This window comes from Indicator indicator, chromosome 7, assembly GCF_027791375.1.
Source record: "Indicator indicator isolate 239-I01 chromosome 7, UM_Iind_1.1, whole genome shotgun sequence".
Classification (NCBI taxonomy): domain Eukaryota; kingdom Metazoa; phylum Chordata; class Aves; order Piciformes; family Indicatoridae; genus Indicator; species Indicator indicator.
Genome location: NC_072016.1, coordinates 19433784 through 19505501, shown reverse-complemented (window position 1 = coordinate 19505501; position 71718 = coordinate 19433784). Strand labels below are relative to the sequence as shown.

The 71718-nt window shown below is 42.1% G+C and overlaps 1 protein-coding gene across 1 annotated transcript; it reads left to right on the top strand.

Annotated features, from left to right (window-relative positions):
* The first annotated feature begins 47082 nt into the window (after positions 1–47082).
* Positions 47083–70463, top strand: NDST2 (N-deacetylase and N-sulfotransferase 2). Its single transcript, XM_054382067.1, has 13 exons — positions 47083–48075; positions 55359–55446; positions 55643–55797; positions 57233–57418; positions 57807–57935; positions 62884–63066; positions 63818–63914; positions 65173–65296; positions 66778–66952; positions 67193–67363; positions 68566–68675; positions 69980–70082; positions 70240–70463. Exons 1-13 carry the CDS (start codon positions 47083–47085, stop codon positions 70363–70365), a joined length of 2640 nt encoding a protein of 879 aa, XP_054238042.1. The 3' UTR covers positions 70366–70463.
* The last annotated feature ends 1255 nt before the right edge of the window (positions 70464–71718 follow it).

Genomic DNA, 71718 nt, shown 5'->3' with positions numbered 1-71718 from the left:
TATAGTTAAAGTAGTAAACACACATCCTTCATTTGAAGTCTCTGAAATACGTTGGTCAGAGCTATCCTTCAAGATTTTGTCAGTATAACTGTGTTGAAATTCTGCAGAACTTGACTTTAGTTGACATACAATATTCCGTGCTGGATTCAGTTATGTACCTCCAAAAACGTACTGCTACCAGTATAGCTTGTTTTTTCAGGATGCTAGTATTAGCTGTTCTGGCAAAACAACATTTTTTGCCTGTGTAAACCACATCTTGAATAAGCAGATTTGCTAGTATAGCTATTTTAGCAAAGCCTTTCTACTGTAGAAAAGACCTTATTGATAATACTGTGAGGTTCCCACAGCAGATGAGAGGCACAATACAAAGGGCTTTACAAACATGAATTAAGTTTCACAACACCCTTGTAAAATACATCATTCTTCTAGCTTGCCAAAGTATAGTTTTTTTTTAATATGAGATATTTTGCAGGGGTGAGAAGGAGAGGTAGAAGACTCAGAGCTGGGGAAATTAATGTCTGGTAGCATTGTGGTGTTGACAAACTGAACAAATTCCTAACCTGCTGGAATCCTCTGCTTTTTCTGTCTGGTGTTTAAAACATCCCAGCAAACACAGAGGTTTAGAGTATCAAATAATTACTGGTTTCACCTGGTCTCTAAAAGTGTGAAGAATTGTAATGCTGATACTTGATAACACCTTTCTTCCTGAAAACCTGGAGCTGGCTTTTGTGTATATGGTGTTCTCAGTAATACTGGTAACTACAGTGTTCTCTGACTGATTTTTTTTATTAGACTTGTGTAGTCTCATACTGTTATGTGGCTCAGGGTATGAACAGCTTACACAGTTAAATGATATTGGAGAGAATGGAGGGAGGAGCAAACCTCTGTATTTATACATAAGAAAAATTCTAAAGTCAAGTCATTTGAAAATAAAAGTAGTCTGATAATGAATTTGCCTGTGCAGTTGTACCTCAGACATTTTTGTGTGTCACGTTATCCCATTATATTTATTCCTTTTCATCTCTTAGGAAACAAGGAGCAGAATAACCATTAGTGTATAAGTTAATTTTCTTTCACCAACACTACTTTTGAGTTCAGCCTGTTAACTTTTGAGCAGACACAGTCGTTTCTTCAGCCCTCTGTTAAGCCCCATGTCCTGGATTCTGCAGTAACACATCTGTGAAGAATTTGAGCAACGTGTGCAGTTTATCCACTTCCCACAGCAGGACCTTCATGCAATGACAGTTGATTCCACAAACAAAATACTTTTCCTCACCATGCGTAGTGAGGGTCTTGCTTTTGAAACACTGTCCCGGCTCTCCTGACATCTGGGCTGACTGTGTTAACTGTCCTAACCCTTCCTAAATGTTAGGGGAGATTTCAGTAACTGTTAGATGGTGTGCTTGATTCTCCAAGAGGTACTTCATCTGATAGTATTTTTGTGCTCTGTTTCCATGGCAACAGCGCACTCCCCCCCCCCCCAAGGTGACTGTTGCTCTGAAAATTGGACCTGTGTAAAAGCTTGGCCTTCTTGTACCCTGTTGAGATTTCAGCTTGCACAGGTCAAGAGTGGAAGGAGCAGGATAGGAGAGTGTGACTCTCAGCAGAGTGCTGTAATTACGAAGTGACAGTGGATGAACGAGTTCTATGTAGTTGTGGGTTTTAGCGTTAATAGAACAATTGTGTTGAAAGCCATGGCTCTTTCTAAGTTCTGCATATGAAAGGCCTGGGGCTCAGATGTAGGCAACAATCATTTTAGCCTTTCACATGTACTCTTGTAATCATTTAGGACCCATGTCTGCTTTATGCATCTCTTTATGTGCCGCGATGCGAGAGACGGGACAAAGGTCTGGGGTGCTGGTCCCTAAATCAATTCCTTCATTTATGCACAGTACAAAATCAGGTGTATGTTTTTCTACCCCTTTGCTCATAGATACCTCTTGTGTTCGTGTCTCATTAAGAAGCCTATTCTTCTATTACAGGACCTGTTCTAGAATTGTGGGGAAGAGACATTATATTTAATTGCTCCACACAAATAGGAAATAAATATTAAGCTACCTTGTGGACATCATACCTCCTGTAGGTAGCAAGACACTTCACTTCAAACCAAAGTACCCAGGATAGTCTCAACATCTGCTGCTCTGTGGAGGGCTAAGAAGCTTTCATTTTTTAAATAATTTCCATAAATCAGTCCCTTCTTGTTATCATCTAACAGTGTGTGAGGACAGAAGCATATGGTTTGATGCTGATAGCTTGCTGGGGTTGGCTTTTTTTATCTGTAGTTAAGAAAACACTCTCTTATATGGGTGCCTAATGCAAGCCAAAGTACAGTCACTTTAATTTTTCAGATGTTTCATTTTGCCTTTTCCCTAGTATCCTTGTCTTAAGAACTGTTGTCTTTTCCTGCAGTGCTTATAATTTTTGGTACTGAGCTGTTCCTGTGATATTTTTGGTCTCCTTTACTCCTCTTCCTTTTCCTAGGAGTTGCACATTCCAGAGAACATTGTAGTAAGTGTTCTGCTCTTAACACATTCACTGAGTATGTTGTGGAATAATTTAAATTTCCATTTGATTTTAAATTCAGACAAGTCAGTTATTAATACAATTGGATTCAAGAGTCTCTTTACCTTTAGGAGTAAATTTCTAAAGCTTTTGCAGTAAGGGCTTCTGCCTGATGTCAGTGTTGTGTCTCTTCACCACCAGTATTTTAGTTCATAGTAGTTTTGAGACAGAGTGCCAGAAGTTTAGTATTTTGCTCTGACAAGTAGTAAGTTGATGTGTTGACTGGCAAAATCTGATGAATGATACCACATCATCTGGGGTTATCATGGAAATGCACATGGTTTATAGCCATCTTCACCATGAGAGTGGTGAGAGCCTGGAATGGGTTGTCCAGGGAGGTGGTTGGGGCCCCATCCCTGGAAGTGTTTTAAGGCCAGGCTGGATGAGGCTCTGGCCAGCCTGATCTAGTGTGAGGTGTCCCTGCCCATGGCAGGGGGTTGGAATTAGATGATCCTTGTGGTCCCTTCCACATTTTGAAGAGTTACAGGACAGTTTATAACTTCAAGAGATGTCTTGTGTTACAATTTTTAGTGTTTAGTACAAAATAGTTGATAAGTGGTTTCTAACGCAGAACTCATTTTACACAGCTTGGAAAAGGTCCGAGTTAACCCTCAGAAGATTGCGACAGGTGCCTTTATAGGCTACTTTTAAGTAATCCTTTCCTGACAGTGTTAGAGTATTTGGTACCCTTCAAGCCTCTCCTCTTTATTTTTCTTCTAATATTGTTTTATTAATACAGAAAATATTTATGATTTTGCATCTTTCCATTCAAATTTACTTTGGTGCCTACTTGCAGCATCACTTAAAACCCTTATTGTGTGAGCTTTGCCAAACTAGCTGAAAACTCAAATGCAGAGGACATTTTGTTCTTTATGCGGTGTTAGGTTCATAGCTGTAGGTTAAGTCATTTCTCCTTAAATCCTCACAATTTTTTTAAATGTATTTTGTGTAATTCTGTTGATGCATGCAGGGAAATCTAATATAAATAATAATTGTATGTATGCAGATATAAGGATTTTCTACATTCAAATTTTGTCTGTAATGTGCTTTTCCAAGTCTAATTGTCCAGCTTCTCCAGCATTTGGAAATTGTATTTTAGTTGCAGAGTAGTGCAAAGCAGGTATCTGACACATGACACCAAACAAGTCCCTGCCTAATTTTTTTTCTGTTTTAAATTTGGACTAATGGTATTTTGCATTTACTTACTGGTTAGGCTTATCAATTGTACTTTACAGATAGCATGATTGAGAGCAGACACTGAAGGCAATTTGCCCAAGGTCCTAGTATTTCCTGTAATTCTGGTTGTGTTTTCCTGATTTGATTTGGAAGGATTCAATTAAGAGCTATATGTAATTTCATAGATTTGTGATGTATCAAGTTTGTGGCTCATCGGATAACGTTCAGACTCTCCATTTTCCTCTGTATGTGCACCTGTCTGGGTTTTCTTGTAACCACAACTTACTATATTGCCAAATTTTCCCAAGCTTAATGACATTAGCTAGTAAGTATGATGTCCATGTATGTTACAAAGTGAATAGTTCAGTTGGATTTCAGCCATTCTCAAAAGCAAAAATTACTTTTCCCAGATATTATAACTATTTCTTGTATTTCTTAGGCCTTTATATTACTCAAAGGCAGTTAAAACAATTTTACTTAAAGCAAGAATGCAATATTTCAGTGATGAAGGCAAAAGTTAAAGAAGCTGAGGAGAAGGTGGAGGAGCTAGTTGGCATAGCCAGGATGTGGAGGGCCACTCCTCTCTTGCCTGACTCCCACCTGCCTTGACTGCTAAGTCCGTGTAGCGTGTTGGCTGCACGGCTGGTGGGAGCCATAAGGTGTGCCAACTTTGAGTTTGGTTTACCGCTGGTACTGTAACATTTCATGGAAATGAAAGGTAGGCAAGTGAGAACTGATAAGCGATCAGGTGCAGGCTTTCTGAGGCCTTAGTGGTCCAGTAGTGAAGTCCTCTTACATTATTCATGTCTTTTGAGCTTTTAGCCAAGTTGAGCACTCAGTACTCAAGTGTGATAGTAAAAGGTAAAGGGAAATTAACCCTGTAGGGATATGTTAAAAATTTCTGGACAAAGTAATAATTTTGACAGTGTGTTTAGGGTACATGGGCATGTCTGGGAGAGGGGAAAACTGATTTCAACTTTGATCTAAGAAAGTGTTCAAGAGTACACTGCAGCGAAGCAATAGAAAGACCACTTGAACCTATGTGTAAGTCCTTGGGTCCTTTCTTGCCTTATCCTTCCTCAGCAAGGTGTATTCCAAGTTTCAAAAGAAGGTATGTCCTAAAGCTGCAAGGTGAGCTAGTACTCAAAACTTTTCAGTGATGCTATGGAAAGCTTTGCTGTAGAAGGCTTTAGTGTGTTAAGAGTGACTGTAGTAGCCAAGACTTCTCCATGATTTGTAGATCAGGTACCAGAAATCTATATTTGAAATCCATCTTGAGCCTGTAGATGCTACTGTGTTCCTGATTGTTTCTTTGAACACATTTACATGTCCTTAGGTAAACTCCTTATGTTTAGGATTCTTCTTTTCTTCCTTTTTCTCCTATCATTGTTGATTTATCCCATCATAACATACAGTATGACAGTGTGCTCGAGCGGGAGCATTTAGGACAGGTTCAGAAATAGGAGGCTTTTAGTGCAGTGGATCTATTTTGGTAACTGATCTGGGATATTTGTGCTGGAATGGTCTGTCATATGCCATCTTTTATCCCAGTTCCTCTGAGGTTTCACAGCAAGTATACAGAATGCAAACTAGTGCAGGATGACCACACTTAAAAGTCTGAGAGTGACTTTGGGAAAGAAGTGAAGAAAGTGAAGTGTAAATAGAAGTCCTTTTCTGGTGTATAAGCCTAAGGATGTCTAAACTTCAACTACCATATAGGTATTTTGTAGACAGGACTGAAATATTTTGGTTTGTAGGCAGGGAAGATAACTTGTGTTGGAAAAACGCATCACCTGTGCCATGTACCAGTAAATACAGATTTCCCCATGTGCTCACAGACTCTTTATATCTTTATTCTTTCCAACTGTAGGAAATAATGCTCAAGGGTAATATTTTTAAAAACAAATTATTGCTTAAAAGTGCAAGGTCTGTGACTTTTTGGTAAAAGAAAATTCTGAAAATCTTGCTTGGAAAGTATACATCTTCTAGGTTAGAGACAGTTGGGGGTTTTGTTTTGTTTGTTTGGGGTTTTTTTGGAACCAAGAATTTGATGCATTTGCCACATGACATAAGCCTTAAGCATAATTTGGTTTAAAAAAATGTGGCTTGGAGTCCACCAGTCTGGCATAAAGTGTTTCAGTGAACAGCATATATCTCCATGGTCTGTTTTTTGGTAGAGACTAAAATTGATAGGGCCACAGCAATTAGGACCAGGAGGAAAACTGTACATAAAACTTAGTGATTAGTACTCATCATAACTGCATCCAGGACCCCCTTAGGAGACAGAAAGAAGAGTATCAAAAATAATTACAATAAAACCCCTCATTGTTGTGAAAACTGCTCCACTGGGATTGAGCTCTTGATTGTGCAGCCTCATAGCTGCATCTTAAATGATGTTGCAGTTTTGCTCCCTGGACATTTTTCACACTACTAAACCTTTCTTTTGCTGACAGATGTCAGAAATACATCCTGCTGAATGCCCTCGAAATCCAGATGTTACTAATGGCAGCCTTTGAGTGATGATTGAGAAATTGTGTTGAAAGTTTTGCTTTACTTTTAAAGTACGGTAAGCATTTCTAACTAAACTGTTAAACTCTTTTTGACACCAGTTCAACTCCTATGGCGTTTCCTCATAGCCATTGCTGATGGCAGATCGTTTTCTTGATATGGTGTTCAGTGCCAGTCAAGGAGTGTGACTGGTAACAAGCGCAGAGATAAAAAATGCTGGAAGTTCCAGGAAGTCTTGGAGTGCTTTAGCACTTCCTCCACTTGCCTGTCATCTTATGAAGCAGTCTTCTACAGTAGATGTGTTCTTTGTCAGTTTTGTGAGCAATTGCAAAAATCCTGTGTTATTTTGTCCTTCCGTAGGTAAGACCTTCAAGTCCTTGTATGTTGCCCATTTAAAAGAAATCACTGTAGTGCTGCAGCCTCTGAAAGGGAATTAATACCCCCTGCCCTCCCCGGCTCAGTCAGTGGTATGAAACAAAGCAGCTATGTGCTTAGTCTCCATTGCTGTTAGTAAAAAGGGGAAGAGATGGGGAAATAAAAAGCAATAGTCCAAGGATGAGAGAGCACACCACTCCTCTCTGTCAGAAGAAGTGTGACAGGTAAGTCCTGCTCCAGAGAACAGCTAAACTTAGCATGGGAAATCAGGGGGAGGAATTGCAGAGACTGGGTTTCACTTAAAGCGTGTCAGCTCCATTTGAGTATTCAGCATGACTGCTATGCTTAATAATATTGTTATTTAAATAATTTTAAGCAGACTTTGAAGTCAGACACATGTTAAGGTAGAGGTCAATGCTTTGTTAAGTGTTGGCTGAACATTGATAACAGCTTTGTGTACTTTTACACGGTTTTTACATGTTTATTATTTGACAAAAAAAAGTTTTTAATAGAAAATTAATATATGGGAGATTTATGTGGAAAGACCCAACAAATTGTGGAAGGCTGTTATTTTCCTGCATACATAGTACTTTTCTTTATGCCCTAATTGAATGTGTGAAATTAAATTCTTGGGCCAACATGCAGAGAAATGTGCATTTGTGGTTTTCAGTTTTGAAGTTTTCAAGCGAGGAAGTCTGAGGCAAGAAAGAACTAGGTATCTCCTCTTTGAATTACCTTAGAGGCATAATGGCTGTGCCTGGGAAACTGGTACACAGCAGCACTTCACACTGCAAACCCTGCGGGCACTGGAAGCAGTAAAACAGAGGAAACTTTAAAAGAACATTGTCAGTGTAGACAAGCCCAGTTCTGCTTATGTGGAAGAAATCGGTCCAGAAGATTTTATCTTCTATTTAGGTTTGCTGTTGCCTGCTCAGGTCCTCACTACTCTGCTTCCTTTTAACTTCCAGGACTGCCTTTTCTTCCAGGTGAGACTCCCCACCCCCTGTTTTTCATTGAAGAGGGTGTGAGAGTCAATGGGGGAACAGTGAGGAAGGGCCTTTCAATTGTATTGCCTCTGTTGTCAGGAGCATTTCGAACATTTGGGATGGTGATTGCTGGAGGCACAGCGTTGATTCAGACCTTTAAGATACAGTTGAATGGAGATTGCACCGGTATAAAGAGGCCAGTATGGATTGAAAGAGCAATTAGAGGAGAGGCTCTGGTGCAGCTGAAGTGGGCAAAAAACCTAATCTCTCCTGATCTCATCCCAACCATGATTCTGTTCACATTAGTAGGAAAACTGCTCTCAAATATCTGTAATTCTATGTATATTCCCACAGGGAAAAATTATTTCAGAGATCTGTGATTTGGGATATATTCCTGTGGCAGCCGAGGAGCGTGCGAATGCAAACCACCCATGATACCACATCTTTGTCACCTTGTCTATCCCTTCAGATCCCTTCAGCCCTTTCTTGCACTCAGGTTGAGGAAAATGTAGCTACAGTGATATAATTTACAAGGTGTTTTTCCTGTAGAAGAAACCAGTACTAGCATGTCATGTTCATTACCCATAGTGGATTTGAGCATCTGTCCATCAATATTCAAAGTCCTTCCCTTATCAACAGTAGCTCTCGTTAGGAAAAAAAAAAATCTGTATAAGATTATTACATTGCACTTTTCCTAGATGTTTGTTGTTATGTTTTGCCTTGAAAAAGGAGTGTTTCTTTGCTTTGCGATTGATGTTTATTATTACTCATTTAAGTATGCTTGTTATTATAAATAGTAATGCTTCAGAATGTTCTTAACATCAGTGTTAATGCCACAATAAGCACTACTGGCTAATTGTGTATGCTGTAAAACTATATAATCTCAAATTACCCAGACTTCTGCTCCTGAGTTTAATTATTCATTCCCTTGTTCTTTTATTAGGAAACCAAATTAATAGTTCTTAATCTGACCAGTGTCTCAACCATTTCGATTTTTTTTTCATGTGCCTGTTAAATCTCCTGTTGGCTTTAAATAAAAAAGAAGAGGAGGCGACAAGGGAGACAGCTGGACTGGATGGGCAAGGAGCTTCTAAAGGAATTAAGGGGAAAAAAGAAGGTGCATAACCTTTGAAAAAAGGGGAGGTATCCCAGGAAGAGTTCAAGGACATTGCTACGTCTTGTAGGAAAAAATTTAGAGACGCAGAAGCCCATTTAGAACTTAGACTGGCCACTGCTTTAAAGGAGAATAAAAGACATTTCTATAAATACATTAATGACAAAAGAAGGGGCAAGGACAACCTCCACTCTTTATTGGATGCAGGGGGAATATAGTAACAGAAGATGAGGGAAAGGCAGAGGTAGTTAACACCTTCTTTGCCTCAGTGTTCAATAGTGGGACAGGTTGTCTTCAGGACAACTGGCCTCCTGAACTGGTAGATGGAGCCAGGGACCAGTATAGTGCCCCTGTAATCCAGGAGGAAGCAGTAAGGCACCTGCTGAGCCACTTGGATCCTCATGAGTCCATGGGACTGGATGGGATCCATCCTAGGGTGCTGAGAGAACTGGCAGATGAGCTGGCCAAGCTGCTCTCCATCATTTATCAGCAGTCCTGGCTCACTGGAGAGGTCCCTGATGACTGGAAACTGGCCAATGTGATGCCCATCCACAAAAAGGGCTGGAAGGAAAAACTGGGAAATTCAAGACCTGTCAGCCTGACCTCAGTGCCAGGCAAGATTATGGAATAGGTTATCTTGAGTGAAATCACTCAGCACCTACAGGATGGCTAAGGGATCAGGCCCAGCCAGCACGGATTCAGGAGGGGCAGGTCCTGCCTGACCAACCTGATCTCCTTCTGTGACCAGGTGACCCGCCTGGTGGATGTGGGGAAGGCTGTGGATGGAGTCTACCTGGACTTCAGCAAAGCCTTTGACACCGTCTGCCACAAGAAGCTCCTGGCAAAGCTGGCAGCCCATGGCTTGGACAGATTCACTCTGAAATGGGTCAAGAACTGGCTGGAGGGCTGGGCCCAGAGAGTGGTGGTGAATGGTGCCACATCCAGTTGGCAGCCAGTCACTAGTGGTGTCCCCCAGGGATCAGTGCTGGGCCCCATCCTGTTCAATGTCTTTACTGATGATCTGGACGAGGGGATTGAGTCCATCATCAGTAAATTTGCAGATGACACCAAATTAGGAGCAGGTGTCGATCTGTTGGAGGGTAGCAGGGCGCTGCAGAGGGACCTGGACAGGCTGGATGGGTGGGGAGAGTCCAATGGGATGAGGTTTAATGAGGCTAACTGCCGGGTTCTACACTTTGGCCACAACAACCGCAAGCAGCGCTACTGTCCCAAGCTGTCCCAAGCAGGCTGGGGACAGAGCGGCTGGAGAGCAGCCAGGCAGAAAGTGACGTGGGGGTGCTGGTTGATAGTAGGCTGAACATGAGCCAGCAGTGTGCCCAGGTGGCCAGGAGAGCCAGTGGCATCCTGGCCTGTATCAGGAATAGTGTGGCCAGCAGGACAAGGGAGGTTATTCTTCCCCTGTACTCAGCACTGGTCAGGCCACACCTTGACTACTGGACTTGACTGGAGTTCTGGGCCCCTCAGTTCAAGAGAGATGTTGAGGTAATGGAATGTGTCCAGAGAAGGGCAACAAAGCTGGTGAGGGGTCTGGAACACAAGCCCTATGAGGAGAGGCTGAGGGAGCTGGGGTTGTTTAGCCTGGAGAAGAGGAGGCTCAGGGGTGACCTCATTGCTGTCTACAACTACCTGAAGGGAGGTTGTAGCCAGGAGGGGGTTGGTCTCTTCTTCCAGGCAACCAGCACCAGAACAAGGGGACACAGTCTCAAGCTGTGCCAGGGGAGGTATAGGCTGGATATTAGAAGGAAGTTCTTCATAGAGAGAGTGATTTGCCATTGGAATGGGCTGCCCAGGGAGGTGGTGGAGTCACTGTCCCTGGAGATGTTCAATAGAAAACTGGATGAGGCACTTAGTGCCATGGTCTAATTGATTGGATAGGGCTGGGTCATAGGTTGGACTGGATGATCTTGGAGGTCTCTTCCAACCTGATTGATTCTCTGATTCTATGATCCTGGCAGGGATGTTGGACTAGATGATCTGTTGAGGTCCCTTCCAGCTCCTAATGTTCTGTGATTCTGTTCTGTTCTGTTCTGTTCTGTTCTGTTCTGTTCTGTTCTGTTCTGTGAAAAAGAAGAAAAAGAGAAAAAGAAATCATCAGACTTTAGATGTTTTGCTTTATGTTACTTTTCCAATTAGCAGTTTCAGTCATTACTTCAATGTTTTTCTGTTGTTTTAGGATAAAGTGGTGAGACCTGGTGTTTCACAGCGGAACACGCATGTTAGCTCTTGTACTACTCACCTTTTAGTTCCTTATACACCTTAATATAACTCAATTTACATTTTTACTGCATTTTTACTGTTGAAACGTACTGGGCATACAGTGTGTCTTTGTGAAGATGCCTAATGTTTCAGTTTTTTGAGTTTGTAATTAGTTTATGACCCTTTTAAAAAGTATGAGTGGTTTTAAGTTTCACTGTTTAGTGCTTTGCTTAATTATAACATATCATCATACTTCTTTTTTCAATTCTTTAGTGATGAATAATATGTATGAAAGTATTGTTTGGTTTACTGTTTGCCTGTATTGACACAGTGCATAGAGTTCTCATCACTGGTCAGGTGCCAGCTCTTTTGGATGCTCCTTGAATGCAGCACAAACCCCAAATCCTTCATTTCAATGCATGTGCAGACTACAGAAGTCAGGTTTATAAATCAAAAACTGCATCGCTATTTTTGCTGCTTTAGAGTACAGCATTTGTGACTTCAGACCTTAAAAATCTTTTCCTCCTGTTATGCTTGATAAGTTCAAATAGTTATATTTTCTGTTCACCAGTGTTAAAATTCATCAGATTTTATTGACAGCTTGCTTCATGTCAGGTTTACATGCCATTTTTCTTGCATTTGTTCTGCCTTTTGTGCCATGAACCATGAAAGTTGGTTCCATATGAGTTGGATTATGTTTTTCTCTTAATACCTCATTAATGTAATGTACTCTTGCTTATAGCCCCTTGTGATCTCTGCCTAGTGAAAACTGTCATTCTACTGCATTTCATTTTTGCTTGTTATGTCATTTTCTTCTTACATAGCAAAGTAATTTCCTCTCTCTTTTATACTATTCTTCATTCTACATCAGCATCTCAAGCCCCAGATGTTACTGGTGTAAAAATGGGCAGATACTAACCCTGAACTTAGAAGACCCCAAATCTCTTTTAACCACTTCTGCAGGCTACCATGTATGAGTGCCTCTCAGAGGGAGGGGCAGTGAAAGGAGCCAGGGTTATATCACAGCACTATCATTTCCACATCCCTTTGCTGTGAAGGACAGCTGGAGTAATGATGGTTTGTGTAGATAAACCAGTTATCCAGATTCTCCAGCTATGTTTCTCCCCACCCTTTACATCATGGGCACTATTCAGTGCTGGTCTGTATATAGCCAGCTTACAGCAGTAGCTATCTGTTATGTACTTTCGGCTTATCATCCACTTTTTAGCAATTGTACATTATTTCAATACCACAGATTCAAAATATCTGTCTTCAGAGCTCCAGACAGGCCTTGCTTTCTTGTGTTGACTGAGTTACAGAGCTGCCTTGAGCTATGAAGAGTACTGGTGAATGGGGGAAAGGAGGATCGGCTGGTGGTGGATGAGAGAACTCCTGGGCAGAACCCTTTCCTAGGCTGTTTCTGTTTCTACCAGCATCTTCAGTTGTCAAGATGAATGAGCTGTGTGATGGGGTGTTTCCTGATGCGCACTGCAGCAGGAAGATGCAGGACGATTCCTGTGTTTACAGCAGCTAGGTGTATGATGCAACATGTGGAGGCTGTTTTGCTGGCATAGGGCATCCCTAGCCTTGTTTGTCAGTGTAGCAGTGAGAGTGGATCCTCTGCTGGCATTGAGGGCTCCTTCTGCATCTGCTTCCTGCCAGAGCGAGCCCTCCTGCCTCCCAAGTGCTCCAGTAGGTCACTCATGAACCTCAGTGGGAAAAGACAAAATGCTGTTCATAAATAGCTTTACAGTCCCCTTTCTCCCACCCACCCTGCTTTTTGTCCTGGGAATGTGGTGCCTACACAGTGACCAGAGAGGAATCTGGAGGTATTTGCAAGATAATGCCATATCAAATGTTCCATTCTTACACTTTCTTCTTGCATTTTGAAAACTGTTTATATATTCCTTTCAGTTTGCATGAAAAAGCACAGTACTCTGAGACTGAAAATAGGTAAATGCATTTCCAAATGTGCAAAGCCACATAAATGCAATAAATTGCTTTAATTACGTCTGGAAGCATAATTGTGCATTTCTGCCTCCAACAAGTAGCCTTTCCTTTTTGCTTGCTGCTGTTTACCAGGCTGACCATCCTCCCAAAGTAGTCTTCATCCAAGTTCTCCACTTGAAGGATGCTCACCAAGAGCCTTTTTTGATCCTCAGATGTTCAGTATCATCCTGGATGTTGCTCTGGCAGATAGCAAAAGGTAGAGACTAGATTTTCTCTCTAAGAATTTCTTGTCTTACCATAGTTTAAGGTAATATGTTTTTCATCTGGTTGATGATGTTTTTACAAAGGTATAAAGTTACAGGATATAAAGGCAGAGTTGTCTCACTTGCCAATGCAGTTTCAGCCAACTAACAAGCATAGGTGGAGATCATTTATATCATCCTCTTCAGGTGGTCACAGCTCCTGGGTACTTCAGCAGCACTTGTTGCATTCTTTTCTGTAGTTACTGTTTTTCCTGGTAAGTGCCAAGTTCTCCCTATTTTCCTTTCCTTTACTGATTGGGAGGATTGGGAATGTGTGCTCTCAAAGTGCTTTGGCTTCTTAATTTTTGAATGATAAAAGCTACAAAATCATAATTATATTATTTTTGCTGGCAGCTAAATAGTATTTCTCACTCTCTTTTCTTGTCCATGATTGCCCATATCTGACCTATTGTTTTTTTTGTTTCAGTCTAGAAATGAACATGCTTTTTAACTCTTTCACCATGTGTAAGATAGTCTTGGAGTTATGAAGCTTAAGTTATTCCCTATGACAATCAGGAGTGATTTAAGGTGTTAATGCACTATGTGGAAAGGTCTTCCTCTGAAGACTTTCAACTTGAAGTTGAAAAGGAGGCAGTAAAGATTAATGGGAAGCTTTTCTACTTTTTGTTGTTTTTCCCTATCTGCAGTGGGGAAAAGTTGTTCAGTACTGTTGGGATTAAATGCAGAGGAGAACTGACATTAGAATTTTCTCTTCCTTTGGAATGAAATGATTTTTCACAAGGTTTAGAGTCAATTTGGAGAGCTAAAACAACCATTCACATTATGTGGCCCCTCTGTGCCCATCATAACCCTGGTCATCTCTCAGGAGCTCCAGCAAAGCCAGCCAAAGTGATTCTAAGTGTCTACAGATAACCTTTGTGCAGCCCTTCCAACAGCTGGGAAATTGATGGTATTCCTTTAGTCCTCTGGCCATAACTGTGTGTGCAAAAGGGAAATACTTGTTCTTCCTTCTTGAAAATTTCCCTGTAGAAGTTGCTGTGCTCTCAGGATACTATGACTGTATTAATGAATTCATCAATCACAATAACCTGATTAAATTGATGGGGGAGTGGGAGCCAGCAGGTGAAACATACAGATTATTTTAAGATATATGAGATATCCAATTAGTGACTGACTCACTCAGCATTTAATTGGAAGTGTTGCACAAGAGATTTACTGGTAATCAATGTAATAAATTATACTATATGGTTTTTCATCTAAGCTTGTGTACTGTTAGAACTGTGAATAAAGCAGTGGCAAAGCATTAAATGTGAAATATAGGAGATCTATATTACCTCATATATATATGCATTTATACATGTAATGCACTAGTATGTGGACAGTACTATGGACAGATTAGCATGGATTTTAAGACTTGTACAGGCAATTTTGCTGGGACCTGGTGAATATATTTTTCAAGCATATAGGAGAACTGAGATTTGAGTAGGAGGGAAGGTATTTTGTGTCACTGAGGTTTCAGGGGCAATCCCCTAGAGTACAGAGATAATGGAAGGGAAGCTTTCTGTCAGAGAGCATATGTTTCTGTGACGATTACACTGTGTATAGATTAGGACTTTTGGGAGGCAGGGAATGGGAAGATGTGCTTGGAATGTATTACCATCTGCCAGTATCTTGGCATAGTCGTTTCATTAATGAGAAGCTTATTAGCTTGAGTCCAGCTGAGATACACAGAAAAGCCAGAAAAAAGGACAGAAAGCTGTCATCCAGCTACCATTGAATGAGGAAGAGATGGTTCTGATAATCTGTAAAAAATCTGATTTTGTTAAAAGAATTATTCCTGTTCTACTGGCTAAGAATGTAGCAGTCTTATTGTTGATGAAAAATGTTTTCCTAAATTCTGTGATGCAATGTGGGATGTTCTTTGATATGCAACATGTGTAACTTGGGGTGAGCTGGAATTGATAAAAACATGATAGGAAAAAGCAATGATTTTCAGTGGGAAATTCATTCTGCATAAAGTGACTGCCTTTTCCCTTTGGTAAACACATGCCCTATATTGACTGTTGGATCTCTAATATTTGGGTGACAAATGATGACACCTGGCAGACAGAGCTTTGACAATCCCAATCCTGACTATACCAGCAACTTCAGAGAATGCAGTCTGGCCTGTGCTCCATGTGAGACAGAAAATCAAGGGGTGCTCTGGACAAATAGAAAACCGTGCTCCAGAGACAAAAAGGCAGTGGTTAGGAGCCTATGAACTCTGTCCTGCAATCTCACATTCCTGATCCTGCTGTTGACAGGGTAAGTCTCTAAGCTTGTGGTCTGTTCCTCAGTTTTGCTGTCCTGTAAATCAGAAAATTATACTTAGCCTGTTTTAGGGAGAGCTTTGCTATTACTTTGTTGACACAAGACAAATCCTGTTGTATTGTTCTGTTTTTCATTTGACAGTTGAGTCAGACTTAAGTCTGGGTGAGAGTGAGATGACAGAGCCTTTGCCTGAAGAAAATAGTGATTAGAAGTACAAAGTGATTTGAATGTTGACATTTGGGAAATTATTTCTCTTTTGTCTGATTTTACACTTTTCATGTTGGACTGGCAGTTAAGCTTAAGGGAAGAAATAAGAAAAAAAGTGTTTTCTTTGAAAAACCCTATAATCTGCAACTGCCTCAGTCCATGGGACCATGGATGTGTTCAGGACACAGTGTGAGGGTTATGGAGTTCACCAGCAAGATGGTCTGATAAATAAGCCTGGACAAGGGCAATTTCTGTTTTCACTGCTAGGAGGAAAAAGACAATTTCCCCTGACATTTTTGCTGATTTATGAGATAACTCAAATGGGACATTGTCTCCGACTTTTGTCTATTGCAAATCTATTGAAACAAAAGGAACATGTGGTTTCAAAAAAAAAGAATAAAAAAATACAGCTTAGGAGTGTCAGAAAACCTAAGCAGGGTGAGCCTTAACTGAAAAGGGTTTGGTTAGTCATCCACTTTACAAAATTCCCTTTTTGTATTGAGGAGGGCAAAAGATTAGTGAGATAAAAATCTCTTGTTATTACAAAGGTAAGAATGCGTTACTGGGTACCAAAGGACAAAAAAGTTTAATATTAAACCCAATCCTTTTTTTTGTGATTCATATATAATGCTCAGACAGTTCCATGCCACAAAGATAATTTTATTATAATGTAAAGCATGTTGTTCACATACATAAATGTCTGTACAAATACTGGCACAACATAAATTTAGATCCTGCCTCTACTCAGTGGAAATACTTCTGATGGTTATGACAAGCATTAGATCAGATGATCAGATTCTCATGCTGACATTTGCCTCTTTTTTTTCCAAACTGCCTTTAAATGAAGCAGTTGATTCAAAGTCTTAGAAAGACATTGTCTTCCACAGTGGCCCCTGCTGTGTTTCATCAACTGAAAGAGTTTGGTAGTATCTTATGTATAAGATACTATACTTAGAGTACTTACAGTATCTTATTCATTTGCCATGCCATATACCTTTTAGAATAAGAATTCATGTATTTTCTCTCTCAAGTAATGGAAGAATATCGTTGGTCCCTCAAGGACATGGTAGGTCAGCATTTTGGCTCAGCCTACAAATGTAAAAGCTGTGCACTTAGTGAAGCCATAAAGAAACCTCCAGCTGGCTGGATGCCTCTTTTAAAAACACAAGTGTGGCCTTATTCTGAAATGATACTCAGGCAAAGTTGTGTATGCCTCAGTCTCATGGGATGAGAGAGCAGTGGGAGGGGGGCCTTCACTGATGTTCCAGTGAAGCCAGGATAGTCAGATGTTTGCATGAAAACACATGGAATTTAATTACTGAACTGATTCAGAATCACTGTTACAGGGTGGGATATAAGATGGGAGAAGAGAAAGAAGGCAATAGAGAGCCTTTAACTTGAGGTATGAAAAAAATTAAGGGAAGGAGAAAATTGCAAGCTCAAAAGCTTCTTAGCTATTTATGTGGACTATGAAATTGTGGAGCTCCATGCAGCAAAGTAGAGAGCTGAGTGCCTGCACTGGGAGTGTAATGTACAGCTTTGCTTTAGTGCCTTTCTGGGTCAGTGACTCTCAAACAATGCCGCACAGTGCTGCTTTAGTCGTGCTCCCATGAGTCAATCTGTAAGTACTGAAACTTCACCCTGATGGTAATCTGGTGTCCTAGAGAATCTGCAGGCTTTTTTGATGACTACTAATCTCAAAGCATTTATGGTGTTCCTTGAACTCAGGTTGGTTGATCATGTGTACCTTTTTTCAGATGCCATTCTTCCTGGCAATTCAGCCACAGACAGATTGTTGACTTCAAAAGACCAATTGAAAGGATGTGGCCAAGTCCTTGCACCTGTAGATTTGAAAGAATTGATATTACTCTCTTCACATTGCTCTGGCACTAATTTCTCACTAGCCAATACTATCTGTAATACTTTCTCATGGAAAGTAAGGAGAGAATTACTGGTTCATGCACAGATTTTTTTTTTCCAGGCATAATGAAAAATAGGATTAAGTGGCTGCATCATTTATACTCTTTTAAAGTGGATTTGTGTACTGGGTTGTTTTACCTCTGTATCCCAGAAAATAAGGGAGAGAAATGGTAGGCAGATGTAAAATAGTGCATTTAAATATTCTGCCAACCAAGCTCATTTGATAGTGAAGATTTCTGTAGATGGATCAAGTATCTGTTTCCATTTGTGGCAAGGTTTAGTGATGCTTTGAGTGTTTCTGTAATCAGCCTCAGTGGCGACTGGGAGCCCCTAAGGAGGAGGGAACAGTCTGTTCAACATTTGTGTGTTCCTCACCAGCTGACTGCACCCGCAGCCTTCACCATCAGTGGCTGGCCATAGAGGTGTTTTGGAAAGCAGCAGCAGTGAGGAGCAGAGCTTGAGAAACTGTCTGGAAAGAGAAAGCAACTTACCACACCTCGAAGTATGGGAAAGATCCTCAAGACAAATATCTGTTACTGAACATTGGCTTAGCTCAATTTGTGGCCAAACATTGGCTCAGCATGTCAAAGGTAATTGAATAACAAGTTTTGATTTCTTCTTTTCTCAACCACTTAAAAGCATAAATTATTTTTACCTGTTTTCTCTGTTTCCATGTATGCAGATTTCCTTCCTCTCACCCACTAAAAAAAAAAAAAAAAAGGCAAAATGGACCTAATTAAACAGGTGTGGATATAGCCAATCAGCTAATAAGTTTTATCCTTTCACAGTTTGGCTTTGAGATATGATATTTATTTTTTGAGAATATGCATTTACACCCAGAAAGAAGTCCTATATCTGTAATTTTTGTTTTATTTGGTGGAGTATCTCTTCTCATTATGTATCTCTTCTGTACAGCCAGCTGTGCTATGGCCATTTATTGAACACCTTGGAAACTGCTACTATGAACCTCAAAGTGCATACAACAATGCTATTTAAATAGCGTATTAGAACCGAATTGTGGGGGAAACTCCATTTTCTTCATTGTGGTGTGTCTTTACAGTCATATCCAATATGTGGTTTATAACTTTTATTTGCATATAGATATAGATTGTTTGCTTTATTGGTTTTTCCCTTTATAAAACATGAACAATACTAATTTTTGTTTTAATTAGGTCCTTGGTGGGGGGTGAATCACAGCTTGGAATTACCAATTGTAGGCACATTTGTGAGGTCAAATGAGGAGATGCTCAGACTTTTTTCTCCCCACATCATCTCAGATATTGGAGGAATCTCATTTGCAATGTAGTGTGCACTTTGCTTTATGATAAAAGGCAGAGGTAAAAATAATCATAAGGAAACTGAAGAGGCAACACTGTCCAGACCAATACTAACAGTGATAAATGAAAACTGTAGAGGAGGATTTACATGGATGTAGTCAGTAGAGTTCTGGCTTAATTTCCTTTATTTAACAGAGAAGTAAAGAGAGATAAATAAAGGGTCCTCTTCCTCTTGAAATTCTCCATGCCAGGTTGTGAATTTCACTGTAAATTAGGGGTCACCATTAAGGTGCAAAGCCTTTACATAAACTTTCTGTTGACATTAAATTCATTCCTGTGGGATTTGGGCTCCTAGGTGTTTTCAGACTGTCTGGAAACCCTACAAACTATTGCCTTCCATTAATATGTTTCTTTGTTTTTGTTGTGTTTGTTCTTGTTTGGTTTTTTTAATGCTGTTTTTTTGTTTGGTTGGTTTTTGTTTGTGATGAGGTTTTTTGGTTTTGAGAAAATGACAACTTTATGACTGGTATAAGGGAGATAAGGCATTCCTTTGTCTGTGTGAGACATGGTTTATTAAGACCAGGGAAAGACTAGCACCAAACTAGGAGTCTTTTGTTCTTTTGGGTGTTTCTAATTTTGAATGCTTTGAAGAGGAGTAGCCTAAACAAGCCATGAGTAGAATTAAGCAATCTGAATGAGGTGAAAGGTTTAAATACAGTGCTCTGCTACTTGAACCCAGTAATTTAGAGAATGCTCAGTGCTATCAACTTAACTACAGCATTGCTGTCAGGAGGCAGTTGCTCTGTGGCAGGATGGAAACTGAAAGTCCTTTATCTGTCTAATACATAAATAATAATTTTTCCTTCTTCAGATTGTTCTGTTCATTGAGGAAGTCAGAAATAAAGGGGAGGCAGAAAGAGAGAGAGAATTGTAGCAATGGAAGTTCATCAGCTGAGAGAGCTGTTTCCTTCCTACCTGCATGATAAGAGCAGAAAGTGAAAGAGAATAGGGAGAGATCTTCTCCTAACATTTTAGTTGTAGTAATTCCTTGTGTTTGACAAACCTCATCTCACAAAGATTACATGAGTTTAACTGCTAGGCTGCAGCACTGGGAAGAACGTTGTTACTGATATCTTCCTCCCTTGGCCTTGATTGCAGTTGGTTTGCTTTTTTGCTTGTTGAGAGACATAACAGCTAACTGATAGCAAAAGAGAAAAGGTCGGAGGCAAAGACAGATGGCATTACAATTTTGACACTTCACTGCATTGGCCTTTTTGAGAATTGCCCATGACCCTGAGTGCTCCAGGCGTCCATTTCAGAGCAGCATGGTTGCAAGGAAGCATGGCCATGCTGATGGCAGATGGGGTCTGGGCCACATGTTGCTCATGCCATGAACAGGCTTATAGGGAGGAATCCTTTCCTTTGTTATGTGCAGACAAGAGGATGGCACAGAAGGACATGGAAGATCTGAAGTAGGCATTGGCTGAATGATGAACCATGCTAAGCTGTTCGCTTTCCATTATCAGACTGATATTTCTCCTTCCTCAGATGGCTCTTTTATTCTGTTGTGAAAGCGTCTCTGGTGAATTACATTGAAGGCAATCCATCATACAAGAGGAGGGGAGGAATTTAAGATACCACTTCTAGAACTCAGAGACCACTTTCTTTTATCAGAAGTACAAATTCACTTAAACACTTCACTGCTTCTCAGAAACCTTCACAAACCAGTTCTGCTGGATGCAAATGAATGAGCCATAAAGGAGCTATACATGTTAAGGTAATCTGTTTTGATGGCAAATGTCCTTGATTAACTGTTTCAAGTATCTACTTGCTGTTTACTTTTAATTTCTTTCACTTCCTTGCAGTTCTTGTGCTTTCTTGAGTATTTGAAGTTTCTGACAGTGACATTTTCTAATAATTTTTTCTTGATTTCACTCTTCCTCACATAGCTCTACTCCTTTTTTCTCCTCCTCTGTGTAGATTTTCCTCTTTTTTTCCTGTTATGTTATTGCAGTCCATTCATCCTTCCTCCCTGCAACCATTAGAAATCAGCTCTGTATTTGCAGTGTTTTCTTTGTGCAACTTTGACCTGTAAAGCTATACAACTCTTCCAGTGATGTTTAAAGTATATCTTTGACCAAGAAGAAATGCAAATATCTAGTGTCTGTGGTTTTTATTCTCTATTTCATTCTTTTACAGAAGTCAACTAAAAATTCTTCCATTTACTAGACACATCTTTCTGCTCTCTGTGTCCCTGTACATTTTTCTTACTTTCATCGTATCCAGCTATATTCCATGTTTTCCCAATGTATGCTTATATATTTTCACTGTGCTTCGGATTTGGCCTTTTGAAATTATTACTATTTTTATACTAAAGTCTGGCATGTTCCTTTGGTGTAATTACTACCGAGACATTTAGAGTAGAACTGGTGTCTATTTAGTGTGACTTGGATTGTTTGGCCAGACTGAGAGTAAGATCTTCATGGGAAAATTGTTCTACTTGGTTGAGCTGCTGTATGAATACTGTTCTTCTGACTAAGTGGACTCTGTTGTGTTTGATAAGTGTAAATATTAGGGATTTTATGCTTAGAAAAACTAAACACCCTTCTCATTTTCCTGAAAGCTGTTTTATCTTGTAATGGTGAAGGGGACCACACACATGCTCTCTTACGTGTCCTGGGCATTCCAGACAGCATCTGTTACACTTAGGTTTGGCCTTCTTTCCGGAGTAAAAAGTAAAGTGAAACTTCCAGTGTGGTTGGTGTTTGAACAAATAAAACTGTCAGGAATAGAAATGTCATTGCTTGTTGAGTCTCCATATAGCACACACCCTGACTAGCAGGAGCTCCTGCCTGAGCCTGCCAGACCGGTTAACAAGCTCCAGAGCTTTCCTATTCTACTGTTACAGCTAAATACAAACATGGGAAAAGATATGCTCTAGAGTTAACATCTTTCAAAAAAAAATCACTTAATTGTGTGGTAGGCAGAGGTTCATTTTCATTAGTAAATGCTTTGATGTCTAGGGATGAAATCTGGAGTTGTCTTCTCTGTTAAGCATTTGGGAGATGGCATTTAGCAGATGCTAATAATGGTGGTAATGTGCACTTTGTGCTGTTGTTCAAATGTACAAATCTGTTTGCTTCTCAGGGACTACATAGGCACGGCAACAGGTAAGGTGGAGGAAAATGGGAAATTGTTAGGCAAGGATTTTGCTCCCTTAGTTGACTTTCTGTGGAAATGACAGCACTACTATCCCTTTAGTGTTGCCTTAAACCTCTGTTTAGTTTAAGGTTCTTCAAACTAAATCTTGCAGTGAGATCTGGTATGACCAGTTCCTGTCATATTCTACTGATAGAAAAATCTGTCTGCTTGATAATACTACTTCATTCTTTGTGTTTCATCACCAGCTGCTTATCAGTTATTGTGTTCAGTTTAAATTCCTTGTTACTCCATTCAGTTGGTATTAAATTCTACCTCCCATCTTACCCTGCCCTGTTGTGTTTCTACTTCCTTTGGTTGTGACATTCCTTAGTGGAAACCTGTGGGATTGCAAAGAGCAGGAGTGTCTTTACCTCACTGATAATAACCGTTTCTGGGCTTCTCTAAGTGTGAGCAGGTTAAGAAAAAGTTATTTGTAACTCATGTTCCTTTTTGAGTGTCTCCCCTGCATTTGTGATCTGTTTTCAAGTCTGCTGTATTCTGGAAAATAAAGCCAACCAGACCAGAGTGATACTCCATCTTGGCCCAGGTTACCACTTCAATAATAGTTTGCATCAGAAAGTCAAGATATTTTGCAGTGAAACATCAGAGGATAACCAGCTCCTGTGGGAAACTTAAATGGTGTTAGTTAAATGTTGGTGTATCTGCGTGTGTGGATCTTAGCAACTACCATGGGAGTAGTGGACGTAAAAGTCTTACCTACCGCCATAGTATAAATTCTTCTAATAATTAATCTTCTAATTTGATTGGTTTTCTCCATGACTTTCACTATATTGTCACAGTTGTGGGAAAAACATTTCTTTAGTTGCCGGCTCCTTTTACAGTGACATGAAACATTCATGTCTTTTGTAGTTTAGCTGCTTTGCTGTTGCTTGTGGCTGTTTTGATGTTTACCCTAGTGTGTTTGGATTTGTAGAGGCCAGGTGTGCAGGGCTTCTGATTCTGCCTTCTCAAATTGTTGAGTGAAAAAACATAAGAGTAAAGGATCTACATAAAAGAGGAAAGTTGTGTATTGAGGAAGGGTAGGTTCTTTTTTCCCTAAACAAATCTTTATCTAACCAGAAAAAAAGGAAAAGAGAAAATTTTGCTTTTGTTGTAAATTTGCAAGGAAGGCAGGGAGATGGACACACTTGGTTATGTTTGCAGGCAGTGCAAGCGTAGTGCTTATTTGTTTACTAAATGTCTGTAAAGGAAACTCAAAGGTCAGAGTTTTTGCTCAATCAAAGTCTGTGTGAGCTAGAAAGCTACAGGAGACTACTTGTGTATCTCAGATACAGCTGATGTGGAAGAGCTGCCTTTAGAGGCCGTTCAACAGGTATAGTAAAATTAGCCATTTAGGCCTGACCCTGTTCTAATCTGTGTCCTCCCTTGAGGTTTTGGTGACTCCGCTGAGACGCTCTCACTGACAGACTGCTCTTTGTGTCGGTGTCTGTGTGCGTACACAGACTTTTCCTGAGCTTCAGTTAGCTTCACAAAGTACTTTAATCTGTGTGATCACTAGCCAGGTAGAGGGGTGGAGGAAGGGTGTAACTCCATCCTTTGGTGGTTTATGTTTCACAGTATACCTAATGGTCTTGACTCTTTTAAAGGCTTTGGCAATAGACTACACAGACTTTGTCACGCCACTGAAGTTTTATTGAACTGATTTAGCTGTGGCCAAGACTAAAGAAGGTAGAGTCTTATAGCCTGCTTTGTTGGCTGTTTCAAAGGCAATGATATTAATGAACAGATGTGAGAAATCCCATTAGGACTATGCTGGCATGCCCAGTTCTCTCAGCTCATACCACATTTGCTTGTTCTGTAAACTTTATTCTTTCTATGTGGTTTGCCTCTAAATCCAGCTTCCTGGTTTGTTGGTTGAGGATTTTTTCCCCTACACTTGTCATTTCTCATCTCACTCCACTATTTCTCACTCTTGCACAACTGAGCTTGCTGCAGTACAGCCCTACGTCATAGTCTTAGTGCCAACAAGGCTGTTGTCCTGGCCTTGTTTTGTCCTCATGCCATGGTTAGTGTAATGTAATCATTACCTTGGTTCTGAGCAAAAGTGCTTCTGCTAAGTAAATGTTTATAAACACTGATGGAGGCTAACATTAGGGAAAGAGAAGCACTGTTTAAAGTCTTGTTGCTTTTTTTGTTTATTTTGAAACAGGACAGTGTTCCTGAGAGAAGGAACAGATGAGTATTTTTCCTTCACCAAACTGATCAGAGGTAAGTGCAGAACCTTTTGCGTTTTTATGGGCTGATATTTTGTTAAAGGAATGACTTACCTACGTTCTTTTGAGTGGTCTGGTCTCAAAACAAGAGACAAGGAATCAGGTAGGCTGACTTGTATGCTTTAGTGTGAAGTTGCACTCCTCCTTCCTCCTTTTAGCATGTTCTGTAGAAACAATTCTGTGTGTCTTGTCTTCAGTTGCACAGTTGTCAGCATGAGTGGCAGATGAGTGAGAATTTCTGATGCAGTTCCTGAGTGAAATAGGACCAGGTGGTTGTTTATTGCTAAATATTACTTTATTTAAATAGAGTTATTTCTGTACCTTGTGGGCAAAATTTGTGGTGATGTTGTTCAGTATCCATTAACTCTGCCTCTGAAAAGGAATAAGAAGGATGTGGGCTAAAAAGCTTTCAGAGTTTCTGATTTTGCTTTTCTCAGAATCTCTGACCTGTACATAACGACCATAAGATCCCTCTGGGTATGACTATATTTACGTTGCTCCCAGCATACTACAACTGCATTCATGAGTTATACCCACAGGAAATATCATAAATGTAATTAAAAAGATAAATACTGGTTTGGTCTAAATGCTGTGCTGAAGGAAAGAGAGTTCTACTTTTTTCCTCTCCATTCTGTCTGGATGAATAGTGAGGGAAGGTAATTCTTACGTAGTTTAGTTGGGACATATGTTTCAATGCTGCATTTTAATGTAGAAAAAAAAGCACAACTCCTTTCTTGGTGCCTGAAACAGCTGTGACATTTATGGATTTCAGGTGCTGCAATACCTGCAAAAAGGCCAGGGGCATCTTAAGTTTCTGTAGTCAGTGCAGTGGAGAGGGATAATCTGATCAAGTCTTGCCTCCACTGAAAGGTTCCTAGATTCTTTGCATGAAAAGAACAGAGATTATTTCGTTTCATGTGTGCTGGACAAGTCTGGTTGAAACACTTTTTCATACCTGGAGAATGTCCTCAGTTACATGGGTATCTCAGATTGCATTGTATGAGCAGACTGTTATGGCTCCATCTGTGTAGAAAATCAGAGGGTGAAAAAGAGAGGCTGAATCAGCACATTTTTTATGCAAATAGACTAGGTTTATAAAAAAGGAAACTTTAGGACTTAATACTTAATGCTGAGTTCCTGTGTACAGAAACTCAGGTGGTAAGGAAAGGTGGACACGGGAAAACAAGGACTTCAGACTCTTTGAGCCCTGTGTACACTACAGCTCTAAACTTCCTCTGTCTGTCAACTGGGACCTAAACTTTAACCCAGTTTTTCTGGAAAGACAGAGAGGAACGTGACACTGTTGCCCGAATGAAAGATTTCTTCCAGGGCTAGTCTCCATGCAGGTCCCACTGGCAGCCCCTTCCAGCCCCACTCAGACTGCAGCTCTGCTTTCTCTCAACCACATTCCTGAGTTTTCTGCAGGTATATAGACAAGGGACCTCATACATTGGTCAATTAAAAGGATTTTGGAGGGCTGGAAAAGAGATAGAACCTATGCAGTTAAAATGCCCTCATTTTCGTAGCTCATTCTGCCTGTGTGATTCAAATGTTAAATCTTGTCTTCTGTAAACTTTTTGTTGTCAGTTTTTCAGGTGCAATTTGCAGAGATTAGTAAAGGAGCAAAAATAACTTGAAATGCAGTTTTTTGTACTTGCAATAAGTAGTTGTGAGGAGAAGAGTGATAAATAGAAGCCAGAGCTACTTTTGCAAACTCAAGTAGAAACACAATAAATGAAACAAAAATTTGTGATGGAGTAAGTGTAATGACCATATTAGCATTCTGTCCAGCTTGAATAGTTGTGTAATTCCAGAGACACTTGGCCTAATATTTACATGAAAAAGTGATAAGTATTTACAACAACTGAGAGAGTGAAAATACTAATTGAATACTTCATATATTCTACTAATGTCAATGCATATATGACATAATAGGCTAGCATGGAAGAGGGGAAAGAATGTTTGATTTCAGGTACATCCACAGTAAAATGTCACTGCAACTTTGATTTTGTTGATAAAAAAGCTAGGAATGGGAAAAGACAACAAAAATATATAAATTATAGCAGATGGAAAGGGGAGTATTCAGTAGAATATATAGCTAGATACACCATGTGGTACCTCTTTAAACGTGTATGAAAGTGCTGTTTCCAGTAACTCTAAATTACTAATTTTAAAGTTAAATTTGGCCCTTCCTTGTGCTAATCTGTGGTTAGTTCATCCTTAACAATACTTATTGGTTAATAATCTTTTAATGTTTCCTGCAATGAAATGCTTGTGTCAATAATTACAGAAAAAGAGAGAAGCCACAAAATGCTTGCAGCTTACTTTTCAAAAAACCTAAAAGCCTTTGTTTTCCTGTGAGATATCTCAACTCTTTTCAGTTTTAGCAGAAGTACAGAGACAAATAACTACTTTTTTCTTCCATTATATTTTATATTTTTTTCTGGTTCCTCTGTCAGGTTTGTTTAATCAGCTGGTTCTAATAAGGATTTGTCTACCAGATACTTCTTGGCACTCTTTGTCTCAGGCAGGTTATAGTAACAAGTTCATCTGAAACTTGTGGAATTGATCCAATCATGTCAGTAAGGTTCTGTCATGGAAAAATGTCCAGAAGTATGCTAGTTTACTTAGATGATGTGTCTTCATGACATCATGCCACAATTATGCAACAAGAGATGAATTGTACTGCTTGGACAGGATTTGATCATAAACATTTCAGTTAGTGTATTTGACTGAAGTTCAAGAGAAATTACTGGTGGATTTTTCCTAGTTACTATTTACATAATTTTTAAGGATTGGCTGTTGCTGAAAATGAGTCTGAGTATTAAAGACAAATACAAAAATGAAATAACTGTCTCAAATTGTAGGCACTACTAAATGTAAAGCTCATTTGTCCCCAAGTGGGCTCTGGAGATCTGTGAGAGAGGAAACCTGAGCACAGCTGAACAGAGACAAAAAGTTAATTACAAAACAGAAGGGCATGACTTAAGGCGCTCTGTCTGCGGCACATTCTTCTGAATATATATGTTTGTCCATTAAATGCCTTAATTCTGGCCATTTTCACCCTTCTCAACATAGATGTTAAATTAATATAATCTTATGATGGGGGAATGCTGTGTTCAATACATTAAAATACTTTATTTTTCCCTTAAGTGTGGAAAAGTAATGGAATACCATTAGGTTTTCTCCTGTAAATGCAAAGATATGTTCTTCCCTTCTTTCACCTTCTTGTGTTTATATATTACAAAACTCTGTTAGTCTCTCAGATTATATTTGCTGTTCATCCAAGGGCCTCTAGATGAACAGCAAATTAGCAGGGTCTGTCCTAAAGCCATGCTTAAAAGTTTGTAAAACAACTTAGGTTGTGAATATGGACAACTTGGAGGGCTTCCCAGAAAGGACCTGTCCAGTCAACAGTTACAAGAGATAATATTTCTTGATTTTTAAATGTTTCTGTAAGTACTATGCACCAGGGCTGGAAGCTGAGGCAAAAGTGACCCTAGTGCAGGCAGTGCCCTCAGTGATGGGTCACAGTGCCACAGGGCGTGAGCATAGCAGGCAGAACCAGGTTGTAGTAACAGGGTCTGTCAATAATGTCAGACAGGATGGAGTGATGAAGCTCCATGCAGGAGTTAAAAAAAGGGCTGGAGACAGAGCTACATATAGGTCCAAAGTCCACCCAAAACACAGAACCTAAGGCAGGACTGGATACAGTGGTGCTCAACATCCATTTAACTTCTGTTGATTGCTTAGAACAATACTGCTAGTTTCATATGTCTAACCCTTATCCCCTAGCACCTTGTCTTTTATTCGCTGTTTAGCCTTAAGTATCTTTATGTCTGTGTGCTTTCTTTCTGAAAGACTTCAGTGCTTTTTTCAGTTTTAATATTAATAAATGAATAAATTATTTTATATATGCTTTAGCAATATATCATCTAGGATTAAACCACACTGAATAAATCATTCTGCCATTGTAGGACAGAAAGAATATGCTCATTCCAAGTTTTATTGTTAATTCACATGGAAAATCATCTACTAATAATAAACAATTTTAAACCTTTTCTGACTTACCTTGTGGGTCTTGTTCCTGGCCTGTTGGAGCAATGAGACAGTCAAAAATGTCTTTGAGACAGACTTTACTGTTTCAAAATTGAGCTACTGGGTCAATTTAACTGTGAGAAGCTAGTCATCCTGCAAAAGCAGGTTAGTTTATAGTAGATAACCCCAAGTGCCTGATAGTTGATCCTTGTTTCTGATTTTAGTTATTTGCTTGTTTTTGTCAGGGTAAACTTTTAAAGAGGACCATCACTGAGATTCAGGCCTCTTTCAGAGTGTTCTCTAATACCCTGTAACATTCCATCATGTTTTCACTGTCTTACTGCAGAAGTGTTTACTGTGCACTGTCAGCTTCTGTTAAAATAAGTCTTCTAGAGATATGTGTTAGTGTGTCATCCTTCCTGAAAAGCCTATTCTCCCAAGCCCTGACTGGAAAAGGATACAACTTTGAGCATACCTAGGGCATTGTATCTTCAAAGAGCAGTGTATGCTTCTATGGTGAGAAATGTTTCCTTTCTTGCCTGCATCTCTGCCTCCTCTAGGACCCCATTTTCTATTATGTTTTGAAGTAGAGAGCCCTTCTGCCAGTCTTTCAGGGTTATGAGCACGGTTTAGCTCCGTTACCACTGCTGCAGCTGAACACACTTAGATAGGGACAGAGCATGATCTCAGATCTTTCCATGTGTTAATTTTTTGTTAGTGGAGCACAAGAAGGTGATTTTTCTATGTCTCTCTCCGGATTTATTCCAGTCTTCAGATTCCAGTAATAGTGTCTGATTATACTTAGCTGATGTGCTGCTGGGTTGGTTTGCTCCCCTCTCCCCAATAATGAGGTCAGTCTACAGAGTGAAACTGCAAGCCACATTAGGGCAAGAGAAGCAATTTGCTGCTGTTGAATACGTTTGCCGAGTGTAGTTTCCCTCAGCTTGTCAGACTGGAGGCATCTATAAACCTGTGACAGCTTCAGAAGCCAAACTCCAGCAGCGAGCTGTCAGGGTGCCAGGCACTGCTGTCTGGGCTTCCTTCCTCCCCACTCCCCCATTGCCTGCCTGCCTGCTTGCCCTTGCTCTGCCTGCCTCTCTCTAGTTCTTCCTCTCCCTCCTCTTCCCCCTTGCTACCCGCCTCCCTGTACCTTAGTGATGTGGGTTTAGGTGCCGCTGTTTTCCATGACAGTATTTTTTCGGTTTCCTGGTTGATCCTCTTGTCGCTGGAACAAAAGGAGAACTGGCTGCCTGTGGTGTAGCACCTGCCCCTGCAGCCTGAGGAGTGAAAGGGAGGAAAGCAGAGTGCTCTGCAGCCCTGTCTGCCTGTGCCGGCAGTGAGCTTGTTCAGTCACTTCGCTAGAAATGCCTTTGAACTGCTGCCAGATCCCATTGTCTGCTGCTCAAATGGAGTTCAACGCCCTGCCGTGATGAGCTGCACAGTGTGTAAGAGGAGGAAGGAATGGAGCTGTAGCCCCACCCTGAAGGAGCATCTCTATCTAGTCTGCTGCGTGCTATGATAATCTCAGTACTGGACCATGCTTCTCTGCCTTCCTCTGCACACCATCTTTCTTACTTTCCTCTCGTTGTTCCTGGGATTTCAGGAAGTGACATGGGAGCTTTTCAGAGAGGAGCGTAAGGCAAGGTAGTTTCTGGGGAGAAGAGGGCTGTGCTTTTGGACTGTTTATGTGGGACTGTGCTTCACCCACCACCAACCTGTAGCTGCAGTATGATGTACCAGCTAGTGGTTAATGGTGCTTACGCTCAGCAGTGATGTGATCTTTTTCAGCATAAATTTATTCACATTTTTCCATTTGTCTGCACTTAAAATTTCAGCATCTTTTGGTTCACAAATTGATCTGACAGATTTTGGCAACGCAGTAACGGGAAGGCAGCTACTGCCACTAATAATAGTTCAGCCATCTACCAACTGTGAAGCCTAGCTGCCCTTATCCAGAAAGATCAGCTCACTTTAGGTATGATTTTTGTGAAAAGCACCTCTCAGGCTTTCACACATACCCTTTGGCTCCATGTCTTTCCTTGGGTTTTTGAGCATCAAACCTCTTTTGAGAGAGTAACTTCACTTGAGGATTTTGCTTTTAAAGGTAGGAATTTAAATCTTCATGCTTATCTTCCCTATTCCTTATCTAATTGTTACCTAGGTTGTTACAAGAAAACACTGCTTTCTTTCATGCTTGGTTATTTGACTGCTTGTTAACCAGTTTGCAAGGACAAAGCTTTGCGAGGAGGATGGAGAAGCTGCTCTTCAGTAGCTATTAACCAGTGCACGAAGTGGAGTTGGCAGGGCTTGTAGCTCGTGCTGATATGCCTGCTATATTTGTTGCTCATTAAGCTCTTTGTTAGTTCCTTCTCCTCTTCCTCCTCCTCCTCTGCTCTTGCTTTCCCTCCCTGATAGGATGTCTCTGCATCTAACCTTGCTGCTGGGTTAAATTCAGGTTCTGTAATGTGATGGAAGAGGAAGAAATCTGGCCTGTGAGGAGCTGATGTCTCACAGATGTGCTGGAATAGTACATGGATGCACAGGCTACTGCTTACACTGCACTTCAGACAGGTACCACCACGACCCTCTGTACTTACTTTGTCTTGGGTACCTGATTGTAAGATGAACAGATGTCAGCAATATTGGTAACTGATTATATCATTGTAAAGTTTAGAGCTGTTACAGATAGAACATTTTAAAATCCGATGGTGTCTTGTATGTTTCCTGAGGACTAATGCAACCACGTTTTCTAGTGGTTTGTCACACTGCAATGTAAATTCTCGTTTGCATCTCAAGAGCAAAGCTGGTTATGCTAAGTTAATATTTAGGAACTTAAAAGCTTAGAAATGGAAATTTTTATAAATACTCTTTTTCCTTTCTTCACAAAGCAGTAAAAGACCCTTTGGTTAATTTGTTTGATGTCCATTTTTTTAGTTCCTTGGGAAATAAGATTCACTGAGAACACTAAGGACTTTCTGTCATTGAGAAATTTCTTGATCCTTGATCTGAAATGTAGCTGCCACTCTTCTGGCCAAGGCACATTAAACAGAATTTGGGCCTTTAAAAATGTTTTTTAGTTAATCAGTCAAGTTCTTGCAGATCATAGAGATGCTTCTGCAGTGTGGCAAAACCCTGCAGATGTAGGCAGTAAGAGCTTGGCCTGGAGCACAGACTGGAAACTTCTCACAGAGCCTCTTCTCTTAAGGGTCTTTGAGTTTTCTTCCTGCAGTAATTAATGTATTCAGATGGTTAGGCTGTTTTGTACCTGTGTAGATGTAGCTTCTGCTGTCTAAAGTCTTCCCTCTACAATGCAAAATGGAAAATGAGACACAATTTTCAATTCCCTTTTCTGCCCTCCCTCTTCACTCCCTAACTTGCTCTTAAAGGATGGTGGTCTGTATTTAAGTGATGTTGTATGTTTCAGGTTAGCTAAAATTACAGGGAATTTCTTTCCATACTGCATTAGGATCTGGCCTTTCTATAGACCATTCAACTCAAGAATCACAAAGTGGTAATAAAAAGTATATGTTGACAGGATTGTTTAACCAAGTAACCAGGCTAGAGTAACCTGTCAAAGTTTGACTTGCTAACTGCAGGCATTTTGAGTCTTACCTCACTGCTAGAATTGCCAGACAACCTCCTATGTGGCTTTTCTGCTTCAACAATGTGAAAGAAATTACTAAAAAAAAATACAAGTGATCTTTCAGTAAAAACATTCTCCATTGTTTTAATGGAGAATGTTTTAATTCCACCCAGAAATGATGTATCAAGTCTGTTCACCTTAGATAAAATATAACGAAAAGCCACTCTCCCCATTTCTGTCCTTCCTTGGGAAACAACTATTTTATGCACTCAGTAAAATGTTACAGCATGACAGAGGCATGCTGGTACTGCTTCGGCATGTACAAAAGCGTCTCGGTTGTCACACCTCATTCCACACACCTGGACCCTGATGAAGGTTTCTCCTAGCAGGATGAAGTGCCACCCATAGTAAAGAGCTGGATGGGAGCAGGTACTTGACTAGTTGCCACATTGTGTGGTGCCTGTTTAATGATGCTTCGTGATGGAGTTACCTAGTGCAGTAAAAGCACTTGGGTGTGTTTGAAAGCTGGGAACCTCAGTTTAGTCCCTGAAACACTAAAAAAGGTGATGGATTCAATAAGCTTGTTTCAAATGAGGCAATTCATACCGCTCATTTGTAAAAAATGTTGTTGGGTTGCTGGAAAATAGGACAGAGAAGAAGGAAAGGCTGCATACTAATCCTGCTTACACACATTAGGTTGAGTCCAGGCATGAAGTAAAAGGAAAACTCTGAGCTCTTCATTATCTAATACTCCCTTAGGGCAATAGCAACTCACTATAGAGCCAGCAAGCCAGGCACAGGGGCTTGGATTGAGAGAGCACATATTGTTCTCAGAATATAGCTGTTGCTGGAATTTATCACTGCAAATTTGAAGCCATCTTTAATGCAAAATATTCCTGAAAGGGGTTTGGTTTTTTGATTGCCATTTCAAAAGCTACTTTCAATCCAGTGTGATTGATGCCTTCTTCCTGACAAATTGCTGCAAAGTTAGGTATCCTACAACAAAGGAAGCATAATCTTCCTTTCTCATTCCCCACCATGCATGAACTGAAGTTATGCAGAGACCCTCCTTTTTTGAACTGGAAAAAGAACAAATGGAGGAGTTAACCTCTCTGCTTTATTGTGTTGTAGCTTTTCAGCCTTTCTGTGGTGCTTATTGGACAAGCCATATTATGTGCTTCATTTCAAAGTGGTAATTTTTGTACTGAAAATTTAAGTGTGGAATACATCTGTGTAAAGGCTAAACAGGTGTGGGGAATGCGTGAGAGCACATAACAGAGATCAAATGTGTCCCACTGATGCATGTTGTGGTTTGGATTTCTATAAGGAGCAGAACATAGAATTTAAGGTGTCTCTTCTGATGTGGTACAATAATGAGTTAGGGATGGGATTTGCAGCATTGGTTCAGCTTGCATACATTAAACTGGTTGGTTGACATTAGTCTGTTTAGGATTGTGAAGGAAAGTGGACATCTCTAAAAAAAAAAAAACATAGAGGACTCAAATATGTTGTCTTGCTTGTATTCCTGGCATTTGCAGGCTCCGTGGTGATTCTTTATATAAGCAGTTTAACTCTCTTCCCATTAAATTAAATGCCATGCCAGTAGTTTAGCCTCTTAGGTGGCCCTTGTTGAAGGAGTGTGCTTCCCATTTGATGTAAATTTGCAGCCTTGAAGGAAAAGAAATGTGTGAAAGCCTGGTAAATGTGGTGGAGGGGAACAGAATTTTCACCCCTTTCTTGGAGCAACCCCTGTGCTGTCAGCAAAGCAAGCCAAGTTAGAATCCTTCAGCTAACTGAGAAATTCTGGAGGATTTTTCATTTTCTGTCTGTCTCAAATGTCATTCTCTGGAGTGTTTGCAGTAGAGCAACCCTTACAGCTGTTTTGAAGTTTATGTTTTGCCTAGGTATCATGAGGATGACGATTAATTCTGACACATTCACAAAGTGCTGTTGAGGAATTGTTGCTCAGCATCTTTGATTCCATGCTTCTATGATTTGTGCAATGTGCCTCTCATTTTACAGATGAGGTTCAGGAAATGTGCTACTGCATCAAGTTAAAAGTGGAATAAAGGACCAAGCACAGTTTTGCTCTTAAATTCCCTGGCTTTCAGGGTGATGTCTATCTCCCTCCCTGAGGGTACATGAAGAGCATTCACTGTCTCAAAAATGGTCTTTGAACCCATTTCTTATGCTTCTAGACCAGTGTGAAAGGGGGAAATTAAAGATTTTAATATCTCACTGTCTCATCTCCTGCAAAAAGTCTGCTCTTATTTCTACCTCTGTAACTATGCAAGGAGAGAAGGGAGCCAAAAAGGGCACTGAAATTTCCCTGACAGTTCCCAGTGCTGAACTCCTGGACATGGTGTGAACACTTGTGGCTCAGCGGTAGAGTCTTCTGAGTGCTCTAGAAAATTGGTGTCTGGATGAGAGGACAAAATTGGGTCCTCAGTTTACATGTGCAGAAATGAGAAAAAAGTCAGTCAGTCTTAACTCTGGAGGCGCCGAAGGACTAATAGCATCATCGCAGCTTGGCCCTTTGGCACTGCTTGGTGAAGCTGTGAATTGTCTGTTGGCACTGTCACCAAGGGGCTGCCTCACTGAGGAGTGGGACACCAGGAGTTGAAATGGAGAACCCCATCAGTGGGTTTCCTGGAGCTGGAATGAGCAATGCTTTTGTCAGACTGGCAGCCCTATGTTGCCAAAGAGGAGAAGGATGTACAGATCAGTTGTTCCTGCAGAGATGGGGGGATGTTGGCAAACAGACATCGGCTGAGAGAGGAGTCCAGCAGCAAAGGCTGGAGAGCAGAGAGGGGACTGGGTTGCATCCTGCGGCAGGCAGTTGCCTCATGAAGCTGTCTAGTTGTGTCAAATAAATTGGTTGGGAATATGCAGGCACCTATAGGGGAGTATGGGCAAAACCAAGCATAAAAGCAGTGGGGAAGGATTCTTACTACAGGTACCAAGATGTCAGCAGGTTCTTTGAATGCACTTTTCATTAATACTTGCCGTCAGATGTTTTGCAAGCCACTTAGCACTTCACGGAAGAGTGAGGACAAAGTCAAAGCGTTTCAAATAATTGCAGAATCTGTAACCCAGATTCATAATGAAGACTGAATTTTTGCAATTCAAGAAGAGGCTTCATTTCTTTGTCGCATAAGAAAACAGAGCATGTCTTCCAAAAGGTTGTAATCTTCATATTCCAGCACCAAATTAATGATGAGAGTTAAGTAGACCAAATAATTAGAGTTAAAATTAATCTGTGTATTTAACTTTAATGTCTAATATTTTAGATTATGTTTATCATAGTATATTTTTTTAGTAACATAGCTCACCGAAGTTGCTGTCTAGCCAAAAATTACTTAATTCTTATGTTTTGGCTACAATGAATAAGCTAAGAAAATTCATTTTGGACATTGCCTTTGCTCTCCTCTTTGTAGTTGTGTTGAGTAGAAAAAGAAGGAAAAAATCTTGTCTGTAAGTATATTGGTAATCTAATCTTGGGCTACTAAAAAGCATTAATTATTTAGTTGAACTGTTGCTGCAAAGTGATCTGAAAACTATATAAAGTATCTGTTACCCTTCTGAGATCAGTTAGCACATTTATACTTGAGGTTTCAATGTTAATGATAAAATTACAACATTTATAATATTATACTATGGGTATTCTTTAATGTAGGTAATCTACACTGTCAGCTAGCTGATACTGCTTTTGTCTCAGGGCAGAGGGATAGGATGAATGCAGTTAGATAGTACTGCAAATGTGTTAGTTTCTCATGAACAAACCAGCAGTGGCTTTAGTTGGGATATGGATAAAATAATGCAGTGATGTGTCCAGAATATCACAAGACACGATGAATTTTAGACTTGCAGACTGGAAGAGCCTTCCTACGTCAGCAAGAAATGCATAAGCTGTAAGCATGCTAGTCCGTTTCTGCTGGAACTTGTCTTTGAAGATGAGCTGTTAAGCCTTTTAGACCCTGCTTCCTCTGATTATTAAAGAACCTATGTTTTTTTAAAAATAGGCAAGCTAGACTTAACATCTTTGGCAAATTCTGTCTTTTGGTGCTATGTTTATGCCTCCTTAAGCAATACAAGCTGTCATTTTCTCCTACTCCCCTCTGACTCCCTGTGCACTCCTTTTATCTTTTCCTCCTACTCTCAGCTTTGCATTTTGTTTCATGCTGCCTATTCCTGGAACAGTCTCCCAGTCTCTGCTGCCAAATACTTCCTCCCTCTCTCTGCTCTTGCTAACCTGATTCTTCCTGCAGTTATTCCCAAGTTGTTTACTTGACTCTGTTTGCTTTCTTTCCTATATCTGTTGTTCTCAATCAAGTTTTTTAGTGTGAGATAGTATGTATGGCAGGATAAAGGAGGATATTTGCAGCTATTTTGTTGAGCATTGTTTGCATTAGCTCTTCACACAATGATTAGTAATAAAGTCCCCTTCCCACCTGAGTGCAGAATTTTTCACTTAGTTTCTATACACTCTGAAAGGGCAGCCAAGTTTTACCTTGAGGTAATTGCTAGGCTGTGGAAAACAAGCCTCTGTATTACAGCAAGTGTCATGAGCTAGCTTATCCATACAGGCAAAGTTCAGCTGTGTTTATCAGCTTGTCTGAAATGCTGGTAGAAAACACAGAGGTGTGGGCAAATCTGGTGATGCTCAGTAATATTGCTGTCATTGCACGGCTTCACTGCAATGGTGATTGTGGTGGTGTGGCTGTTTTTTCCTAGCATGGGCAAGCTTGCAAGAGCATGTGTGGAGATGTATATGCTTACTGTTCATAAAGCATTTTTGTGTACTTTTTTGCTGAAAAGTCTTACCACAAAAACATCGCAGAAAAAGCACAGGCCCCATATTAAAAGAACTATGTGTTGGTAAGTGGTTATGTTGTTGTATGGAAGTGGTTGATCAGGTCGTTGTGGTTTTGGCAATGCATTTTGTAGGCTGAGTACCTTTCTACCAGGCTAGGTGAAGAGAAGTAGGTTCTCTTTCACACTGAACACCTTGCCATACAGGCTGATACATGTTTCTACCTCAAGAGAATTTCACTGTTCTGGTGATTCTGTTCTTTCCATTCCATCTGAGACAAGGCAATCTGATCACTTATTTGTTTTTTTTTTGTTGTTGTTGTTGTGGGTTTTTTTGGTCATGGTGGTTTTTTGTTACTGGTACTTTATAGTTTCAATTCACTTATTTGGACCAAGCCAAGAATTTATTAAGAAAGAAAAAGAAACCCTGAAAACATTAGTGTCGCTTAAGACTAAGTTCCATAATAAACAGTGTTCTGAACACTTGTATCTTCTTAAGTCCCACTTCTGATAATATCTGATCTTGCATCTTACTGCTACATGTGAAACAGAAATAGTTTTGTAATTGTTTCATCCTATAAATATTTACACAAGCTTGCAAAATGACACACAAGACTAACTCCATTAATTTTGATGTGATTCATATGTTTTCCTTTTGTCAGAAACTAAAAGTGGACTTCAAAATTGAATTTCTTCATGGAGAAAACTATTTCTTTCTTCAAAACATAAGTAGCTTCCATGTTAATAACAACAAATTAATCCCATTTTCATCAGTTGAATGCGTTTTACAGGAAGTTTTACTGTCTGCAAAATTTGGGAACAAGTCTCCAAGATATGTCAGACTCCAAACCCCATAACAGTACCCAGGTCCTTTCTGTCCTCAGCTGCAGTCCCTAATGGAGATGTTCATTTTGCTCAAAATCTTTGAGCTTTCCTGACAGAACTTTGGTTTTGTCAGAGGGTAGATTTGATTGCAAAATATGGCAGCTTTTGTTCCTGAGTTTGCCTAAACTGTTAATTAGGATGTTAATGAGGTCCTGGGTTGACTCTGCATGAAGGAGTATTTTAAAGATGCTGCTTCATAGTAGAAAAATATTCTAGTTGTAATCAGTTAACTAATTAAAATGTAGGAACATAGCACCCACTTTAGCAATTAGGTCCATAAAATGGGAGGACTAAGAACTAGTGGTGTATAATTATAGTACAGCTTAAAAATTAATTAATATATGTGGGATGTACATTTTTTAAAACAAGAAGTTCTGTTTCTCTGTATTGCTTGTCTAAAAACAAAGGTTTCTATAAAGGGGAACAGAAAGTACAGTGTTGAAATTCTTGTTTAAAAATGGTAGTGAGCATGGCATAGTGTAAACTGTGGTGTGGAAATAAGGATTCATTGCCTGTGTTGCTCTGATTTTGTAACAATTACAAACAGATGGTTTCAGAGAAGATGAAATAATTCCACCCACATTAAGACAGGGAACTTTAACAATAGCCAACACTATCAGCTTTTCCCTAGCAGACTGTTCTCCTCTCATTTACATATCCTTCAGGCATTGAAAGCTAACTAGTGTGTGAAGCTGCTGAAGCCCATAAAGGCTGTAAGGACCCCAGTAGGCTGGAGCTGCCATCACCCAGCACGCATGGGGTCTCCATCCACCCTCCTCCCCCTCCATCACCGGCAGCATGCTCAGCAACAACACCCAAACAGAAACAGTACTCAACAGTACAGTGATCACCAGATGAGTCCACAGTCAACAGACCAGCCATCAAGGCAAAGTCCAGCCATCAAGGCAGAGTATGCTTGTAATGTAATTCAGGTCATGACCTGAGCTCAGATAAAATTCGCACGTCAGTGGGTGAAGGCTGATCAGGACACTTCTGGTGTATCCAGAGCCCCGACAGTCTTCCTTGCTGAGTACTCTCTTGAGATCTGTTTCTTCTCTATGCTTGTGAAAAAACAGATTATTATTTTTAGTGCACAGGTAGCTGTGGAGGCTTAGTGAGAGCAGTAGAGCACTTTGCATTTGTTCCTGTCTTGCAAAATCCAGGCCTCCAAACTACTGTCTCAGCTAGCCTTTGTAATCTCCATAGACCTCAAGTCACGCCTTTGCCTCCTATTCTACTCTTCTTCCCTTTAATTGTTTTTACTTATTTTGCCCTTGCTAGGCCAAATTTATAGTTTGCTTCTATCCCCTTTTTTGAAGTGAGTTTGCACCGTGTTTATAGCTTACTTGTACTAGCCAAGCCAGCAAAAAAGTGAATATTTTGGTTTGAGGCTTAGTTACGTCAAGTACACCAAGGAAGTAGGGAACTAGATATTAGAACTGCAAAGTCTGCAAAATACACCATTAGCTTTACACTGTGTGGGAAGGTTTTGTGAAGCAAAGGCATCATCTGAATGCAGGCAAAAGGAGGCTGCTGCCCACAGCTAGGCAGCACGTTCTTTTACAAGCCCAGTAAATTCTGGCCCTGTGAATCTTCATACAAATGTGCAAGAACAGGTAAGCACAAGAGCTTTCCTGAGGTTATATGCTTTTGTAGAGCTTACTTACAGCTTTCTTCTGATGTCATTTTGGACAAACTTTCACTGTGACAGTATTAAACCTGTTCCATACTGTCATATGTTCCTAGGTAAAATACACTGGAAAAGATTATTAGCTCCTATGTGCTACCTGACATGACGAATTAATTGAATATAGGAGATCAGGTCTTGCTAACTGAGGTGAAATTTTTAAAGTACAGCTCAAAGGAATAATGGTTAGCTTTCATAGCAGTTACAAGCAAACTTTCATGATGTACATTTCTATATTAAGATGCTTCAGTTGTGACTGACGCTGAGTTGTCTTGTTTCTGCCACAGTTTGACTGTATTTCTACACTCGATAATGTTACTTCAGAGAAGACAGTAGAGAGAAGACGTTTTACTTTCTGCAGGATCATTTATCTGAGTGTGGTGAAGAGAGTACATGAGGGAATGGAAATCAGATTCTTGTCCATATCTAATGCAGGAGGAACTGCATTTATCTCCTGCTCTCACAGTTCAGTTGAAGATGTTTAGTCATGATAGACCATATACGTTGATTATAAGGAGAAGACTAAAGATCTTGTGTTCCCACCTTTTGGGGTAACTGAGATACTTGCTTCCCACCTGCATGTCTGACCTTTAGCCAGGCTGAAAAACAAATTGATAGTTTTCCCTTCCCAAAGTTGTCCTGTGCTGAGACGGAGAAACATGTAGGGGCTTTTGGTGCTTTCAACCTGAGGGAATACCTCAGTGTAAATGTTTGAGATTCCTTTGCTTTTGAAAATGAGTCAGTTGTTGTAACCCCAAGCAGTGAGTATAGTATGGTGGGGAAAAGGAATGGAGCTGAAAAGCAGATTTCCTGAAAGTTCTTATGTTTGTTTTCAGAGGAAAGGGTTGGCTTATGTTGCTAGCAGGTAGTGCTGAACTGTGCCTCTGTAATTGGCATGGGAAGGACTAAAGCTGTTGTTTTTTTGTTGTTGTCTTTTTTGTTGTTGTTGTTTGTTTTTGTTTTGTTTTGGTTTTGTACTGTAAATGAGACAACAAAGATCTATAGCCTACTAGGTTGACAGCGGAAGGGATATATCATGTATCCTAACATCAGGAACCTTGCAGGAGTCATGGAATCCCCGTGCATCTCACTGTAGAGCTGGCCTGGCAGTGTGAACCAGTCTCTTCCAGGTCTGTGCCTCCATGGTGCCTTCAAAATTGATTGCACTGCCACAAGGGTAAATTCAAGTCTGCAACTTCCACCAGGCTGAGCTGAGCTGAGAGGAGTTCCAGCAGATCTGTTTAGCATGGACTGCAGTTTGTTGCTCTTGCAGAAGGTGTAAACTTACATACCTGTCTGGAGATGATAATAAAAAATAATTATTACTTCATCTCACGTCTTTTCCTCTTATATCAGACTGACACATCTGAAGTCTGTTGGCCAGCTGGCAGCTCTCTGGCTTGCCACAGGTCTATAGCAAAATCCACAGGGATTTGCTGAAGCACTGTCTGGAGGCTGCAAGCCTGTGTGTCAGACCAGCATGGGCACCATCAGTGTTTCTTCTGTCTTTGATCTGAGTTTTGTATTCCTTGGGCAGTCTTTCACTGCAGAATTTGACTGGCAGTAGGTGCCAGCTGAAACACACTCATATGCCAAAAATGGTCTTGCTTGGCAATTACGTTACAGTGTGGCTGTAATTACCACACTATTTTTTGTATCTGATATGTGGAATGCAACCAATGTTCATTCTCCCGAGGTTCTACTAATTTGCAAGTGGCTCACTATACTTTGCTAATACTACTTGCCAGGTCCCCTGCCTTCATGAGAGAGGGGCGCTGTATCTGGAATCCTGGCATACAGATACTCCAGCACAGACCAGGGAGGGGCTGCGGTGTCTCATGGTCAAGCAGACTAATGAGGATTTTTTTTTTGTCATGATGACACCATTAAAGTGGAATGGGTTGGAAAATCAATCAGGTTCCTTCGCTGATTCCTGTGTAACCCAATTACTGCAGTCCCTCTGGGACCCAAGGCAACAACTGTCTCAAAGGAAGTGCTGAAGAAAGACCTCTGAATTAGAGCTGCTGTGTATGAAGGCAAGATCTAGCCACTGCGTGTTCCAGAAAGAGGGGTTGGCTTATGAATTATAAAAAGGGCTGAGGAAATGTACTCGTGACACTGGGTTTTAGGGTGGTAAGACCTGTGGCTCAGCTAGAAAGGAGCTTGTGTGATAGAAGTTCTTGATAAAAATGTCAAATGACACCCATTATCTTCATGTGCCTGGTAGGAAGGCAGCCCCAAATACAAATAATCTGGTTTCTGGTTTTGGATAAGCGCAGGTCCTGAGTGTTTGTGCTAATCCACCACAGTAATTTCCACCCATCTGAAATATCTGGAGATCAGACGTTAAACCCACACAATTCTGATTGTTATCTTGCTTTCATGTCACATCAGTGCCATGTGGCTTAGCAGCTGATAACTCACAAAATGGCTGGTGTTTCACGTTAACACTGTATATTACTAGGAAACAGAATATCCAAGTTTGTCTTAATGCTGGTGCTTTGTGAGATAGCTGACCTCACAGATGATGCCTTCTGATCTAGTGATGCTTTTCTGGCAGGACAAGAAGCTGCTGAGCCTGTGTCCTTGTACCAATGAAACACTTCATCCTTGCTGTGCATTCTGACTGCTACCTCTTGCAATTTGCATTCAGGTAGTCCTGGCAGGAGTTCAGAATGGACCTTAAATAATCTATACACATTTTATTTGGTGGTGTTAGATTCTAAAGAGTTTGATATCAAAAGAGAACACAGGTATTTTCTTTTAAGAGGGAGCAATTTTCCGTGTAATTTGTCTTCTTCCACCCCCCCCCCCCCCTTTTCTTTATTATAGGTCTTTCTGGGCTTTGTGTTTTGGGTGTGGGTGCTTTCCGACAGCTCTCTTCCCTTTTAATATAAATTGTGGTCAGTATATTTGTTTTGCTGCTTTATTTTTTTCTTTCCGTTGAACCTAAACCAGCTGATGTGATCCCCAAAGAGCTAAATGCACAGTGTGCCAAATGACGTGCCCTCTGGCTGTGAAGCCTTGTTAAAGAGATCAGAGCTGACAGATTCTTGAGCAGCAATCTGATACAGACCTTTTTTTGAAATTTGTGGGTTTGAGCTCACCCATGTAACAAATGGGGGGTTGTTTGGGAGCTTTGTGAGAGGCTTGAATGGAGTCATTGTTATCAAAACACTGCTGCGATTCAGAAGTGCCAAGCAAAGGGTGCTTCTCTCCCTCTTGCCCCTCAGCTGGGCACTGCAGGTGTGGCAGCCTAGCTTAAACTCTGGTTCATCCTTATTTTGCAGATTGTAATTTTCATCTTTAAACTAACAACCAGGAAATTGAAGCTGCAGCTCTTTGCAAAGTAAGAGAGTCGGTTCAACAATAAAAACATAGTTGAAGAGGTGAGCAAGCATAACCAGGGAAGAGAAGTATTTTCCTGATTGATGTTTTGGAGGTTAAATCGTAAAAGTAACACAATACTTGGCCGGGCTTCTGCATAGGTCAACATAGCCTTGGTTTTCTTACTGTTATCCTGGTGGTACAAATTCTGTCCCAGAAGCACTTGCTTGTAAATTCCTGCAAGTGATGCATGGGCTCCTGAGCTTAGAAGCTCCTCTTTACCTTATTTTCTCCTAGAAAACCAACTTATTGTCTAATACATGTTAAGATAGTGAATCTTTGAATCCAAAATAGTCTAATTATTCTATTTTATTCAGTAGGATTAAAAAGCAAAAGGATGTGAGCTCTTTAGGAGCATACTGACTTGCAATTCTCAGTCTTGTCAGTTAACCATAGGAATCTGAGTGAGTGTTTTGCATGCACAGGAGCAGAATGAAGACTACCTCTTAGGGCAGCTGAGTTACTTGAAGCTGTGTATATATCATGTCTTATAGGAGATTCACTCATAAAATACAGCATTTATTATATGTTTCTATGTAACCTCTCTCAGCCCTGCTGATTTCTGCCTCTGTTGTCTCCTGCCTCTCTGCAGTTCCATGCGACTTTGGAGCTTGCTGAGCATAAAGCATGGTTAACTTTGGGGCCTTCCTTGCAGAGTTAGTGGGATGGGAAAGACTCATTGTGGAGCTGGCAAGGTTATTCTCCTGGTTGCTTTTGAAAGGTGATGCATGGCTTTGGGTACTGTGCTATTAGCACCCTGGGGTTGAACTTGACTTGAACTGGAATTACAAGCTATATGCTGCACTCAGTACTGTAAGTCACCCCTTCAGAATCAGTTGTCATGTCGGTAACAAAAACAAAACAAGAAAAAAAACATGGTTTTCATATCTGCCAAGAGTTAGGGTTGGGTTGAACACAAATGAGTGACAGATGCTCTCTATAAACTCCTCTCCCTTCCCAAAGGAGAAAAGAAAGGGAATGAGGGGAGACACTTAAGAGTTGTAGAAGAAACTTGAAGAAGAGAGCTTGACCCTTGTGATCCCTCAGCTTTATACTGAATATGATGTATATAGAGTGGAATATCCCATTGGTCAGTTTAGGGTCACCTGAACTGTCTGCTCCTCCCTGCAGGTGTGGTCCTTTACTTTTTACCCCCAACACGGTATACAAGATTTAGCAGTGACCTTGGTCTGCATGCCTGTCCTTGGTACTGTTAGCATTCAGTGTTATCACTACTAGAAGCAGATGCTGTGTGAAAATTTGCCATTAACTGCAGAAAGTGTAGTTAATTAGAAGAGGCTGAGTTGAAAAGTAAAATCACTGATCAGAATTATCCTATTCTAACTCTAACCAGGACAACATCTTCCCATAGTAATTTCTCCCCTTTTCCCCCTTGTCTTTTTTTTGATAAAAAGTTAACAGTACATAGAGGCAAAACCGAGAGGTGATTGTTTGTGTTGAAGAAAACACAGCTTATTGTCACTGACTGAACTGAATTTCCAAAGCCAGCTTTGTCATTACAGGGAGCCATTTAGGAATGGGTACTCAATCCATTTGGAGTCTAGGGAACAGAGATATTTTTGATTCATCTTGCTCCCTTGCAGTGTGACCCTCAGTAGGATTTGCTGTGTCTCAGTTTCTCCACTGCAAAATTATTTCTGGAATATGCTTTACATCTACACTCTACAGCTATTCTGAAGACCTCATTGGGGCTAAAGTTTCACTGTGCTCTACACAAGCCAGTCTCTGCTCTGCTGAGCTTATAGCATAGACATTATTTGAGGTAATACTTAATGATTATTATAAGACTTGTGTAAAGAGCACTCCTGAGTCTTTTCAATCTGCTATCACAAAGTAAGTTAGCAATGTTATATCTCTTCATATAAAATTCGGTTCGTTGTCTTTTTCCTCTGCTTCAAGCTGCACCAGCAGTTTGGAAAACAGCCTGATGGGAATCTTCAGAGTGGGACTTAGGGCTTCCCTCATTGTGAACTGATATTTTCCCTAACTCAGAATCTTTTCTATTTCATAATACACACTACAAAATAAGCATCTGTCTCATTAGTAGTTTTCTTTTCTGGTAGTGCTAGTTGTTAAACCCCTGACTTTACCATATAAAAATACCTTATGTATGTTAATTTACCAGAATGTTAGTAACAAAAGGGCTCAGAAACAGCAAGTGTGTAGAAAGGACAAAGAACTGTTTTGGTAGTACTTTTTGTTATTGTTACTCTTGTGGTTCCTGGAGTTGTAAGCTGTGCCAGGTGAGCAGGTGGTTTGAGGGATTGTGTGTGGTGGAGCACATTCCTGCAGGAGTCTGGGTGTATGAGTCAAAATGGGTTTGAGAGAAAAAAGGCTTTTTAGCTTTCTTTTACAGAGAGCTCATTTTAGGTCTGACTGACAAGGTGAGTGGCATCTGTAATTCAGTATGTCAGTATTCTGTAATGTCCTTGCACTGTGGTGAAAGGGGCAGCAGGTGTCCCACCAAAAACTGCTGTGTCCCAAGTAATGCACACCTGGGTGTTGTTGCTGTAGGTAAGTCATACTTCTAGGAAGGAAGCAAATACTATATGGTGATTTTATTTTAGTTCTAAACCAAGGAGAAATTGAGTTACTTTCCCTGGTGTTTATATTTTAGGTGGCTTGATGTTTAGTGGCTTTGTTGGGAGTTCTATCCTGGAAAAACAACCATGTATGGTGAAATAGTTTGCTGTCATAAACACAAAGCAGGAGGTGAGGGAGCTTGATAACAAGAAGCTTTGTGTGTCTGAGATCAACTCAGGTTTACGTTGTGCTGTTAATAGCTGGCCTCATGTTCTTTGGTGGTATGTAAGGAAGGTTTCAGGAGATGGTTCCGTTCCAGCTGCCACTGGATCAGTTGACAGCAATTTGGTGTACAGCCTGTGCTCCCCAGCACTGTGGTGTTTGAGGGACAATGTGTCTCCGAAGCTGTGTTTTGAGAGGCCTGGAAGAACATGAGTTCCCAGGACAAGTGGAATGGTCTTAGAGAGAGGAGTGGGAACCATGGAAAGTGGGAGCTGTGGGGCAAGAGAAGAGATGGGTATTTGAGGCATCCTGCTGTCTGGATTCAGGACAGCCATATCCCAAAGGCTTAAGAAGTCACTGACAAGGACTTGGATGCTGGAGTACTGCATGCAACTTTGGTCCCTGCTGTGCAAAAAAGATGCAGACAGGCTGGAAAGTGTTCAGAGAAGGGCCATGAGAATGATCAGAGGACTGTAAGGCCTGTCACACGAGGAAAGGTTGAGAGAACTGGCTTTGTTCAGCCTTGAGAAGAGAAGGCTTACGGGAGACTTTATCACCATGTACCAGTGCATAAGGAGTGGCTCCCAGGAGGATGGAGACTCCCTTTTTACCAGGAGTCACATGGAAAAGACAAGGGGCAATAGGTACAAGCTGCTCCTGGGGAGAGTCCAGTTGGAATCCAGAAGAAAATTTTTCACAATGAGAACAGTTAGACATTGAAATAATCTCCCAAGAGAAGTAGTGGATTCCCCTACACTGGACGGTTTTAAGACTGAGCTTGACAGGGTGCTGGGCAATCTCATTTAAACTACACTATCACCTAGAGAGGTTGGCCCAGAGGGCCTTGGGGTTCCTTTCAACCTGGTATTCTGTGATTCTATGAAATATGGGCTAGAATAGAAGAGACTCATGTCTTCTGGTCAGTGGTATAAAGCGGAGTGTGGGAAGGTCAGGTACACCTGTTCTGTTTGCTGCAGTGTGTGAGAATCTCACCCAAGGCAAATACTGAGTCCCTGCACACTGTCAGGACCTTTCTTCCAGAGACTGTTATGGTTGTTCTGCCAAGCTCCCACACAAATGGTGTGCATCACTTCACAGGGAACAGGTCTGCCAGCAGTGATGCTGCCCACCCAGCACCTGCCAATCCTGCCATTTCATCTCAAACCTGTCAAATACCACCAGTCCATACAAAGAATTGACTTTCTCTTTTTTAAATTGCAGGATGCAAAGAGAAGGTGCCATCATGTGAATGCATAACAGCAAAATGAGAAACAGGATACCTGGGAAGGCTGAGCTGAAACCGTTGTGCAGGGGATGACAGACTGATTGCTGTTGGAGACAAGATTCAGGAAACCTCGCTTCTTCAAGAGACTTTCCTGGGGGAGAGGAGAGGAAAAGGAGGAAGCACACAAAGGAGTGATGGGAATTGAGGGCCATGGTTACTTGAGATAAATGGCAGCTCTCTGGGAGTTTAGCCTTGTAGCTGTTTGCTTTAGCTTTGTCTCTCTCTGCAGCTGCTTTTTCTTTTTTGCGAGCTGCTGCTGGGTACTACCACGGCAGCACCGGAGATTTCAAGAGCGACGTGGGTGCAGAGCGTGAGCGGGGGTGGGCAGCCCGCCTCACCATGATTCAGTTGTGGAAAGTAGTGCGGCACGTGCGACAGCTGGAGCTCCACAGATTGATCCTGCTGCTCATTGCCTTCAGCCTGATCTCCATGTGCATCCTGGCTTACTACGTCACTAACAGTCCTAAAATCAAGGAGCCACCACCCCTGCCCTTCAGTGACTGCAGCAACCAGCACCGTGTCTTGATCCCACCACAAGCCAGCTGGAGGCTCACGAAATCTGTGGACACTTCACGCACAGATCCTGTGGTGCTAGTCTTTGTGGAAAGCATTTACTCCCAACTGGGTCAGGAAATAGTGGCCATCCTGGAATCTAGCCGGTTTAAATATAGGACAGAGATCGCCCCTGGCAAAGGGGATATGCCCACTCTGACAGACAAAGATAGAGGACGCTACGCTCTTATTATCTATGAGAACATCCTTAAGTATGTGAACCTAGATGCTTGGAACAGAGAGCTGCTGGACAAATACTGTGTAGAGTATGGAGTGGGGATTGTAGGCTTTTTCAAAGCCAACGAGAACAGCCTGCTCAGTGCACAACTCAAGGGTTTTCCCCTTTTCCTACATTCCAACTTGGGGCTGCGGGACTATCACATCAACCCAAGTGCTCCCCTGCTCTATGTCACCCGGGCCAATGAGGTAGAGCAGGGTCCCCTGCCTGGTGATGACTGGACTGTGTTCCAGTCAAACCATAGCACCTATGAGCCAGTGCTGTTGGCCAGCACAAAGTCCTCAGATTCTATTCCTCACCTGGCCACCCACAAAGCGTTGCATGCCACAGTGGTGCAGGACCTAGGTCTGCATGATGGTATCCAGCGAGTTCTCTTCGGCAATAACCTCAATTTTTGGCTGCACAAACTCATTTTCGTGGATGCAATTGCCTACTTGACTGGCAAGCGCCTCTGTCTCACACTTGATCGCTATATCCTTGTCGACATTGATGATATATTTGTGGGAAAAGAGGGCACTCGCATGAAAGTGTCTGACGTGGAGGTAAAAATCCCCAGAATAACAAATTTTGTGTGTGTGTGATATGCCAGGAAAGTCAAGGCTATATTTAATTTGAGAGTTGATTGCTGCAGTTGTTGTTGTAAACACAAGTAGTCTGCAGAGATGCTGAGGCACTGGATGTGATGCTCTCAATAGTTTTTCAGGTTTAAATGGAGCATCTTTGCTTTTGGGACCTGTAGCTGGCTTCTCTGAATTTAAGGGGAGGATGCCTGTGGTGGTCTATCCTGTCTCTTCTTTAATATAGTAAACAGGTAAATGCAGATTTTCTCTGTTAACCTGTTTGTAGGTGTAAACTCTGCCTTTCAAAAGGAAAAGGTAAGTTGTGTTAGAATAGAAAAACTATATTCTATCTCTTACGTATAAACTGTATATTACATTGCAAAACTGTGGGCCACTTCTTGCAGTGTAAAGTGTTATAGTCTATGTTTATGGACATAACCAAAGTGGGAAAAGAAATGTTTTATCTACCTTTTCATTGCTCCCCATCAACAACCCCTGTCCCTGGGCAGGGAATATTCAAAATTTCACCAGGAAAATATGCTCAGACCAAGCCTTCAGGAGAACAGTCTCTGTTGCCTTACAGTTGGGAAAGAGAGATGCCATCTTTGTGGTTTGCTTTTCTTGGCAGTTCCTTGAGTAGCACAGTGACTTACTAGGAAAGGATGTGGGAGAGACACAGAGACAGATTTTGTGGAGGAGAAGAGGGTAAGACAGGCAAAGGAGAAAACAGGTAGGAAGAAGGTGAGAAACTAAGTGCCCCTTCTAGTTCTATGTCCTTGAAAGTATGATAAAGTGTTCTCCAAAGTCTCATGACATGTACATATGCTGCCTCTTGGAGCCAAAGACTTGCCAGTCTTTCTTCCTGATCAATTCTGGTTAGTAGCCATTACAGCAGGTGCTCTGCCTGTTTCTCCAAGTGTACTGAGGTTGTTACTCTGGATTCCCATTTAGTACTTGCCATTGGAGAGGTCCTGCATGAAATTCCATGGGTACCACAAATTATGACAATAAGCCTGTGACAGCATCTGCCAAGCATGCCAAGCATGTTTCTAAGACAACTTCAAAGTGAGATATCCTTTAACCTTGCATCCAAGGGCACAGAACATTTGAGGCAAGGGTATAAAACAAAATAATGTTGTACATATGTCCCTTTATCTGAACCTCATCTATTACATCCTCCTAAGAGCACTCTTCCTCCTCTCTAGTTTTACTATCTTTTCTGCATGTTTTATGCATCCATGCAAAATACCACAGAATCACAGAATGTTGGGGTTTGAAAGGGGACCTCCAGAGATCCTCAAGCCCAACCCTACTGCTAAAGAAGGATCACCTACGGTAGGCCACACAGGAATACATCCAGGTGGGTTTTGAAAGTCTCCAGAGAAGGAGACTCCACAACCTCTCCAAGCAGCCTGTTCCAGTGCTCTGTCACCGTCACTGTAAATGTCTCCTTGTGTTGAGGTGGAACCTCCTGTGTTCTAGCTTGTAGCCATTGGTCCTTGCCCTATCACTGGGTGCCACCAAAAAGAGGCTGGCACCTTCATCCTAGCACCCACCTGTGATATGTATAGCACTGATAAGATTCTCTCTGTCTTCTGTTCTCAAGACTAAGCAGCCCCGGGTCTCTCAGTCCATCTCTATTTTTTCAGGTCTTAGAGATTTTAAGTTCTGCTTCTGATCCCAAGTTTAGCTTGGGGAAAAGGAAAACCCCGTTGTCTTTGGAGCTAGCTTTATCTTTTCACTTCATTTGAAGCTGCATGCCTGAGGCAGCCCTAATTAATTGCATGTCATTATTTTACTTGCTTTATTCGGAGACACCTTTGACTGTAACTCTCTAAGCAAACAGGTATAAAAAGAAGTATTTCCAAGCAGACAGCTTTAGAAAAATGAGACAGTTGTATATAATACTTATTTAACAAAAACGCTAACATTTTCTTCATTTCACTGCAGTGTCCCTGTGTTTTGAGGTGCTGAAATGCTCTGACAGTTGGGGTTTTTTTTGAAAGTTCACAATCTTACCTTAGTCCTAAGTAGGCCTTGCACCTTCTAGTCCAAAACCAGCAGAGTTAGTCACCTCTCTAAGTGTTTGTGCAGGTTACAGACTCACATGGGAAAACAGGAGATAGGAGGCCAAAGCTCTTGGAAACAAAGGCTGTGCTAGTGATGTTGAAAACAAACCCAGACAAGATAATTCCAAAAGATGCTTGTTTGGGTTTTAACAGGGTGAAATGGAGGAATAATCTGTGATCAGTAAGCAGAGAATCTCAGGCAAAGCAGATAAAACCCAGATTTATCCATTTAAAATAAGCTCTCTGATTGCAGAGCCATGAGAGGTTAATGATTTTTTATTTTTTAAAAGCAAGAAATAACTGCATGGCTTCATTGATAGCCTCTCACCATGGGGAGAGAAGGGGATATAATAGTGACAGAACAGCTGGTATTTTCTTTGGCCTTTTATATGAAAGCTCTGTTTCAGAGCTGTTATCTCAACACACAGCTCCTTATCTTAAAGCTTAGATTACAGTGGTCAGGACAGCAGTTTGAAGATTGGATGTTGTGTGAAGGTATAAAATTGATTCTGCTGTCCCAGTGAGCCTGTTTGCCATATGCAGGTCCATGATCAGAGAGCTTCCAGGACAAAATTACTATTAAAAGAAAGTGCTGCATATAATTTGATCAAATGCATGCCCATGGTAGATATCCTGTGTGAGAGGAGAAATAATTTTATTTGCTTAAAGGAGAGCTGAATCACTTTCTTCTTTAACCAGAAAAATGGGAATCGTGCTTGCTTATACTTTAAAGATGATAACCCTCGAGTTCCGCTTTCTGATAAAGGGCTGCATCAGGAGCTTGCAGTCCTCGGTTGAAATGAAACAGTTGGAAATGGCAGAAGGAAAACGTTCCCTTGTAAAGTTTACCAGAGATTTGAGCTGCACATAATTAACAAAACAAAATCCAGAGAATCCCTTTGCTTCTCAATTATTCCACATTCAGTCTCTTCTAAATTCGTAATCCTTGGAATTTAGGAAACCTCTGTAAAACTGGCCAACAAAGATGAGCAGAAGGATCTGGTTTTTATCATCATTCCTGGTCGTCTTTAGGTATGAGGAAAGAAGATTAAGTGGATGAGGTTTTGTCTGTTTTGCTGGTAATCATTGTGAGGACATAAATAGTGAGCAATCATTGCTAGCAAGTCTGAGAGCAAGCTAAGTGAGAATCAAGGACAGTCATTTCATTTTGGGTTATGAATGGTGAGGGTGGAAGAGAGAAAATCTGGTGAGGGTGGCTGTCAGCCAGCTGTTATCTTTATAGATTGTAGAAGATGATCCTGCCTGAAATGAAATTCTCAACAGTTTCTACCTCCCTGATTCTAACGTTATCAGAACCACGAATGCTTTCTCTTTTGATGCTGTTGTCTTGAGCTATGCCAGTGATACTGCTGGACCATTAGATGGCTGCAGAAAATCCTCTTGAGAATGTGCTGCCCAGTGTCTACAGGGGCAGTTCCTATGAAGAAGGTGGTTTTTTTGGAACATGTTCCTCATGTGCTTTGTATGGACAGTTGAGAAGAGGCTGTCAAAGCGCTGTGGTACTCCCTCCATTTTTTATCATGTATTGTTTTCCTAGCTTCATGTTATCCTTCTTTCCAGTATCTGACTCTCAACCTTATATTTCCCCATTTTGCCCCTTTTTAGGAGGACCTGAGATAGAGGGGAGATAATAGGTAGGATTTGTATGAAACAGATAAAATCACTACAAAGACTTTTGGAACTTAAAGCTTTCATAGCTAAAAAAGCAGAGTTGCATGAAGGCTTAGCCTCCTGTATTATTGTGATGCCAAGGACTAGACCCTAAAGACAACTTAAAGAGGGTACAATCAGGGAGCTGTGGCTTCCCATGATTTCTTTCTTGCTCCTAGAATTTTAACCCCTTTGAGAGAGTTCTTACCTTTCCTTGTATCAAGAGCTTGCAGTCACTGTTGAGTAAATCTTTGCAGATCTATTAGTGAAATATTAGAGGTTTGTATTTTTTAATGTGTTGCAACAAAAAGCACCATTTTAAATGTCTTTTTTCTGGCATTTGTGTGGAAGTAAACATTTTTCATTATATGAGATTTTTAAAAAGTCTTTTTTAAAGCAACGGGCATTAAACATTAGACTGAAGCTTAGACCTTTTTTGCTTTGTGACCAGAAATGTGCATTAGAATGGAGATGTCTCTCTGCCCTGCAGCACAGCCACCCCGATTAAGTACTAAAAGCCTCCAAAAATACAGGTCATGAGTTGCAGAGGATGTTCTCTGATAGACTGCAACAAGCATGAATCAGGTCTGGCCTTGATGTGGCTTATCAATTCTGGTGGACAGTGCTGGCAATCTCTTGAAGACCCCATCTGTTCCTTCCTGAGAAGGGCCTTGCTGAGCTTCTAGCAGGGAGTGTAGCTGGGGAAGGGGCTGTTCTGTCTAGCTAGTGGGCTTGATTGCATTTTGGAAGGATTTTTAGAATGGAATTAGAAAACATAAACCAGAGATGTCAGAGCAGAGCAAAGTGTCATCTTCCCCACTTGTTGCCACATCTATATTGATTCACCTCACTGCAGCTCACAGACATCTTTGAACCAGTGTGCTAGGGAACAATGAATGCATAATTTGTTGAAACACATTTCCAAATATTTTCCTTGGCACCTAAATCTCTCTTGTCCTGTGCAAGGGAAAGACATTTCTTCAAACCTATGCCATGTCATGGATGTGGCTGTGCAAAGGACGTCAGCAGAAGGATAGCTCATGATTAGCAACAAACTACTGATAAACCACCAAGAAAGCAGGACTCTACAAGGCCTCATAGCCTCAGAATTTCTGGGGCCCCGTGGTTCTTGCTTGGTGCCTCCCTGGACACAAAGAATTGCTGCCTGCTGGAGCAGGGCTTTTTTGAGATTTGTCATCAGACAGATGTGTTGTCATGGTAACCCCAGCCAGACTTGAAATCTCCCTCTGCAGAGGAATGCTAAGCCTCTTAACCACTGTCTTTCTTCTCTCTACCTTCCTACCCAGGCTTGAGGAGTTAGATGTGCCTTTCAGGGCAGCAGGGAGAAGCAGTGAGGGTTGGCACAGTTCTGCAGACAAAAAAAATGGCACATTCCTGTCTAAAATGTTGGGTGATGTGTTCCAGGTGCTGGTCCCAAATTTGATGTAGTATTGTCATCCAGCTAGAGAGACAGGTGCTTCTCTTTAGAGAGGTGTACAGCTCTTATTCTACACTTCAGGGAGGATAGACTGAGTCCCTGTTCTTACAGAGGGGGGAAGCTTACATGAGGGAAGCTTGACCTCCCGTTGCCTGTGCTGGATCTTGTGCATCAGCAAAGGAGGCATCAGCCATCAGTGCTGCTGGCATACCACTTTTAAAAAGCGCTGCCTGTGTTCATAAATTCTGGGAGATGTCATGTGCCATACCTTTCTCAAAATACTACTCTTAGATGGGAACTGGTTTAAGGGTTGTGGTAGGCATGTGGCCATGGAGGAGCTGGGTTCTTTGTAATATGTCCCAGTCAGCATTTGGTGTTACTGTTGTATGTCTCTAGGGACAAGTCTGAAAGGTTGGTTCCCTCAGAGTGCATTGAGAGTGTCAGCAGCACTGCAGAAATAATCCATCTGTTCTTCCCACCTTGCCATGTGTGAGAGGTCATGAGCTGCCTGCCTTGGGAATGAAACCACTTAACTTCTTTGCTCCAAGATACATTTGCAGTGGATGGATGATTGAAATAAATTAAGAAATAATATTTTTTAAATTAATGCAAACAGTGTTTGGCCAGCTCTGTTTTGATATATTAGTGACAGCAGTGATTTGTCAGGGTATCCTTAACTGGTGGGTGTCAAGACTGGCCCCTCCACTGAATGAGTCTGCATTTGTGAATGCACTTTCACTACCTAGGGTGCAGTGTACCCAGACAATGCCTATAGAGTGTGAATCGTGTGAAGGCAGCACTGTAGTGTTCTTCTGTGCTCCCTGGGGCTGGGTAGCTGATGCAGAAGGATCTGCTCATCTTTCCCACACAGTTTGCAAAGTCTGTGTGCTTTCCCCAGTAACGGTGCCAAGTTTCCTCTTGTGTATTTGCATCTAGCCCAAGTCTGCTGTTAAGAGGTCAACACCTTCACCTTGGTGCAGCCACCGATCCATTGCTTTCTTGGCAAAACCATTAACATTTAAATAACCACCTGGGCAAGGACCATCTCTGCCACTTGCCAACAGCCCTGCTGCCAGGTCCTTATCCGATTGAGAACTTCTCCCATAGGGAGCTGCACCAGTGACGCTTTCACTGCAGCATGCAGATAGCAGCAGAGCATGCATCTCAAGGATTTTCTCTTTCTATTGTTTTCCAGCAGACGAAATTTGACTGGAATTAGTTTTTGTCTTATTTGTCTGTGACATACTGAACCTCTGGATTGGCTTTTTTTGTTCTGCCAAGGTTGTCTGCTGTCTTATTCTGTACACTGCTGGACCTTGGGGTTTGTACCACAAGCCTTGTTTCATCCCTTCACTTATAGCAATTACTTCAGATATTCAAAACAGACACAAGTGAGCAAGAGAGAACCTGTAGAAGATGTGATAACTGTGAATGTCAGCTCCCCAAGTTCTCTTTCCAGAATCTAGGAAACCTTGCTACAAAAGGGCTTTGGCACTTTCCAAGGACACAGAGCTAGGGATACCTCCCAGCAGCTATAGAATTCTTTGTATGGGAGTTCTGTTAATCCACCTTTCCTCATTAAATAAAAGCTCCCTCCTTTTGGATCCATTAGTTAGTGCTCAAATAATATTTACTTTTTTTTTTCCTCCTTTGATTGTGTACCATGTGCTGCCCCAACCTTCTTTTCATTATCATGTAGGCTCAGAGAAAAGGCAAGGTGTTCAACAGCAAAATCCCAGCCAACATGGCAGAGGAAGGGAGCATTGAGGTTGAACCCAGAAGGGGGAAGAGATCTGTTGCTTGGAAGTGAGAAATTTTTTTTGTCCCTTTGCCTTGGTACAGACACTTGGGGGCTTTCACATTAGAGAGCATCATCTGACTGTGGTTTTAAAATGTATAGTATAGCAGGACTTTAAATAAAGGCTTTGTATACGGAGCATTTGGCTATTCTGTTCCACTCCACAGGAACAATGCCTTAGCCCCATGCCCTGTGAGACTCTTTAGACCAAACTGGGTACCAGTAGCACACAGAGAGACACTACAGAGCAAGGGAATGTGAATATTTCTTTTTCCTTTCATTTAAACAGGCTTTGCTGAGCACCCAGAATAAGCTGAGAACTTTAGTTCCGAATTTCACCTTCAATCTGGGCTTCTCAGGGAAATTCTACCATACAGGTAAGCCCCTGGCATTCTTTTGTCTCAGTGGCTGTGTATAGCTCACATATTGGGGAGCAGGGGATGTGTGTGTAACATGTTAGAACTTGATTCTCTGTTGGAGCAGTTCAGCACTGCAAGGGATCAGCCACTGCTTTGAAACATTGAGCCCCTATTCTGCCTTTTGTTTTTGCACTTCTTTTTCTCCCCTGTGTAGGCACAGATGAGGAAGATGAAGGGGACGACATGCTGCTCAAACACAGGAAGGAGTTCTGGTGGTTTCCTCACATGTGGAGTCACATGCAGCCTCATCTTTTCCACAATGTCACTGTACTAGCTGAGCAGATGAAGCTCAACAAACAGTTTGCTGTGGTAAGGATCACTACAGTTTGTTTACAGTACTAAACGTTAAACATTCTTCTTCTGGAATAGCTGTTCTAGACTGGTCTAGTAACTCAGCTCTATTTAAGAAAAGTAGTTCTGAAAGTTTAAACTGGTACATGACTCCTGCTGTCTTCAGGCAAGAAACAGTGCCTGTCTGTGCGATGGGAAGTGTTTCCTGGCACTTGCATGGCCCCAAGCAGCTCCACTCTGTTTCAGGATGCAAATCCCAAGGTTCTTTTTTGCTGAGGTGTGAATTTGTAGCATTACCATCCACACCAAATTAATTTACAAAGTGTAGCAGTGAGAAAGCATTTCCTTGTACATCCTTATCCACTGTGGTTTTGTAAAGAAGTCACATGTTCAGTACTGCCCTGTGTGCTAATAACAGCCCTGCTTCTAGCCTCCCTGGACAATGCTGAAGTTACTTATCTAGGAAGTCCAGGGGAAATTCCCTGGTTTAGACAGAGAAGGGGAAAGCCTTGAACATCCTGCTGGAATGATGTCTGTTTGATGCTTACAGTCCAGAGCTGAATATAGCATACATGTTTCTCTGAAAAGAAATGTCCTATTCACCCTAGTTTGGTTCTTTTGATGGTAATCCCCTTGGAAATAGCAGGCTGCTGTCTTGTGTTCCCATGACACACAGATTAGGCATGATCTTGAATTCATAGCACGGTTGCAGCATTATAGAAACAATTCAGGCCTCTTTTCCTAGTTAAATAACAGGGCAGTCTTTTGCGAAGAGACAAAGCACAGAACACAGTTACACATTTCACATGAAACAGGCTAGTGGTGGGAAGGAGAAGATTGCTGCTTCACTGAGGGGCTCTGGGTTTAGTGTACATCACCAGGGCAGAGCTGTCGTCATTGGCATTACTACCAGAACCACACAGTGGAATTAAAAACCATTACATTCAGATATTTCCTGTCGTTTTTATATGGCTCCAGGCCCTGTATCTTTATCCTCAAGAGTCTCTTGCTTCTTGTCTGCTTTTCCTCTGAACTGCTAGAGACAAGACAGAGCCCAGCCATCATCTTCCTTTCCTTTTATATCTGTGAAGCAAATTTTGTTTTCCTTCTCTAGTGACTCAGATCTGGGCATTGTGGGAGTGAGATGTGTCACTTAACACCATTGATTAGTTTGTAGTAGCCAAGGAACCAGAATTAATCTGGTTTGTCACACCTGCAAGCTACAAGACCATTCTTACAGCTGGATATCTTTACTGATAGAGATTCGTCCTTATATTTCTAGAGATGTGTAAAACAGGTTTCCCAGTCCAGAGAGTTTTCATGTTACTCTGTCACCTTGCTCCATCTTGGGGTCTATTGCTAAACATGATCCTTGTTAAGGATATTAGTTAAATATCCTTATTAAGGATATTAGTCAAGTATCAAATGATCAAGCTGCATGTTCTGTTTCCAGGAGCATGGGATTCCCACAGACTTGGGCTATGCTGTAGCCCCACATCACTCTGGGGTTTATCCTGTCCACACGCAGCTGTATGAGGCATGGAAATCAGTGTGGAGCATCCAGGTAACGAGCACAGAGGAATACCCACACCTACGGCCTGCTCGGTACCGGCGTGGATTCATCCATAATGGAATCATGGTGAGTACAGCTGTGTGACTGGGACCCATTTGCCTACCCAAGGGACAGTCTCCTAGTGACCTACATTAGAGACATTAATCATGATACCACCAGTATTTCCAAAATCATTAAGTCACACAAAGAGAAAAGTTGGCTAAGGGCAGTTTCTGTGTTTCTCTGTGCAATTCAGAGGTTGGTAAAGAAGGGAGAGCAAACCTAAGCACCACAGGATTAAACTAAAATCCCACTGACTTGTTTGCACTGTGACAAGTAAATGGTTGGGAGGAACATCGAGTCCCTTCAGCCTATGTCCTTTATGTCCCTTACTCTTTATACTGATCCAGAGAGTGATGCTTAGGTTCTGCTGCATCTGCCTCCTACCTCACTTTGTTTTTTCTGATATTGCCAGGTTCTGCCTCGACAGACCTGTGGTCTTTTTACTCACACTATCTTCTATAATGAATATCCTGGTGGCTCAAAGGAGTTGGACAAGAGCATTCGTGGTGGTGAACTCTTCCTGACGGTGCTCCTGAACCCAGTAAGCTCATCTGAAAAAGGGATTGGTGCATGGGTGTCTCAGCTTATGTGCCTGATGTGGGATAGGACTAGATCTTTTGGGAGAGTCATTATAACCTCCCATCTCCAGTGTGATGCTAAGGAGATGTGAAGGAGGGCCAAAGAAGTACTTGCTAATTAATGCTGCTTTGCTTTACACACTGTGAAGAAAGCATTAGTATTGAGCATTGAGAAGTGCAATACTCCACAGGGAGAAGCTGGCTAGGGTGCCATGCTAAGCGTGGCCCCACATAGAGTGGGCATTACCACGGCTGCTGCATCTTCATGAATCAGAAGCGAGATGTGCCTTGGCTCCTTCTGTTCCACACGTATCTGCTGCCTGTTGGCTTTTCCTCTGGCTCACTGTTTTGTCTGGAATAATTGCTTTCTTTGTGCTTCCATTATGAAGCATCCTCCCCTTTCTTTCAGCATGTGTACACTTGAAAGGATCTTTGTGGGTTTTTTGTGATGTAGCCTTAAGGCATTTTGGGGGGATCTGGGTCTAACGTAGGTGTTCTGTTTCCGTTACAATACTTGACAGCTCCATCAAGTCACCAAGCTAATGCATTTTTGACACTCTGCAGTTCCTTCCCAGTTCTTAGCCATGGATGGCAAATTACATGAGTTTCTCATTTTCCACTGAGGCTGGGAAGATGTACTAAGTGGCAAGAGACATAAAAAGCCCAGTCGTTTTTAGAAAATCCTGAATGGATAGAGATGAAGCTTTGTAGCCTTCTCCAACCACAGATCACATCTCCCCACATTTCTTCTTGTTTGCTGCGGCAGGAAGCTATGCTGCACTTTTTGACTATACAGTAACTTTTGCAATTTCCCACCTGTATTTTTTTTTCTTACTAAAGTGTATTTGGCACCTTTTGTCACCCCTTTCTCTGAGTGGATGTTGCCCTAACAGGTTTAGATAGCGATTTTATAACATCTACCTCTGTAGCTGCTCATGAGTATAATGATGTTTAATCTCTTCTCATGACTTCCAGATTTCTACCCTCTTAGTTCTCCTTCATACATATTTTCCACCAGTGCCCGAGTATGGGCAAGAAGCCAAGCAAGCAGATCTGAGAGAGAAAGTAGGTTGTTTCTCTCTAGCATCCTAGGTGAAAACGCTTGAGTACTGGTCCCAGTCACTGAGTCCTTGTTAGTGTGATTTATCATGTAACATTGGTGGCTGTGCTCACCATGATGTTTTCTTTCATCCCTTCCTTCTTTTGCATCTTGATTGCAGGGTTGGATACTCAGCTTTAGCCACTTATGGTTGGGGCTGTTGAGGCTCAGTGAACTGGAAAATCAAGCTTTTTTCCTCAGTGGGCTCACTTTTTTTCTTGTCTCTTTCTTCTACTGTTTAGTGCCTCTCTACTCCTAGAAGTAGAACTGTGACAGTGAGAAGACTCTCACAATGTGCTCAGGGTGCATCACACAGCCAGCCTGTAGTTTACAAACAGGCCTTGTGCTTAGCCTGTGACCAGCATTGGTTTGCTATATGATCTGCAGAAGGTATGGGTCTGTAATAGCCCTAGCTAAAAAGCTGTCAGTGTTCATACTTCCCACTCTGGAAGCCTGCCTTCTGTCCCTATCACCTGAAACAGAATTTGTATCTTTACACACAACCACCAAATGTACCTAATCTAAGTCTGTAGTAGTTTTTCCATTGCATATGGAGTGTTTGGTCACGTGGAAAGAAACTGATGTTTTTTCTGGGCTTCTCTTCCCATATGTTGGATGAATTCCACCTTGTCCCACTTCATAATTGTCAGATCTTAAAGAATGCAGAAATAGCCACTGTGAAACTTAGAGTTCTAGGTTTCTTTTGGAAAACCAGTTGCCAGACTATAATCCAGAGATCACTGCTGGTTCTCACAGCCTTCTAAGGCTGTGCCAAGGAATTTGTAGAAACATAGTGTCTAGTGCTACCCTTTTTTAGTGATGAGCATGTGATGATCAAAGCAGCTGGCAGTGGTCTGTGATCCAAAATATTTGGGAAGATTGTGGTCTGGTACAGGATGGGCTTGCTTGCCAGATTTACTGTTGACTCTTCATTGTGACTTCTAAAACTCTCTCGGGTGCCTTCAGATGCTCCCGATGTTTACACTTTCAGTTCCCTTTGGCAGTGGAGCATTTCTCTCTGTCAGCACTCAGAGTACTGTGCTCTTAAGCTCCTCTTCATTGCTTATGTTTACAGGGTGACTCAGATCCTTGCATTCTCCCCTCAGTGATAAAGCCATCTCCCAGACCTGATAGAAAGCTGGTCAGCCTTGTAGCCCCAGCAATGATCCACGGCAGACTTGGGCTAGGCTCTTTCAGTCTTTTCTGGTGCTTCCAGCTCCCTTTGAGTGGATGTATGCATGCAGGAGGCTCCAAGCATGTATGTCTATGATTAACTCCACAGTGCAAACAGACGAGGTTTGATCTTCTGACTGGTGAACAAGATCTGATGTCAGGAAGGACAATAGCTATTGACGTTCAGGCTGATTACCTCTCAAACACTCCTGCTCACACTACACAGGCAGCTTACTGCTGTGCCCACAGCTGCTTGTTATGTATTGCAAGGATGCTCATACCCTTCTGTCCTCTGTATTCTAGGCTCCCTGTGACCTTTCCTCTTGTCTATCCTCAGTGTAAAGGAAGGGAAAGCCATGGCCTGCTAACAGTGGAAAGGAGGGGGAGAGGAGGAAGGTGTTATTACCAGGCCAGTCCCCAGGGTCACTGGGTGTGGATGGAAGGGAGGGAGAGAGAGGACTTGAGTGTAGCTAATGTCAGAGGTACTGCTCAGAGCTGTTTTGGCAGCAGTAGCTGTCAGAAGGCAGAGCAAGCTGCCAGTCCTTGTTAAACAGTGCATGTCTCTTACAGGACATGACTGCACACTCATAGGAAAAGGCTCTTTGGTTGAGCTTGGCTTGTCTTCTAAATCTAGTTACTTGGTACTGTAATGCCAGTGACATTACCTTTGTGAGCCGTTTTACCAAATGTAGTCAGTCTTGAGGCACGGTTGCTAACCTGGATCACATGCAGGGTAGGTTTTTATTCTGCCAGTCTTGAAAGGGCCCCAAGTGGTTACCTCCATCCTCCCTGCTGCAGTAGTTGTTTTTATGCCAGTGAGACAGACCATGCAGCAAATTTTTCCTCTAAATGTTTCACTAGCAAGTCAAAGAGAGAAGCCACCCTTTGCTCTCTCATTCCTGGAACATGAGACACATCCTTTTGCCACCTTATGTGCTCTGTGGCAGTTAAGCAGAAGGTCTTTCTGTCCTTTGCTCTGTGTTGTATTTAGCACATCCTTTTTGCACAACAGCACTGAGCACACATTGCTCTTTGAAGTATAGGTGCCAGAGACTATCTGGCAGGGCCTCTCTGTCAGCTCAGTAGGCAACCAGAAGTGAAAAACTCACAGACTGACAAATGGGATAAATCTTTAACTCCATTTACTTTTCACGTGTCTCAGAATTTTACCACTGTTTTCTGTTGCTTACCAAAAGACTTTGGGGTGTGAGCACATTATAGACAGGATTAAACTTATTTCGCAGTGTCTTGGGGATGGGTCAGGCACAAAAAGCTACTTACCTGTCAGTACTTATCACACTGAGACTCCATGGTGGCAGTGGGCATAAAAGTGACTTCAGACCTCCTCAGTGCTAGCAAATGTCTTCATCCCAAGACCATCTGTCTCTTTCTTCCTCCTTTTGCTCTTCCCCTACTGTGAGTTGGGAAAGCCATTCCTGCCCCCTGCCAGGGAAGCCTGTTGTTGCCTGCTAACCTTACCTGGCATCATCAGGATCTAGCCCTGAACAGTGCAGCAATGGTTGTCCCTGCTGTGCTTGAGGTCTCTTCCCCAACCTGCAGACACTGGGCAGGGAGCACTAAATCATCCACATAGTAATTCTTACATTTGCCTTAGTATTCCTCTTTTGTTTTTCACTAACTTGTAGTGGTGGTGTGGTTTGTGTTTGATAAACTGCTGTTGTTTTACACCAGTGGGCACTGGGATGCCCAATGCCCAATTCCATGGGACCTGTTAAAGCCACACACCAGAGTCAAGCCGATAGCAATCTTTTGCTCTCTTTTCTGAAAGTAAAAATACTGAAAAACAGCCAGAAGGGAAATGAATCTGCTTGAGAGAAGAGATGGCTTGGCAAGGCAGAGATAGCACAGCAGCTCCTGAGCACTGCAGTGCTTGGGGGCACACCCATGGGTGCTCAGTGCCACTTTCACTCTAGGGGTTTACATCTTCATGCTTGGCAGGGCCCTTGTAAACTAAAACCTTATCAGCTGTTATCTGTTCCTAGGACTATGTCCTGGTGCAATGTCTTTTTGCAGTCCCTGCTCAGATGCTTGTGAATTGCCATTTGTTCCTTTACACCTGAGATGTCAACTCCAAAGCGAATGAAAGCTGACAGGCTGTGGGCCTAGAAATAACTCCTGTGGAAACTGTCCCTTGTGCTGCTGTGCCATGGACTGCAGCGTGCTGCCCCTTTCCCTGCCTGCTCCTCTGCTGCAGCAGGCACCGCAGCTAGAGAAGCTGCCCTGGTTGTGCCTTCGGAAGAGGGAGGGAAGCCCCTGTTGTCCCATGAAAGAGTCTCCCCAAGGTTTTCACTGGGAGAGAGTCACTGACTAACCCTTGTTTCCTTAAACGTCCCAGAGCTGCCTGAATGGAATTTTGAAACTATTTTGGCCACACATCAAGGCTCAGGTATCACCTTCACACAATTCCCAGGTGGGGATGAGAAGCCTGTGTTCCTCCTGTCTTGCAAGCACATTTACTTCATTTTCCATCAAGGCAGGGCTGTATCCTGGCAGATGGGTATCCATCAACCCAGACAGCCAGGGCAGTCTGAGATGTGAGCAGCCTCTTGCTGAGGCAAGCTGGAGAAAGTGGTACTGTTAGGTGATTTACCAGTATCCCATGTCTTTCCTATTCTCAGATCAGCATCTTCATGACTCACTTGTCCAACTATGGGAATGACCGTCTGGGACTGTACACTTTTGAGAGCTTGGTCAAGTTTGTGCAGTGCTGGACCAACCTTCGCTTGCAAACATTGCCCCCTGTCCAACTTGCAAAAAAGTACTTTGAAATCTTTCCCCAGGAGAAGAATCCTTTGTGGCAGGTGAGAAGACAGCTTTAACCACTCCTAGTAGTTTTTCCAAGAGGTATGACCCACATTTAAAATGTGATTCAGAGCACAGAGGATAATGAATAAAGCTTTTAGGTTTAACCTTTGTGGCTTGAAGCTGCTAGTGACAAATTGCAAGGTGGAAGGGGTGGGGAGTAGGAGCAGTAGGACGCAGTTGAGATGTGAGCTTAGAGACCAGAATGGCTGTCGTAAGTGACTAGGGGGCAGGCTTGCAAGCATTGGATCGTGAAAGAGTTGCTGCTGTTTGTTTGGTGCTAGAAGAGCTTGCAGGCTTGTTAATGTGATTAATCTGAAAGTAATTTCACACTGCAGGATTCATGTTCATTAAAGAAAAACATGCTTATTCCATTTTATCCCAGTGCAGCAGCTCTCTGCATGGTAACAAACAGATTAAATGAACTGAAGGTGATAGAGTTGTCTCTCTGCCAGAAGTTCACAGATGCTGAGCTGTATCATGGTGGCCTAGCCCATCATGGCTACATAGGGCAAGGCCTGTCGCTCAGGCTCTCAGAGAGGTTTTGGCTCTCATCTCACTTTGGAGCTTTTGAAAACATTCCCCCATGTTTATATGTAACACTTCTTGGTGGCTGGCAGAGTAGCAGTATGGCTGTGAAGTATTCTACATATGCTAATAGCATTTTCCCAAGAGAGCTGGCCCTCCAGCTTTTCCTCCCCTTTCCATTAGCTCCTGTGGTAAAACTTAATCCTATCGCTTCTGCTGCAGAATCCCTGTGATGATAAGAGGCACAAGGATATCTGGTCCAAAGAGAAAACATGCGATCGACTTCCAAAGTTCCTCATTGTGGGACCTCAGAAAACTGGTAATGTGAATACTTTATGTAAAGATAGATTACAGCTTCCATCTCATTCCTCCAGAGAGGAGAGCTGGGAAGGTCAGTGCTGTAGATCTCTGTGGCTGCCCTTGGCGCAATATGCGAAATGGCTGCAGAGGATGTCAGAGGATCTCAGATTCTGGCAAGTCTGTCAGTACTTTGCACCCTGGCAGTTTGCTTGGCTCAGTGCTATTTGCAGAACCTGCAGACTTGTGTTTCGCCTTTTCCACGTGAGCTCAGAGAAAACAAGACCTCTCAGTGTCACAACATAAGCTGCCAGCAGGACTAAACACAATCTTAGCGAGGGGGATGATGAAAGCCTCCTAGCGCTTTGTGACAGATCAGTGTACCCACTGCATGCTCCATGTCACTGTCAGTGGGAGGCAGGGATCCTCTTTTGTCTGACTGCTGTCACCACCTCTTAACTGCTGTGTCCCTGTGTATGGCAGTGACATGACAGTATATACTCTACTGAAAAGTACTATCCAGGCTGAAGAGAGCAAAATCTCTTCAGCCAAAGCCAGATTGTCCAATGTAGGTGTTCTCTGTAGTGCAGTGGAACAGCAACTGCCAGCCATGCACAGCAAACTGTCATCCTGGCCTTGGGAAGCCTGTCCCAGCCAGGCTGCTGTCTGCTGCCTTTGTGAAGCTCAGTTGGTGTGTGTGCAGCATGAGCCCTCCTGTATTATGGCCCAAGCTGTTTGCAGTGATGCAGAAAAAAAAAACCCAAACCTCTCAGCTGATTTATTTGCTCCTGGAGGCCTAGAGCTGTGTGCTAAGCAGGATTATCTGTTTCTACATGGTAAAGGGAAAACATCTACAGGTAGGCCAAGGCAACTCTAGCTGAATTCTCATCTGAGGACACTAATTTTGTCCCTAGCATATCTCCTTCCTGAACACACAATACTGTCCTACAGTGCCCAGGCCACGTCCCATTTGGCAGGTATATGCTCATGAGAGTGTGGCTGAGCAACCACAGCAAAAAAGGTGTGGAGGCAGCCAAGATGGGTGTGGCAGCTGTCACGCTAAGGAGGTGACTTAAATCAGCTGCAGAAGATGAAATGTGGGATTGAACTGCTCAGTCAAGTTCACTCCCAGCATCCCTGGTGTCATTGCTGCTGTAACCTGCATGAATTAAGGGACGCATGATAGGAATGTGCCCATCTGGGGGCTGTCTTTGCAGTGTAGGTAAGGCTTTGCATTCAGCATTTGTTACCCAAGTCCCATTAACTGATTCCTGTTGCAGGTACAACAGCTGTGCACTTCTTCTTGACCATGCATCCAGCAGTCACCAGTAACTTCCCAAGTCCATCCACCTTTGAGGAGATACAGTTTTTTAATGGACCTAACTATCATAAAGGCATTGATTGGTAAGAACTATGATGTCTCATATTCTGTGATATGGTGCACCCATGTCTTCTCTTGAATCACTGTTTGTCCACCTCAGCCACCTTAGTAGGTTCTCTCTTAATGAACAGCTGTTTTCATTGCTACTGCTCAGTGCATGTTCTCTGTTTTCCTGCTAGCCCCACTTACTCCCCAGGAGCAGGACAGGCAGTTTCTGATTTTCTTGACTGTTCACCAGGAGATTTCTAGGCATGGTTAAGCTTTAAAAATTCAGTCTTTGTTCAATGCACTTCAGTCAGGAGGTATCTTTTCCTTTGACATGCAAAACAGACAACAGTGTGCTCACTGAAAAGTTCTCTGTGGTTTCCGAGTTAAGACAGGTAGTACAGTGGGGACAACCTTCCTGCTGTTCTGAGCCCTTTAGACTTAGAGCCATCACTGCATTCCTTGCTCTGGCTCCAGCATCCATGTGCATACTTTGATCTTTACCTGTAAAAGCACGCAGTTATGATAAACTGTTAGTACCTGGCAGAGAGATTCTAGTGTCACTGGCACTATGATACCACTGTGTTTCCAGGCAGAGAAATTGTAAAGGTGTTTCTTGCTCAAAGCTTTAACTCTGCAGTCCCTCACCCGTGGCTCTGAGGGATGGCTGTGTGACAGTAAGGCATTCTGCCATGGGATTTCTTTGCCTGTGAGCTGTAGATTTTGTCTAACTTCTCTGATCACTTAGAGGACCATTGAAAAGGTACTGAAAGGTGGTTTGTACTTAAGGAAAGTTCATTTGAGTCAAGTACTACAGAGCAGTTGCACTAGCTGACAGGTAGGCCTAGAAAGCTTAGGCTTTTATATGCATCCCCTGGAAAAATCATCCAACTTGATTTGAGTGTAACATCACATGCAGGAGGAGAAATTTTGTGTTTAGTCTAACATTTGAGTTCATTGTACAGCTTAAATTTCAGCTTTGCAGTGCCCTGTCACCCCATTACCCTCTATCCTACCACTACCTGAATGTCTTAAGTTTCCACATTACTAATTTGATAAGCTCCTGTGAGGAAGAGCAGAGCTCTTTGCCCTGCATCTCATCTCTGGACTCAAAGTACAGAGGCACGTGATTTAAACAAGTTTAAAGAAGGGGTTAGTGGCAGGGCAAGCAGTTGACTTGGACCTTACTCTTGGACAAAGCCTCTTTTCTGCACAGCTTGCAACTATTACCCTCACCGAGGACTTGGGGAACACACTCACAGCAAAATACTTTCTTACCCTTTTATCGTCTTCAACTTTCTCCATGATGCTCCACCAAGTCAGGTGGAGCCAGCTCTGCACCCACTTTCCAAGTCAGGCATCTGCCAGCTCTGCACCCATTTGCCCATTCAGTGCATTACAGGGGAGATGCAGTTGTCCTGTGAAGGTTGCCTGTTGAAAAGCAGCAAGAGCATTGTTTTGTTGTGTGCCATTTCTTGGCTGGGCCATGCTGCTCACCAGCATCCCATCTGTTCGGCAGGTACATGGAATTCTTTCCTATACCCTCCAATGCCAGCACAGACTTCATGTTTGAGAAGAGTGCCAATTACTTTGACACAGAGGTGGTACCAAAACGTGGTGCAGCCCTGCTGCCTCGAGCCAAAATCATTACTGTTCTGATCAACCCTGCTGATCGAGCCTATTCATGGTACCAGGTAACTTCCCTGCACTGTTCTATGGGTGAGGGCCAGAGAGGTGTTCTGGGGGCAAGGCAGAAAGTCCGTGGATCAGTTTTCACAGAAGGGTCAGGGGACATGATGCAGGCTGCCTGCAGCGTGTGGACAGAGTTACTGACAAAGGCAGTGGGTGGTTGTGTGGAGTCGGTGGGATCTGCAGAGAGGTGTATAAGGTGGGATGTTGTGTTCCCACTCCTAAACACAGCCTATGTTTTTCAGCACCAGCGTGCTCACAATGACCCTGTGGCACTCAATTACACCTTCTACCAAGTAATCTCTGCCAAATCCCAGGCCCCTCAGGAACTGCGCAACCTGCAAAGCCGCTGTCTGCTCCCTGGCTGGTACTCGACACACCTGGAGCGCTGGCTAACGTACTACCCCTCTGGGCAGGTAGGAGGTTTGGCAGCACAGGCTCTCACAGAGCCCTCTGGGAGTTGAATCACTTGCTCTTTCCCATTATGACCTGATAAGAAATCAGGCTTGAATACTCTGATTTTGCACTTTACTGTATTTGTGAAAGTGAGTACACTGTGCTCTCCCAGAGAGCTCCACCATACTCTTATCAGCAAGCACAGCAGTGTTAGCACTGTCTGTATTCCTTTCATCTTGGAAGCCTGCAGCCCAGGGACCCTCTTAAGGCCCAGTAGGTGTTCAGCTACTTGCTGACATTTCATTGCTTTAAAGGGAGGCTTTTGGACTCTTGACACTTGTTAGTTCCCATACTGTGAAGCCTTTAGCTGTCTCTTGAAGTGAAACTTCACTGCAGAGATGTCAGCTTCCTGTGTTTTGTGTACACATTTGCAAAAAGTCAGTTAATAGATAATTTAGACTATTAGTGTACTTGATTCTCCAAAAAACTTAGAAACTGCCTAATAGAGTGAGTCAGGAGTTGTTTTTTCCAAGTTCCTTTCTGCTACTAGGGCTACCCTCAGTCTGTAATCCAGCAGAAGCTTGTAATGCCTGTTTAGACTCATTCTCTGCCAAAGTAGCAGCCTAAACTGTGCATGACAGATCTGCCAAGACTAAAAGAGACATGGGAAAACATTCTTGGGCTTGTATCTAATTTCCTTACTATTCCTGGAGGTAACTGCTGTGAGGCATGATAGAGCCAGAGACACCATGCTTGTCCTACCTTCCTGCCTTGCCCAGGCTTCAGTTCATGTGACTATTTATTAGTACAAATGTTGCTAATTTATTGTCTATCATACATGTAGCAGGAGATTAATCATAGGGTACAGAGGTACTTGGCACACTGGCTGCTGACATCTACAAAGAATACATGAAGTTCCCAGAGACAGTCTGAAATCATGCTACTGCTAGGCCTTAGTACACAGTTACAGGGAGTTTGACTAAAGGCAAGTTTATTAGGCAAAGCCTCTGATGGTCTGTTGGTTTATGGTACTTATGGTACTGTCATAACTTCTGTGGTGCTAAATGAGCCTCACCCCTGCACCATGTTGCTCTAGCATAAACAAGCTTTGTCAGCCTTTACTCATGTGTCAGGGCAGTTTTGAGATCGAGGAAGCTCATGGGTGTCATTCAGCACAAACTGTCAGAAGCTAAGGTGGCTGCTGTCTCTGCTGTCCTTTCAGCTTCTCATTGTGGATGGTCAGGAGCTGAGACACAACCCTGCCTCTGTCATGGACAACATCCAGAAGTTCTTGGGAGTTACGCCACTCTTCAACTACACCCAGGCCCTCAGGTAAGGAAATTGTTCTTGGGAGGGCAAGTTCTTAGCCCAGTATGATATTAATAAGTACTTGAGTGGAAGAATACTTCGAATCTCTGCCTAAAACACCTGACAAGGCTTCAGAGGTATACCTAACCCTAGAAGCAGGTTCAGATAGCAGGGTTGGGACTGGAATCCAGTGATTAGGCTTTCCAAAAACAATGGGTGGGGGTGTTTTTGGCACTGTCACAGAGACACATGATGAAGTTGCTTAGAGAAGTAATTCCAATGGTCTTCATGGTTTCAGAAAAGGTGCTTTTTGTTATACCTGTATCTCACAAAGTAGAAGAGGTAGAATTAAAAAGTGGCTGCCTGCTCATATCTTCAACCAGATGGAGCTTAAGGATACATTGCAGAGTTTTGAGGTAAAGAGCCTGTTATTACGGAAGACAGCACATTTGACAGGTGTCCTGAGCTATCCCAGGATGTGGAGCCACTACCATGCTGCTACTCAGTTAAAGGCCTTTACTGTGGCCTTGCCCCCAGTGCAAGTGCAATTAATCTGAATAGATTAAGTGTTGAAGATGAACTGTGACTCTATCAGTCTTCAGTGGAAACTCTACACACCCACTGGAGATGGTGAATGTTCTTTGCAGCTGAAACCTGTGCTTTCACAGCTGAAGCAAGTTGAGGGTAGTGGATGGGGTGTATGTGTGCAGGCATACAGCAATTGCCCTTCAGCAGCAGAGAAGAACCAATTCATTTCTCCTGCAGATGTTTTTCACATGGGTGGCAGATGGATCCCCAGGGGAAGGGCACTGGGGAAGCCTCACTTGCTGAAGCACATATGATGGTAAATGGACTATTTACAGTGGTGGTCCTGGCTGGTACCCTTAGACAGGGCAAAAATTAAACAGTATTGGTATTTGTTCAAACCTCAAGCTCATGTTTGGACAGACCAGACCCAGACATGGTTCCCAGTATTGTCTCATGCCTGTTTTTTTAGCAAGAAAATAAAAACTCACTCTTTAAGGAGCCGGAGGATTCCCTAATACAAAGCGTTTAAAGCGTTTACACTAAAAGATTTATTATTATTTCACCTCCCCCAAGCTAAACAGACAAATATTCTAACACCTTGTTACCTCTGCAGTTTGCATGGAGCTGAAACAGTCATGGTCAGAATGGATGATGAGACGTGCTAGAACACCAATACCACAAATAAACCCAAATCCAATTTGTAAAGCCTTGAATTGGGAAATACCTATAGAGTTACTTAATTTCTGCTGCTACTAATTGGGCCTGTGGTCATGTCTTTTAAAGACAACTGTCCTTTTCAGATTTGATGAAGCAAAAGGATTTTGGTGCCAGCTGCTAGATGGAGGAAAGACTAAATGCCTAGGAAAGAGTAAAGGAAGAAAATACCCTGATATGGATTCCTCGGTGAGTAGCTGCCTCAAACCTGTTGGCAGCATGATATGGAGAAACATCCCAGCAAACCAACCCTGATTTTCCCACAAATTGTGTCCTAGATGCCCTGTGGAATGTGTTGAGGATAACATTTTCTTTCACACTAATGTGGTCTGTATTCTCCACACAGTCACGGCTGTTCCTAAGAGAGTTCTACCGGGAACACAACATTGAATTATCCAAGCTGATGAACAGACTTGGGCAGCCCCTTCCAACCTGGCTCCGAGAGGAACTGCAGAATTCCAGTTGGAGCTGAGAGGGACTGCCTTACCTCCAGTGCCATTGGGATGTGTGGTGCTCCAATGCCTGCTATAATGCCATGTCTTGTCAAGCCAAAACAACTGGACCAATGAACAGGAGCAGAGAATGTGCAGGTGGAGCCTTTCCCCACCCTTGGGAAGGGCTGCTGCCTCTGATAGTGCCCTGGGGCATGGAGTGCAAGTCACATTCTTGGGTAGCAGTGGTATGGTACACTTGACTTTTACTTCCAGGAAGAATTTGGAATGCCTGCCCTACTTGGAGCAGGAAAGAGAGCATGGTTAACACTTTATGTTTAAATTACTCTTCTCAGTATATGAAACAGGCACTAGCCGGAAGATGAATGTGTTGCTCCTCTTGAGTCCAGAAGTACAGGCTTAAGAGGTGAGCTACTGTGCCCACTGCTGAGAGCAGGAGCTTAATAAAAGGGGAATCGAGCCTAGTGAACTCCAGCTTTTATCCAGTTGTGTCTGGCAGCAGCAGGGTACAAGAACACCTTTTTCCTCCCCATGCAGAATACAGTGGCTGCACCCTACAGACAGATGGAATAGACATAAGATTGTCTCTCCCTGTCTATCTGCAACATCGCTGGTGTGGTAAGCGTCCAGTGACTTTGGGCAGTGGGCAGTGGGCCATAAGGCAAAGCTGCAGATACTGACACAGAATTGATCTGTTATCTTAGGGAAATCATTGCCATATGTGGCAAGTACTTCTGTGCAGGGACTTGAGACATTTCAAAAGATAATGCACCAAGGAGCAGTATGTCCCCCTAGAGCGCTTTGGAGGCATGTGTTAGTGCAGCATAGCAGCTGGAGGAGGTAGAGCTCAGGTATTATAAAATGACGCTGATACAGCTCAAAGGAGATAATTCAGTTCTCCATCTCTGATCAGCTTAAAAAAAAAACAAACAAACAACTAGCAATGAGGTCCCTACCACAGAGGCTGCCAGCTAGCACCTGTTTTAATACTCTTGCAGTACAACCATCTGAGAAAAGCAAAAAAAAAAAAAAAAAAAAAAAACAAAAACCACAAAAAACCCCAACAAAACCCCAACAAAACCAGTTAAAAGTGGAAGGCTTGGAGTTAGCAGCAGTGGTTTCCTATGTCTAAAAAGGGATTAATTTACTACTTCTGCATACAGTGAAGTACACAACGGTGCTTTGCCTCCTGCACTTGCTGGACAATTACTCTCAGAGGAAATCCTCCATCACAGTTGGACTTGTTTTCTGTTGCTGAGCCACAGGCTTCTAGAGTTGTGTGGGCTAACGTCCCTCCTTCTCAGGCACAGATGGTCCCTGGGAGAGAGCTGTGGTTCCAGAGAACAGAGGGGCAGGACCTATATGAATTATGG

What these genes read in the sequence shown, in the direction of transcription:
- NDST2 (XM_054382067.1), top strand. Translation starts at nt 47,083, where the DNA reads ATGATTCAGTTGTGGAAAGTAGTGCGGCACGTGCGACAGCTGGAGCTC. An exon ending in GAGCCTATTCATGGTACCAG is followed by an intron (nt 66,953 to 67,192) that starts GTAACTTCCCTG and finishes TATGTTTTTCAG; the next exon opens with CACCAGCGTGCTCACAATGA. An exon ending in ACCCTGATATGGATTCCTCG is followed by an intron (nt 70,083 to 70,239) that starts GTGAGTAGCTGC and finishes TTCTCCACACAG; the next exon opens with TCACGGCTGTTCCTAAGAGA.